Source organism: Dipteris shenzhenensis, chromosome 19, assembly GCF_047967505.1.
Source record: "Dipteris shenzhenensis isolate YYH24624 ecotype China chromosome 19, Dip_SZ_1.0, whole genome shotgun sequence".
In the NCBI taxonomy this organism is placed as follows: domain Eukaryota; kingdom Viridiplantae; phylum Streptophyta; class Polypodiopsida; order Gleicheniales; family Dipteridaceae; genus Dipteris; species Dipteris shenzhenensis.
The window spans coordinates 10,305,153-10,377,241 of record NC_141614.1 but is presented as its reverse complement, the minus strand read 5'-3'; the positions used below and the strand labels follow the sequence as shown (position 1 = coordinate 10,377,241).

The window sequence follows — 72,089 nt, the reverse complement described above, 5'->3', positions numbered from 1 at the left end:
CATGGGATATATGAAGAAATTGATAGACACTTTTTTGTATGGCACAAAATTATAGCATGATAGACCACCATTACTGAAATACATATGCAATCAAGCTAACCTCTTTTCCCATAAGGCTTGAGGGTTCAAACTCATCTAGTCATACTCAAAAGAGTGCTACTTTGACCATCTCTTACAATTTGGAAGACAAATATTTAACTGAGTAAATTTAGAGGTACATTATTTGAGTTCATCGTCAAGCAATTAATGGTGGGAAAGCTTCCTAACAATTGTCTAGAAATGGATTTGTATCATAGTAGATTGTGTTCAAGAACTATAATGTTTGATTAGAAGGAAGTTTGATAATCTATAGGATGCCTCTTATATCTACATTAGATATAAGAAGACTGATAATTTGTAGGATGCCTCTTATGTCTACATTAGACATTGTAGTACTCACACAAGAACTGGCTAGTCGATATGGGGATATAAATTTGTATTGCTTCTTATGTACTCTTAGCTATCCTATGCTATAGTTGGCCTGCTAGATACATTTTAGCAAAAATCCCAATAGCTACTACAAGATTATGTGAAAGTCCCTAGGGTATTATCATTCCAGCCAATCATGTGTTTCTTGATTACTATGAGGATGTGAACCAGAAGCGTGAACATCCATATTCCTTTTGGAGATGAGAGACCTTCCCTTTAGAGGGGAGCATTGTGCACCACCCATGAATTCACAGTGGGATCATTTCATCATGGAGTTGCATTATATGCATCAACTCTCTTGATGTATTTCTCCCAGTTTCCTAAATAGTGTATCAAAATAAATTTATGCATCAACTCTCTTGGATGCATTTTTCCATTTCCTACATATTGTATCAAAACAAATTTGAGCTAAAGGGGTTCATAATGTCACATAGCAATGTATAAGTGTTTTCAAAGGTTAGGATGTGTGATGTCAATTATGTTCCCCCTTGGTCGTGCTTGCCATGGCTCGTTCCCCCTTGCTCGTTGTTTGGGGTGCCTATTAGCAACATTCCATATGCCCTTCTTCATAACGATGAATTTCACCTTGGTTTGCCAAGTGTGAAAGCCTTCTCCTTCAAACTTATCAATCTTTTGAGTTGCCATGAGAGGGTCTTACCCACAAGTAGACAATGTCTACTCTCTTACAAGGGCTAGATCAGACAAAAAACTATGCAAAGAGACTAAAAAGGTGAAAAACCCCAAATGTTGAGTCGACCATTCAAGCATGAAGGACCAAAAACTGTCAAAAGTAGCTTGCAAGGACAAGAGCAACTCGGAGGGCTCAATTTTCACAGATGGAAGATCTATTAAAGGGTCTTTTTATGCAAAACTTAGGGACATATACCAAAGAGTATAGCTAGCTCATATGTAGGTCAAAGGGTTTGGTGAAATTTGATCTCTGCATGCCACATTGTGAAGAAATTTGCTGGGCAGAAAACATGGCAGTATGAGCTATTGTAAAATTTTGAGAAATTCTTCTAAGTGGGTGCACACCCTAGGGAGATGGTTCTAAAATTGCAAGGGCTCTGGCAACGGTCGTGTGTAGAGGGAGAATAGAGAACTGCAAGATTTGGAGAGAAAGAGGGAAAATGGGAGAGAAGGTGGAGGATGAAGGAAATGGTGAAGAAGGTAAGGACGTGGCTCAAGGAGGGTGAAGAGGCTCTGATACCAAATGTTAGAGTAGCAATGGAAGCATGATGGAGACAAAAATAGGAGAAAAGAGCTTGTTTATTCATGAGTAGAAGCCTCCTTAAGTAGGTAAGAAATACAATGTAATGAGACAACATGTAGAAGCCACCTAGCTCCTTGATTCTCTCAATTAGATCCAAGAATCTCTCAATCGCACCTACAAGAACCTTCTACCACCTAATCTAGTCACACCAACCACACACTCACACCAGCCACATGCTACCATGGTAGCTCATGACAACATGGCCTACATCTCCCTCCCCTCCTCCTCTCTCTACCTTCTTTTCTACCTCTCCCTCCTCCTCTCTTTATCTTTCTCTCTCTAGTCTCCTCTCTCTACCCTCTCTTTATATTTCTCTCCCTCTCCACTCTCCTTTCTCTCTCCCTTGTCTACTCTCCTCTCTCTCTGTCTACCTTCCTCTCTATCCCCTCTTACTCTCCTCTCTCTCTCTCTACCTTCCTCTCTTTACTTTATTTCTCTACTTTTTCTCTAGTTTCTTTAAAGTAAGAGGTGAAATTAAAAGTGAGGTAAATTTGAAAGTAAAATGAAATTTTGTATTCTTGACAAAGAATTACCTGTAAAAAGTCTTGAAATTGGAAAGTTAGGAAAGTAAGATTGGTTAATCTTCCTTGCTCTTGCTCTTGCTCTTGCTCTTGCTCTTCCTTGCTCTTACTTGATGAAATGAGAATGAATGAGAGGAGGGTATATATTTGTAAAAACTAGGGTTTATATTTTAGGGTTCCTTCCCTCCACTCCCCCATTGGTCACCCTCTTCCTCTCCCACTGATCCCTCCCCGATTGGATCCCCCTCCCTCATCCCACTCCCCATTTCCACTTGTCCCCCTCCCACTCCCCCATCCCATGCTGCTCTCCCTTCCCCTTGTCCCCATTCCCATTCCCCCTACCACTCTACTCTCCCCTCCCCCACTTCCATGCTCCTCTCCTCTCCCACCTTTGCCCAATTCCCCTCCCACAGTCCTCCCCCACTCCCCTCTCTCATGTTCCTCTTCCCCATTCCGTTCCTCACTCCCCCTCCTTTATCGTCCTTCTCCCTCCATCCTTCAACTCTCGCCTCCCTTATCCCCCTCCCCCTTCCTATCTCCCTCTTCTCCTTCCCCGACCCACTTCCCCACCATGTGCCTCCTCCTCCCCACCCACTTCCCTTAATCATTACAAATATGTATGTATTAACTTATATATATATATATATATATATATATATATACATATATCAAATATAATTATAATGTATCCTCTGTGTGTGTGTGTGTGTGTGTGTGTGTGTGTGTGTGTGTGTGTGTGTGTGTGTGTCCCTCCTCTTGCACACCTTACCCAAATTGAATGGATGAGTTACACTATATGCTTGTTTCCTATGGGTATGATACTTTGCATAGGCCTTCACCTTACTCAATTCAAGGCGATATTATACCCATTAAATATTATTTTCATGGTTGGGAATACATTTTGCTATTTTACCACACATCATGCATGAGGATTAATGAATATGCATCAATGTGCTTCTACCCTAAATGCTTGTCTTAACTTTTTTAAGGCCTGTGCAAAGTATCATACCCATCAAATATCATTTTCATGCTTTGGAATGCATGTTTCCTTTTTTTAAACCATGCATCATGCATAGTATTAAATAATATACATCGTTGTGCTCCTAGCTTATGTGCTTGTCTTTTATGTGTGTGATACTTTGCACAAGCCTTAATATTGTTCAACATGCTAGTCGTGCAAAGTATCGCATCCATTGGATAGTATTTGCATGGTTGGGAATGCATATGTTCTTTTTTAAACCATGCATCATGTAGCAAGTCCCCCAGACTCCAAGCAAGAATTTTTGAGTGAAAAAGAAACCTAACAAAACCTACCAAAATGAATCGAGTGCTTTGTATGCCCATTAGTGTAGACAGTGATTTGATCATGGTGTACATACACCTCATCAAAGTTTATGCCCACACCTACAAACTACAAGATTGACATAGATCTAAATAGTGATGGTATAAATATTCATGATAGGTGTTATTGCATTTGGAGGAGAATTAGGCCTTGTCTTAGTGCACATAATCCTTTGTGTACTGCACCTTGAGCTTATAAATTTTTAATAGGGTAAGGTCAAATCTATGGCTCCATGTTGTGTAATCAAACAAGACTTAGTATTCCTCTAGGTCACTAAGGGCTTAAGGACCATACCAATATTGTCTCATAAATAGGTGTATACATGCATTTTTTTCAAAAATCCGAGTTGCATGCACTGGGCCACATGTGTATAACGACAAGGACATATGCATTCCCAACCATGCAAATGATATTACATGGATGTCATACTTTGTAGAGGGATTAAAATAGGTAAGATGAAGGCATTAAAAAAGTATCATACCCATCAGAGACAAGCACATAAGTAGAGAAACTCAAATGCAGTACATAACCCAAATGGCATAAGAGTTTCATTCCATTCTGGCTCATGTGCCCCAACCTACAATGCCACAAAGAAGTGCTTGGCTGCTCGGTTATTGCAACAACATGATCAAATACCCCTGATACATGTAAGGGATACAAAGTCCCACACTTGGCACCCTTGGCCAAAAGCATAGAGCCCTTCTGGATTTTCCAACTCTGAAAGCCGAAAGTGGTGTGAAAACCAGCATCATCTAGCTGACCCACTGAATTAAAACTCTTGGTCAACTTAGGCACATGTCTCACATGTTTCAAAATAAATGCAGACCCATTTGCAAAAGAAAACTTTATAACACCTACTCCCACTATGTCACATGCATAGTCATTTGCAAGATGCACACAACCTGTCTTTCCACTGTCATAAGTGGAGAACCATTCCCTATGGGGAGTAACATGGAATGAAGCACCAGAATCCAAAATCCAATCCTAGGAATATGCATCATCTGAAGTGGTAAGCAACTCTGCAGATAAACTAGACATGAAGAGAACGTCATTGTCACTATCATGTGTGACTGCATTGATCTCCTCGATCTTCACTTTTCCTTTGTCCTCCCTTGGACTCTCTTCCTTTTGATTTGCACCCCAATTTGCATTCTTTTTCTTATCCTTTTGCTCTCTTTTCAGCTTGTAGCAATCCTTATTCATATGGCCCTTCTTGCCACAGTGGTAACACTCAATGTTTCGTTCCCTGGATTTGCTACAAGACTTCCCTCTTTCTTGGGACTTCCCCCTGAATTGTGATCTTCCCCTTTGCACATTTAAGGCTGCATCCTGCTTGTTGCCATCCATAGAATTCCGTCTAATCTCCTCGGCCAACAAGCTACCTGCAACATCATCAAACTTCAGTACTCCACTAGGTGCAAAGTTACTGATAGCTGTACAGAAGGTATCCCATGAGGATGGCAATGAACATAAGAGAAATATTACCTTAGTCTCTACATTAAAATTCATCTTCTGAGCGTGAAGCTGGCTGAAAATAATATTGAATTCATTCAAGTGAGAAGCAATGGAGACCCCTTCCTTCATCTGCAGCTCAAACAACCTCTTCATGAGGTAAACTTTATGAGGCAGTTTCCTTCTCATAAGTGGCACACAGTTTCTTCCACAAATCTTCTGTAGTTTGCTCATTTACTACTGTGAAATAAACTGACTCTACAAGATGAAGTCTAATAGTAGACTTTGCTAATGCATCCAACTCATTCCAATCATCCTCAGACATATTTGCAGGCTTAGCTTCAATCCCTGCCAAGGGTTTAATTTGCTTCTTTTGAATAAGCACATCCCTTATCTATTCTTTCCACAAAGAAAAGTTTGTCCCAACAAAATTTTTAATGCTGAAAAACTCCTTTTCAGAATGGAAGAGGATGCCATGATGCAAATAAAGCAAAATCCCAAATGCTAGTGCCTGCAAGAGAGAATCACACCAAATACCAGGTGTACCCAAATGTGTATGCCACAATAGACTGAAATATCACCAAAACTCAAAAGCATCAAAAGATGCAGCTGACTCATGTGCATGTACTATGCATCTATATAAGCAAATCTGGCCTAAAAGAAAATGCCAACTGCAATGGCAATCCAAAATGCCAATAACTGCCAAATGGCTCAAGCATAAACACTGTCCATGGGCATATGCATCAATAATATCTCATCCAAGAGAGCATAACACTATCAGTGCATCACCTACAATGTGTCAAAGCTGTCCCTCAGCATAAAATAGCATCCATGTGCAAAGCGTCCATAAAAATAGCATCCCACAAGGTAATTTGGGCCTACCAACGCACTCAATAAGGACTGCAATGCATCCAAATGGCCTATAAATCATCCATTGCAACCCAATGCACACCACGAATGAGCGCACACTGCTCAAACTGTAACCAGAGTGATCTGCATAAGGTATGCTCAAGAAATTATAGTCCCATGATAATGATCGCTACTAAAAATAGAACCTGAGATGCCTCAAAACATGGGCGCCGTTGCATAATCACACTCAGCAAGAAAATCTGCAAATATCTCTCTTCTGCCAAAACTCCAAAATCCCAACCGATGAGTGAGAAATGGGAGTCAACACTATCCACTGCCATGTGGCATAAATCTAAGGTTTCAAAACCTGAGAATGAAGAATGCATAACAGAGAGACGAAATCGAATACACAGAGATCTATAACTCTAAAAATCCTCCACCAAATCACACAAGAACTGATAGTAGGGATTTTTGGGCATCCGGAATGCAATGGGACAGACGGTTTTGGAAACCGTGGTCTCAATCACTGGGTCCAACACACGGACTGAAAAATGCTTTTGGAAACGGAGCTATTTGTAAACTCCACTAGAGTGTGAATGATGAGCAGCATAGAAGTTTTAGGACCTCCTGAGTCCACCGGAACTGACAGATCTACAAATGGTTGCTCCAAACTTGAGTTCCAACACCCGGGTACAAAAACGCAGAAACTGACATAGTGAGTAACAAATCCAATGAAATGATTCCAGATTCAAGAATTAAGGTGTTTCCAAGCTCCTGAAGTGAAGTGGACACCAAAAGCAAGCAATAGTTGCCTCTATAAGTCAATACGGAGTCTCTATCATCGAATAGAACAGGGAAAAGCTCAAAAAACTACTTTTTCTTTGAAAACACTTAACAGGCTCTCAAAACCACTTCGCAAAACCAAAGTGACTTTTCCAAAGGTTCCTCCAAGGTCTCTACACACTGGGATGCAAGTAAAGTCACCCACAAAGCTTCCCATAGAGATTCTCCTTCTTCCCACAGAGCTGTGAGCTTCCAAGCATTCACGCATGCTCAGCTAGATCACCCGGGCTCTGATACCAGTTGAGAGTGCTCTCAACAAAAGCAAGAACAGAAGAGGGAGAGAGAGAAACAGAGAGCCACATAAGTTTGGTGGGTGCAAAACACCCTAATCTTCTTTTTCATTCATTTATATATGTGTTTGAGTATTGTACATAACTGGGGTAAAGGCACAGTGACCTTTAACCCCCACAAGGTGTTCCCGCACGTCCGTGAGAGACTGTGACATGACAGACACATTCTTGACATCCCCTAAATGAGAACCAATACATAAACTTACTCCTGTATTATCATCGTCGTTAGAGTCAAGGGGGAGCCCACCTATTTTCCTCCAACGCCTATATTGGAAAGCAAAATATAACATTTGGTTGGAGATGTGGTACTTGACAACCACATTGTCCTTACATACATGGCATTGAAACAGATCACCCTTTTGTTCACGTGACCTGCTTCCCCAATTCACCCCAAGCAATTCCTCAAGGGCATTCTCATGTATGCACTTGCATGACCACATGGTTTTTGTTCTGTGCATTTGGATATTCTGAAAACAAGAAGCAAAAATGTGTAGAGGCATAAACCAAGACAACCTTACACGTTTGGAGCCAAATGTAAACTTCATGGCCATGCCCACATCCTTTGTAATCTTTTCCTTATATGATTGCACTGTTCTTGTGTCCACCATGCTGTAATCCATGTCTTCAATTTGTGCTGTTGCAATGCATTGAAGATGGCCATAGCCTGATGTCGTCCTTGGAGTAATGTACTTGGCATTATACTAATAGATATTTCTCTATTTCAAAGCATAGGACTTCTCTCCAGCATGCATTTGCCTTCCTAAATCCTCATGAATGGCAGTAAACTTACCTAAGAAGCACTCTACTGGTTCTCACTCCTCAAAGTCTAAAGGAAATACATCTGCTATGCACAAGTGCTATTTCAAAATATAATTTCAAACTAACTCATTACACTGGTGCTATTTCAAAATACAATTTCAAACTGACTCATTACACTTTGAAACCTTACACAAAATGCAGACTTAAAATGCGATGGTATTGTTGATTGATTGCTTGATGGAGGAAGGCGCATGTCCTTTCATTGGTACACCTAAAATACCTCACTAATCCCTTGACATTAGGAGACACTAATTGGGGGCCCTTTGGAGATCCCAATTCTCCCCTAATGCAAATGATATGAATGGTGTGATATTTTGAACAGGAATTAAAATTGAGTAGGATGAAGGACTATGTAAAATATCATACCCATTGGAGACAAGCAAATAGGGTAGGAGCACATCAACACATATTTGTTAACACACATGCATGATGCCTATTAAAAAACAAGGAGATATGAATTCCCGAATGTACAAATGATATACGATGGGTGAAATAATTTGAGTAAGATGAAGTCCTATGCAAAGCATCATACCCATCAAAGACAATCACATAGGGTAGGAGCACATCGATGCATAATTTTCAATATCCATGCATGATGTGTGGTTAAAAAAAAGAAGATATGCACTTGTGACCATGTAAATGCTATTTGATGTGTGTGATGATTTCAACAGGTCTTAAAGTGAGTAAGATGAATTCTTGTTTAAAGTATTATAACCATTAGAGATAAGCACATATGGTGGAAGCACATTGATGTATATTTTTAAATACTCAATCATGATGCATGGTAAAAAACAAGGAGATATGCATTTTCGACCATGTAAATGATATCTGATGGGTGTGATACTTTGTAGATGCTTTACATTGAGTAATATTAAAATCTATACAAACTACCTTACCCATCAAAGACAAGCACATAGGGTAAAAGGACACTCATGCATATTTTTTAACACTCAAGCTTGATGCATTGTGAAAAACAACGAGATATGCATTCCCAACCATGCAAATAATATCTTATGGGCATGATACTTTGAGTAGGGCTTAACGTAGGTAGATGAAGTCATGTGCAAAGTGTCATACCCATTAGAGACAAGCACATAGGAAGCACACTGATGCACATTTTTTAACACGCATCCATGATGCATGGTAGAAAACAAGGAGATATGCACTCTTGACCATGCAAATGATATGTTAGGGGTTACATACTTTGCATTAGCCTTAAATTAGGTGAGATAAAGGCTAGTGTTAAGTATGATACCCATTGGAGACAAGCACAATGTAGGGTAGTAGCACATCGATGCATAATTTTTTACATGCATGCATGATGCACGGTAAGGAAATGTGAATTCTTGACCATAGAAATGGTATATAATGGGGGTGATACATTGCACAAACCTTAAAATGAGTAAGATGAAGACCTATGAAAAGTACCATACCCATTGGAGACAAGTACATAGGATAGAAGCACACCAATGCATATTTTTAAGCATGCATGCATGGCCCATTCCCAACCTCTGAGTGATATTTTTCAAGTGAAGTAGAATCCCAACAAAACCCACCAAAACAATAATCCTCATGCATCATCACCATTTGAAACAGATAGGTACAAGCCACACATAGCCTTTGATTAACATTTTGGCCTTTTACCATAGCTATAAAACTAAAATTTTAAATGCTAGAATAAGCCGCACATAGCTAGCCGGTAAGAGTGCATCTCAAGCTTGATATATCTTGCCAAAATATCTTTTAAAACGTTTTTTTTTTCAAACAATCACCTTTGAAAGGATTGCCTAATTGGGATATCCTACTAACCTCATCCTTGAAAAACAATAGCCTCAAATGGGTGATCATGCTCTAAACTTGGTGAAGAAATTGAGCCATAACTTTATAAAATTATTGTGTGATATGCTACATGACTCCATTTGGATTTTCCAATCAAAAGATATAGGTTGTGAAAGTTTTATCTGAAAAGCTAGATAAAGCATGAGATGCACTCACAAAAGACACTTCAAAAGGAAAATTATTTTACCTAGAACAATATTCTACATAAAAAATTTCACGTTTCCAAGTGTCTTCTGTTACTGCATTTTAGTCTTTTAGAAGATCATTAAAAATGAATTTTTAATGCTAGAACAGGCCGCACTAACACAACCTGTTCTAGTACAAAAATTTGATAACCTATATCTTTTGATTGGAAAATATAAGTGGGGCCTTAGTTCATATTAAATCAAATGGAAAGACATGATTTACACAGATATAATATTTGTTTCAACATTTAATAAAGCTACATGTATCAAAATAAGAATTTTATAAAGTTATGGCTGATTTTCTCCATCAGGTTGAGAGCACGATCGACCGTTTTAGGCTACTGTTTTACAAGGGTGAGGTTAGTAGGGTAGAAAAATTAAGAACTCCTTTTCAAATGGGGTCTTTGAAAATTTTTTCTTTTTTAAAGCTATATTAGCAAGTTGCATCAAGCTTCACATGCACTCTTACAAACTAGCTATGTGTAGGAATGGAGAAATGCCCCATTTGAGAATGTTACCAAGGTTTGCAAGAATGAGCTTTGAAAATTTCCGCAAAGTGACCATGCCTTGCAAGGCAAGATTCTAGCATTGGAGGCTTAGTTGGGTTTGTGGGATACAAGAGCTTTTCATTGGGGCTCTTAGTTTGTTTTACAAGATGAATTTAGTGTGTTTGTTCCTACCACAAATCTTTTTGAGGCTAGGCATGAAAGCATGAATGAAGTGTGGGAGATAAGGGCTAAATTTCACTATTTGAGGCTATAGGGGAAGATTTTTTGCCCTTGGCAATTCTTCAGAGTGTGAAATATAATGCATACTGAAAGGACTTAGATTTGGATGTGGTCATAGGATGGCTAACATGGTAGAACACTTTTATAGTAGAGGTGTTGGGTCACTTTAAGGAAGCAATTGGTTGAATTGAAAAAGGCTTCAATGCAAGAGATCGGTGTGACCTCATGAAAAATGGAGCACTCATGTGACAATACACATAGTGTTTGCGAAAAAATGTCATGTGTGACTTGCAAATCAACATAAGGCCCTAAAGGAAGAAAGCCATAGACCGATATATGTGACAGTCACTGTGACCAAGTAGCACGCACCACATGCTCAAGCTAAAGGAGGAAACCTGACTATGTAACAAGGATAGAATCATTCTTTATGGTGTATTGGAGTCTATTTTCATTTGGGTTCTTGGTAAACCAACGTTGTCGACCCACCTTGTTCTAGTGCATGCAACTAGGGTTTTTCAATAAAAAGTGCATGCATAAACTATTTACGGGACAATATTTGGTAGAGTGCTTCGTCTCATGGTTCCATAGAGGCATACCAAGTCTTGTTCCATTATAAGACATAGAGCCATGGGCCTTACCCTATCAATGAAATTTTAACATGGGAAGGGATTTATAAGGTTAATTTGGGACACTCAAGCTAGATTCAACACTCTAAAATATTAAGCGAGCTTGAGGGAACCTAGATCTGAACATCAACATATGGAACTTGAAACACAATTTGAGACCTAGATTTGGAATACTAAACTCAAGCACTTGCATTTGGGACAATTTCAACCCTAGATCTGGGACATTGCAATCCAAAACTTGAGCTTAGAACTTAGTTTGAATTTTTTCAACTCAAGACAATGAAACCCGGATTCGAAGTTGGGAGCAATTCTGAAATGTGTATCACCGAAATATGAAATTAGAACACTAAGTCTCAGATCTTGGAGTTAGGAACTTGGATACATGACATTGAAATCTAGAACTTGGATACATGAGATTCAAATTTAATATTCGAGTCAAGAACAATCTTTGAGTCTATTGTGTGCTCATGCCTTCTAAGCTAGGCTAAGAACATGGCCTTTATGGGTAAGTATTTGTGCAAAAAAGAGCCCGTGGTTGCCAATTGTCATGTATTTGAGACTATCTTTATACAATTGATGGACCACTCTACAAATTGTGGAAACTTGTGCCTAACATGTACATAGGTTGGTTAGATGAACCCCATGTGTTTCTCAATCTCAATCAATCTTGGTGCGTGATTTTTCCGGGGTCTTCACTCCCCCTAGAATCCCACTTCCACTCCCAGATAGTGAGATCTAGTTGCATGAGTGTAATAAATTGCCTAGTGTGTGGGTTAAGTGGTATGAAAACTATGATTACCCTTGTTTCGTAGCACATATGTAGGTCCCCTAGTACTCTACAGTGATATGTGTGTAGTAGTATTCAAATTTGGTGCATTTGGGAGACCCTTTTCATTATTGGTGTAGAGCATCTTGCAAGTGGTAGCCAATGATTTCCTTATGCATTGTTGTAGGGGGGATTTCAAAATCCATTGGGCCCCACCTTTGAAACCATGATCTTATATATAGAATCCGTCCTCTTTAGAGTATCTTTCTCTTGGTAGTCTTTGGGAGCATGGACCTTGTCTCCTAAGAAAGTCTCAAGGGTATTGGGCATGTTTCTTGTTATGTACCAAAATACCCTCTCCAATGCATCTATTTCTAATGGCCTACTCCTTGTCTCTAGCATAAAAATAGAGTGTAGGATAGTGGTCTTCACCTACATAATACATATATCTTCTTAGAGATTTTTTTTATAATTTTTCCAACGTTATACTTGGTGTTTTTGGAGGTGATCTCGCACTATATTTCTACTCCATGAGATAGGACTTGTTTAACTAATGTGCTAAATAGATAGGATTTGTAGTTCCATTTGTGAATATCAAAAACATAAAAGTTGGTCCAACTTGTGGATTTCTTCCATCCATGGTTTGCTAGAACTTTAATGCCTATGCCATTGAATACTAGATACGTGATATATAGTAGGTCCATGGATTTGTTTTGTTTCAACCATGGGGAAATTAGTCTATTAAAAAAAAACCATGTAACATCTGCTAGCAAGCACATATTTAAAATATGCCTATATTTAAATTTTACAATTTTTTTCTATAATTGTTTTCTTCTCCTTATGTTTGCATGATGCAATTTTCATTTTAACGTCCCCTTTGTACATGTATATACTATAATTCTATTCTATGAGTATTTACCCCACCCCCCCATTTGTAAGTGACCTTAGGTCCCCCAAATTAAAAATTCTACTTACATTAATGAACATGCTATGTTACATGTTGTATAGATGACCACCCTTGGGATTCGACGAATTGTCTTTGTTTTAACAACATTAACTTCATTGTATAGAGTGACCAACATTGCCCTTGTTTTTCTAACATCAACAAGTAGCCTGGTCTTTGGTAGAATTGAGTATTTCCCTAAAGTGGACCTCTCCAATCCCTTATCCCATGCAAACATCATGACCATGAGATCCATTATGTCTATGTAGAGACCAAATAGAGCAATTGAGATTGGATAGCCTTCTTTGACCCCCACATCACTGAGGAAGGGTTTTAACATTCTCTTATACATCTTAAGCTATGATCTTAGGTTGATATCTCACCTTCTCATAAGGTGCTCCACTACTAGTCACTATTCTAAGGGAGCCTCAAGATTCTCCATTCATGTCCACAGGCTTTTACAAGGGATTGTCCCAAAGTATCTCTTTCATTATTTTGTCATTAAGGTAACTCCATGCCAAAGCCGCCACCACAAAATCACCTGGTGACTTTGAAAATTGAGGGTCTTGAAAGTTGAAATTCTTGAAGGGGGTCGACTTTTAAAATCTATTTGCAAATTAAAAAATGATGGGCCTTCAAAGTCAAAAGTCTTGAGGTTCTGGGTGTTGAATTTTAAACTTTCTTGATGAGTTTGAAATCATGGGACTTCAAATTTGGAAGCCTTAGTTCAAACCGGTTTTGTCCAAAAGGATAGGTTTTCTCAAGTGCATTGTGGGACTTGAACTCAAGATCTCTTGTGCATGGGCTAAGGGACTTACCCCACTAGGCTACACAAGCCTGCATGAGACATGAGGTGAAGATGTCCATTATCAAAGATTTGGAGCCTTTAAAGAGTCCCCAATTAGTATTTCCTAGTATTTAGGGATTTGGGAGAGATCTAATGGGAGTCTATAAGTTGCATTGCTCAATTAGAACTTTCAAACAACATGGTAAATACTCGCATCGAAAGACTAACTGCCAAGTGAATAGAAGGCATATTTGTGTAATGCAAGCTATTGAGTCATCAGCAAGATAACATTAGTGGAAATTTTTTACGTTCTAGATGTTTTGATTTTTTATTGGAATAACTTAATGCTAGATGATGGACCTCTTCATGGGACGGAGTTATGGGTAATTGTTGTTTGAAAAGTGCCTACTCTAACAACAAAGAATGCCACAAAAGTAGAGGTGGGTGCCTATGATGAGATGAATGCGAAAGTTACTAAAAACTTTGTGGCATGTTTAAAGAATACAGTGTTTGCCCAAGTGATGCATTTGACACCAGGATTGGATGTATGGAGTACGTTGATGTCCAATGTGATGTTCATCTATAAGGGCAAGGTATTGGTCACACATTTCAATTTGAAGAGACAATTATGCACTATATGAATAGATGAAATTCATGAAGGATAGATTGAGAGTGTATTTTGAAATGAAAGACTTGGAGTTTCTTGAATGGATACTCAAGAGTTTGCCTATTGATCTAAGAGTAGGATCAGAGAAAAGGATTAGAAAAAGACCATGCTAAAGGGATAGTGTGTAAAAGATGCATCATGTGCAATTCAAAGGCAAGAAGCCTCAATAGAATGCACAACAAGGTGGGAGTTCTTGGCCCAAGCCTAGATCGATAACAAAGACAACATTCTTATGCCAAGCAGAAGACATCTACAAAGAGCAAAATCAATTGTTATGATTATGGCAAGCTAGGACACTTTGTCTGAGAGTGTTAAGTAAGTCAAAGGCTAGGTGTGGCAACAATGGCAAGCAACAGCACAAAGAGTCTTCTCTCGAGGGTCAGGCCCCTAGAGCCAAGAGACCATTGGACTTAATGTGCAATGACACCGCTAGATACATGACCAATACACCATTACACAATGGTAGGAAATAGTCTATCACATTTGTTGAGGGCTACACTAAAAAAGTATTTATCTACACCCCATGAAGAAAAGGTACAAACTTCTTGATAAGTTTATCGAGTTCAAGACTTTGATAGAAACTCAATCTAGTTGTTGAATCAAATGCCTTCATTCGACAATGGGGGATAAGATGTCTCCTAAGTGTTTATTGGGTATTGCAAACAATGGAGAATGCATAGTTTTCTTGGCAAATACACAACAAAATGGAGTACCGATTTAAAGAAAGAACTACACCATTGTTGATTGTGCAAGGAGCTTGATGCAAACCAAGGGCATGCCTGGCAATCTATTTGGTAAGCAAAACCCCTACTAATGCTTTATGTGATATGACACCAAAGGAAGCATGGATTGGCACCATGGTTACATACACGACAAATTCCAAGGAAAAGAGTGCGGTTGATTATGCCCTCATTAATGAGAATGACCTATTACAAATCACAAGCTTTCTCTACTACAATTGACACTTTTCTCCAAGCCTTTTCATGCAAGTCATGATTCCTTATAGCTCACTTTCTCCTATGGCAACGCTTTGGCATTGATGTATCGAAGACAGCTCAGAACTCAAATATGCTCAAGACACTATTTTGGAGCAAAATTGAAGAGTTCGAAGGTGATTTAAACAAGTATTAAGAAGCAAGTTTAGGTACACATCTCGATCAAATGCATGCATTGGGTACGAGGGTGGAGGATGAAGATAGTTACAATAATGTAGAGAGCTTGGAATTTAAAAGAGTGTAGAACGTCAGTCTGAAGCAATGGAGAACTAGCTCATGCAATAAAACATGAAGAGAAGGCGAAGAAAGAGCAAAGTCGTGTCCGAATATATTGTGGAAAAGGTCAGTTAGCAAAGCAATGCTACAAGAAGACCTGCAGAGAAATAAAAGCATGCTTGGTTGAAGAAGAGCTGATAGCTGAAGATTTTGCAGGCTTGGTTGTTGCAAACAAATCTCTGGATGACAGAGATCACACTCTTTAAAGTTTTCAAAATATTTTACAAATTTTTCTGTCGACCTTGATCTTTATTGTCGAACTTGCCCTGTGTGGGTGCTCAAATCCATTGGCCTTGCCCTCTGTGGGTGGTCAGATTTCATGTTTTCGAGGTTTTCCCTGTGTGGGTAGCTTCAGAGAGATTGTCTTTTATCTTGCTGTTTGCGAGAGGTTTCTTTTTACTATTGTTGATGCTAGGGCTTTGCTCTGTGGTGGGTAGCTCAGTAGCGACATGATCTATATTCCCCTATGCGATCTAAGGACGGGATTGTTAAGTTTAGAGGTGGCCATGGATTCACAACGTGGCAATATGAGATACAGGCAAGGTCGTGGGAGATCAACATGCTTGAAGAGGTTTCGGATTCATAGGGAAGGCGCTCACGAGTTCCGATGCAGCCCTTCTTCTCAGCTATATGTGTGGACTCATATGTCAGTGTCTTCAACGATAATCGAGCCGTACGTGCGACCACGATAGCCATAATGTTAGAGAGTCATGTGCCGACAATGTTAGTTGATAGGTGGTCGAGCGTCTAGCATATAGTTTATGCTTTGATGTACGCACCTGTCAACAAGTTTTGTAATCGAGCAACAAGCCCCGTCAATTTTAGCTTGATAATATAGTGCGTTTTACTTTCCATTGGCCGAATCTGTACTTTGTGGATATTTGCTGTTTTGATATATTAGAAATGAAATGCATAAAATGTATGAATACCATCATCCATCTAATTTCAAAAACTTAGAGATTTCAATGCACAAAACTTTGTAGACAAAATTCTGTGCTTGGAAGGGAGAATGGACACCAACAAAATATTCGCAATAAAAACGATGGAATGGGCAAAGAATTTGGCGGGAGCAAAGATCCAAACCAAATACTTGATTCTACCTTTGCTTTGCTCAGCACTTGTACTCAAGTTGCGTAAGGAGTGTTCATAGACATACGGCCATTTAATAGAAATGCAATGAACATAAAAGTAAGAGCCATGACATTACACTCAATTTCAAAACGTAAGAGATTTCAATGTACGCTACTTCATAGACGTGTTGAGGAAGTATATTTCTTAGATTCAACTAACATGAAATTTCGTTTGCAGAGAAATGGAGACCAAAAACAGTATTAGCAATAAAAGTCCATGGAATGGACAACAGCTTCTGACCTGAGCAATGAGGATTGTCAAAACCAACCCCAAATACCTGGCTCTACTCTTGCTTTGTTCAGCACTCGTCCTCTCATCTCCTTATTTTAGGTATTGATTAATCATGTATGCCAGGACAGTTCTATACTGTATCTGAAAACTTGAAAATAAGTGGGGAGCAATTATACCCTGACATCTTAAGAGTTCAGTCATTCCCTCCCAGTTTGGCCTGGCTACACAAGATAAGCTTTGTGAGGCGCTGCAGAATTACCAGGTTCCTTTAAGACCAGTTTCCCAGCAACTCGCACCAGCAGAGATTGCAAGAAACATTGCGCTCCATACTAGTGAGTATCATGAGAGAGCAGCTCTTAGTTCTTGGGTCAGATGTCTCAAGGCAGCGAGTCCCTCTTCTGGCAATGAAGCATCACCAAGAAGCTTCACCATAGCACTGCCCACTATGATACCATCTGCTCCCCATTTAGCAATCTGCAATTTTTAACAAGATACAATATTAGTCCAACAATTGCTAGCCAAATGTCTATATTGAAAAGAAGGGAGAAAGTAAGAGCCGGAAGACTATAATAATCACTGGAGAATTCCCTTAAAATTGGAGTATGACAACCTGAACTGCGTGTTCTGGCTTTGAGATCCCAAAACCCACAGCAACTGGTTTTTTGGTCACCTGTACAAAACATACAGCATATCGCACGTAACAAAGCACAAAGTATGATCAAAACCCAGGTGCCATTTGTGAATACAGCATATCGCACGTGAGAATCAAGTTGCTAAAGCCTGTTAATCAAAATTCCTTTCCAGATTTGAAGAGCATATGTACCCAGAAAACAATGTGATTGTCTTTGGGATGCTATACAAAAATAGGAGGCAGCACCTTTTTTAGCTCTTGTAAAAGGAATTCGACTCGTGTTTCAACTGATGACCGAGCTCCAGTCACACCTGTCAAACTGACCTGCCCAAGATGTTGTGCACCCAACTCATGAATACAATGGTTATTGAGAATCGTAAGCATATCAGCAAAGTTAAATGCAGTTGGCTTGTTTATGAAACAATAAGCCCATCAACTAACAATCCAAGAGGGTACAAGGGATACAACTAAAAGTTAGTGCTAAAGCATAGGCAGCCCAGAATCAGAGTACAGGAAATTAGTCAGACTTAAATATTTGTACTGCTCCGACAGCCTTTACGTCCTGCTAGACTAAATTGGAATCAGAATTCGAGTGCTCATAAAAGTCCCAGCATTTAACCATATGATTGTCTAAAAATTTATAAAAATATCTTGCTATTATACCTCAACCCTATTCTTGGAACCATTATAAGACGATCAACACGTGGCTCCATACAAACTTGCAAGTTGCTACAATGGATGCCTCCTGCTCAGTGCGACAGCCTCAGGAGTAGGTTGAAGCTATGGCTGGGCAGCAACCTGCGCTTTCTCAATCTCTTAGTGTCAAGATCCTATCATGAAGGGCGGGCTCAAGAAGGAATACTAGGGGCTGGGAAGACTTGGAAATATGCAAGGTTCATAAAGCATGACTAGAATGCCTTTATGGTGTATCATGATGGGATCAAGCTACAGTACCATTTCCAAATCTGTGAGACACAGTGGCACCTTCTTTTTAAATGTCTAGGGCCACTTAAACAAAATCCACATAAAGGTGACTCCAGCCGCACCTGCTCCTAAACTGCTCCGCCCCCGCCTCGTCTCCTCCTCCCGCCCTCTTCCTCCGCCTTCTGCCATCTCCTCCGCTCCCAGCCCCTTCTCCACCTCCTGCATCTCTGCCCCCCCACCACCTCTTCCTCCACCCCCCGCCGCCTCCTCTTCTGCCCCCCGCCTCCTTCCCTTCTCCGCCTCCCGCCCTCTCTGCTTCCCGCCTTCTCTCCCTCCACCTCCCACCATCTCCTCTCCCACCACCCCCCGCTTCTGCTCTTGCCCCTCCGCCTCATCCCGCCCTCCTCTCCTACGCCTCCACCCCGCCTCCGTTCCACCTCTGCCCCGCCTCTCTTCTGCCTCCTCCCACCGCCTTCCCACCTCTATCCCGCCTCCCTTACCTCCCATCCGCCCTTCTTCTGCCCCTTCTTTGCCTCTCCCCTTCTAGCCTTTCTCTTCCCCTCCCTTTCTTCTTCACCCATCCGCCCCCCCTCCCTTTGCTGGTGATGCTGTGCATAGGCCACGGGCTCCTCTAGCTTCGTGGGAAGCCTTTTAGTGCTGCCCATGGGGCCCGTGTACGGTGTAAACTTGCCTCTTCCAGGCGGTGTTTCTTGGGAAGCAGCCCGAGCTGCTCCTAGCCCGTAGAGGAGCTTCGTGCGAAGCCTTTTAGTGCTGCCCATGGGGCCCATGTACGGTGTAAACTTGCCTCTTCCAGGCAGTGTTTCTTGGGAAGCAGCCCGAGCTGCTCCTAGCCCGTCATTGGGCCGGTACCGGACCTCATGAGCGCTCGGAGCAGCTGCAATCCAGCCCCTTTCTTTTTCCTTTTCTGAGTTTTCGCCCTCCCTTTCTTGCAGCAGCAGACAGTTTTGTGCTTTGTCTCGGAAAAAGAAACCTTGGTGGTGACCCTTGGTCTGGTTAGAGCGGCTCTATGGCAGCACCCTCGAATCCCACAACCGTTAAGGTCATTCTTTCTCCAGCCAACAAGCAACAGGTGCAGCATGCAGTTCAGTCCCTCCAGAGCTTGGCACTAGAGGGCGACCACATTCAGGATGTCACCATCTACGGAAGAGGCATCTTCCTCATCCAGCTGAGCCCCCCCGCTATCGCCTTGCCACTTGTGGAGTAGAGCCCCATCCTCGGCCCTCATTTGGTGTACCTCTTCCCTTGGTACCACGGCTTTACAGAAAAGGACATGGACATGACACACCATGTTTCCCGTTTCCCGATTACGCTCCACTTCCCGAGGCTCCCAAAGGAATACAAAGCCATCTCCCCTTCATTGGTAGAGCGTTTGGCACAATGCTAGAGTCCCTGCCAGATTCTGCAACATCAGTGGTAGCAGACGACGGGGTCCCCAAGATCAAACTGGTGGTTGAGAGCCCAGAGTCCCTCCCAGAGTTGATCCTTCTCGAGACCCTTGAGGGGGGTACACTTCATCAACGAGTGAAGATTTCTGGGTTACCAAGCCAGTGTCTTCATTGAAGGCAAATGGGTCATTTAGCTAGAGACTGCCCTCACGGCCAAGGCCGACGGGCTCCTCCCCCCCCCACCCCCGTAGGGTAGGCAGAGTCAACAAGCCAGGGCCTAGCGCCCCCTTGGACAAGAGCAACAGGAGTCTCAGACCCTCTAGGTGACCTTTTCAAAGGGGGATTGGACCCAAGTGAAAAAGAAAAAGAAACCAAGCAAACTGGCTCGAAAGCGCTGAAGGAAACGGGCTAGACGCAGGGGGGGGGGGGGGGGAGAGAGAGAGAGAGAGAGAGAGAGAGAGAGAGAGAGAGAGAGGCACCCGCAAAGGAGTAGCTGCAGGAGCCCTTAGTTGGAGACCCCCCCCCAGCGGCATGGGCCACTATCCAGCCAGTCGATCCTCCCATGATGGAGGTCCAACATCCGCAATCACCCATCCATCCGTCAGCAGCGAGCCTCAAGAGTTCCTGACGTTGCGATGGCAGAAGTTGCGAAGGTTAGCCCGGCAACGGTTGAGGAGGAGGGGATCAAGAGCCTCAACAAGCCTAATCAACAAGGTGGGCCTACGGTCGCCCCTACTCCTCCCCTCCCCACTCCCCCCCGGATCCCTCTCCCTCTCCACTCCCTCCCCTTCTCCTCCCGAGCTCCCCCCACCTGCTATAGCCATCCTCACCATCCGCCCCCTCCCTCTGCCTCCACCCCCCCCTCCCCCTCCGTAGCAACTTCTTCAACCTCCCCTCCCTCCCACCCCCCCCCTTGGACCTGCCTCAACTTCCCTGCCATCAGGCAAGGGTAAGACAACGCCCCCGTCCATTTCCTCATCTCAGCATCATGTCCCCTCCCTCCATTCAGGGGGGGATCCAGAGTGAAGGGGCTAGTCCTCTCGATCAGTAGCTCCCAAAATCGAACCTAGGCGCCCTCTACCGCGAGACTTTTGAAGATCGGGACCCTAGAATTACCTAGAGATTCCAGACTCTTACCCTCTGTCCCTAGAGGTAACACTTATGATCTTGCAGCCACGAAAAGGGGATTCGATCAACGTAGTGGACTCCTAGACGCACTCAGTTTGGAGATTCCAATTCGCCTCCACAAGGTTGGAGAAGTGGTCCCCATTGGTATTTGATGCTATGTTGGGGCATTAGATTTCACAGATGATGGGCGAATGGGTGGGGCCACAAGGACATGACCTTTGGCACGCCCATGGTGCTGAAGTGAATTTTCAGTTGAGCTTCACACGAGAGAAGCCGATGTATGGTTTGGCAGTGGGGTTATCAGATTGCTGCCGGTGGCAAAGATTGATCAGACATAATACTGGACACTTCAAAAGTGTGCTCATTTGTTCGGGGTGGAAGTCTCCTTCATGATGAAGTGGGCACGGAACATTGGCATAGAGCTGGTGTCCACTCTAGTATGCCGACGTATGGACACAGACTACTCGCCCTCCAAACCCCCGGCAAAGTCACAAAAGGCAATTTTTTTGGAACAGGCACCCACTCACAAGAGAGCCTTGTTTTCTTCTCACTCGTCCTCATGAGCTGGACCATAGTGAGTTGGAACGTGCGCGGGCTCCACGATCGAGCTCGTAGTCAATTGCAATACCTGATCCTTCGGCAGGAGTTGCAGAGGGCAGTGGTTGGGCAGGCAATGGACTTCCTCTTGATACAGGAGCATATGTTCTTAGCATCAGACATCAAACGGCGACACCGCCTCCTTCCGGGGAGAGGCCCGAAGGTGTGGTCCCCTGCCGTAGGACGGAGCGAAGGGGTCTGCATCTCGGTCTCACAGGCGGTGGCCCCAGAGGTCTATGATCCGAGTGAGCTTATCCCGGGCAGTTTGGATGGCAGTCAAGATGGGAGAGTCCACTGTTGGGATCCTCAATGTGTATGCCCCAACATGCAAACAGCACCATCCGGCCTTTTGGAGGAGGCTGACAGAGTGTCTTCCAGATGTCGACTCCTAGATCGTTGGAGAAGATTTCAACAACTTGGAGTTTGGGAAGGACAAGCAAGGCGGTGCCTCATTCTCTGAGATGCTAGCAACAGAGCGGAGCACCTGAGAGCAGTTCATCTTCACGATCAGTGGGTGGCCAGAGCCAGAGTTCAACAGGATACCTGGCAGCCTCCCGGCCAGATGAGACATGATGGACTGCTTGAGAGGCCGGATCACTTCTACGTTGGGGACCGAGCACTCCATAGAGGCGGCTCTACCGGGATTCTAGCAGGCACCACGATGTCAAACCACTCTTCAGCAGTACTCTACCTAGAGCAACCCCACTGGGGTCTTCCCGAGATCTTCGACACAGGCCCCCTTCCTCAATCCCTGAGCAAGGGGTGGATTTGTTTGATCCCGAAAGGGGGAGATAGGTCAGACATTCAGCAGTGGAGACTGATCACCCTACTTGATACCGCATACAAGATACTCACCAAGGTCTTAAGTTTGCGGTTACGGCCTCATCTCACCGACATCATCCATGACACACAGACCGGCTTTGTTCAGGAGTGCAGCATCCTGGACAACATTTTCACGTTCTGGGAGGCAGTGGATTGGGCCAGGGAGAAGTCACAGCCTTTGGCCATCCTTCTCTTGGATATTGAGAAGGCTTACGACAGGGTGGAGTGGTCTTTCTCAGAGAGAGTATAGAGGAGTCTCTGCGCTTTATGCAGGGAGCTCTAGTCAGATGAGTCGGTGGACACACGGGCGAGGCCTTTCCTCTCTCGCTTGGCCTATCGGGGCTGTCCCCTAGCTCCCTTTCTTTTCCTATTTGTAGCAGAGGCATTGGTCTACTACTTGAGATCGTAGGTGGCAGGCCTCACAGGGTTGAGGCTCCCAATCAGACAGGAGAAGCTGCTAGACTCGGAGTTTGCAGATGACACAGCCTTGTACGTAGAGGCCACCACGATGAGCTTGGAGAGTCAGGGGAGCCCTGGCTATCTACTGCAAGGCCTCGGGTGCACAGATCAACTGGACAAAATCCATCGGTTTCTTGACAAGCTCTGAGGAAACACAGGAGATTCGAGAGTGGGGAAGTGACTTTGGCTTCCGCTGAATACCGCAGGGCCAGACAGCGAGATACCTCGAATGCCAGGTGGGTATTGATATTACAGCAAATTGTTTGTATAGTCCCCCCACCTGGCTGTTAGCCCCTATACCAGCGATTCCCTAGGCAATGAGCTAGATTTCTCTGGAACAGGCTGGTTTTCTTCTTTCAGCCTTTATTCGGTTTTTTACATACTAAGCACCTTCGGGGCTGCTGTTTTGTATGAAGTTTTCCAAGCATTAATAGAAGGTTCCTTTCTTTGCAAAAAATTAAAAAAAACTCGACATAAAGGAATAAAGATCCCCTGGCGTAGTACCTGGATTACCAAATGAGAGAGGAAACCTTATTCTTCATCAATTTGATGTATTTTCCCACTCGTTCTATTGACAAACTCGCTGAAGATTTTCCTTACCTCTAAATTGATCTAATGGACAAGAGCAGGCAGGAGTAATGCACCTTAGAAGCCTTAAACTATGATTGATAAGGTCATTGAGAGACCTTGTTATCAATCTTAAGAACTCACATTAATGTACTCAAAAATAAACTTAGAGCCGATCTTCACTTATATCCAAAATAAAGTAACTTGGGATGACAATCTGTTTGGGTTGTTCCCTATTGGGGTGTGATCCTGGTTAACTTGCTGGTTGAACTGGGTATGTAAGAACATGTTGCTTACTTTCTCCTTCATGCAAACAAGCTCGTGCATTTTCCATGCCTCCATCCCAGCTTAGAAGCTCAATTCGCCTGGCACTACCCCACAATAATGTTCACCATTCAAGTACCAAACAGCTCCATTCATATCTGCATGAAATTACCAGCCCTAAACTATTGTCACAGGCTCACACACGCGGAAACTCATTAACCATTCCAAGGATTGTTGTTTCTACATCTCCATGTTTCAGCCAATGACACTGCCACAAGAATATGTAATCTACTGTGTGGATGGTAGCCAATCATCTTGGGATTTCAAAAGCAACAACCAAGACCTTTTCGTATGTACGACCACCCACTCAGAACCATCACCCTCCTACTTCACACTCACAAGAGGTTAGGTTCAGAAAGCCTACACCTATGATTATGCTAGACTAAATGCAAAATGGAGCTGGGAATGAGTCTACTCTGCTTTTGATTCAAGAGAAACATGTTGCCTACACAAGTCATTTTTGTCTGCTCAAGCAACCATATTATTGGCTATGCCAGTCAATTACATAACCAAGTAGCTTTAAAAGCCACTCAAAAACATGTGATGAACGGCAGGCGCAATACACATGCAGCCATCTAAAGAGAATTATTATCAGTGAAAATACTTCCCTTGAAAAGCTAACTTCCTTGTCTAAAAGATAGCAGTTCATCTTTTCAAGTAAACTGAATTGTCTTTCTACATAAGGAGACATACATTCGAGTGTGAAAGAATATGTGCATGCATGCTTCAAACACTAAACCCATTCAAACAAATTGCACACCAACGATATCATCCGGACAACTCAAGCCAATCTTACAAATTCAGATTTTTGTTTTTCTAGAGTCCGAAATTATACAAAGAAAAACGAAAGAGAAGAAACATGAGGTAACAAAAGTTTTGAAAAAAAAAAGGTAGACATAGTTCGAAAGAAAAGCAATGCTTATGTCATCATCAGTGCCCAGGCATAAGCAACTATTCTGGGTTTTTGAAAACCCACGAAGTCTCTTGGGCAAACCTAGTGCTTACTAAATAGGGCCTCCCACTGAGAAAAAACCCCCTATTAATTAAATACTTGGTGTGGGGGGGTGGGGAAAGGGGGGAGTAATATACGATGGCAAAATATTTAAAATATTTAGGGATAAAGGGGAGATGCTTGAAGTAAATAAAGGGGGGAAGGGGCGGGGCAATAATTAGTCTCACACGGGAGGAGGAGGAGAGCTTGAATTATATAAAGGAAGGAGGGGAAGGGGCATTAAAGAGGGAAGGACATGTGAGATTGGAGAGGGGGGGGACCACTTATGAAGGGCATTAAAGAGGAAAAAGGGGAGGGTGATGAGGGAGGATTTATAATACTATTATAAGGAAAGGGGCATATAATATTCCTTTTTAGCTTAGTGGCAAGGCTCACGCGTGGGAGAAAGAAGGTTTTGGGTTCAATTCTTTTATTGAACGTTTGGGGAAGCCCCCTTGGACATAGTCTATGCACAAATAGGTTAATTTATGCATAAATAAATTAAGCCATAGAGAAACATGGGTTAATTAAAGCATAAATAAATTAAGCCATATATAAACATAGGTTAATTAAGCCTCCATGCACCAAAACTAATTAATTAATGGGCTGGAATAGGAAAGGTGAATAGGTTAATTAAACAAAAGAAAAAGATAACCAGAAATAAAAAAGAAAGGAAGAAGGTGACTAAGCAAAAATAAACAAACAAAATCGACCAACAAAATAAAGTCTCTCTCTCTCTCTCTCTCATGTATGAATGAAACAAAGAATTAACAGAATGAATGAATTATGTAAAACATTTTTTTAAAAAAATGAACCACTTACATTATGTACACAGTACCGCTTCCTAAGAAGATGCAAAATTACATTCCTAACTTACTCAAGTAAATTCTCTTTTGAAACTAAAAGAAAAACGGGCTGCTCAGCTCCCCGCTTTTTTTTTTCGGCTTATGTTCAATTATTATAAACATGCCTAAAGATACAACGTAGATAAAAGACTTCATATCTAAGATTGTGCATACTTTTTTCATTATTTTTATTGGATTATATACCACTTGTGTAATAGCAATGTGATCAAATTACTGCATTGAGCGATAAAAGACTCCTTAGTTGTACAAAGGCGGGAAAATCTATGGAATTGGAGAGAAAAGACTCCATATTTTGCCAAATCAGAAATGGTTGACTCAAAGTGAGGCATTTTTTTAACGCGTAAACCACTATACACGTCAGAACCAGTCAACTAACTGAAAATGTCCTCCAGCTGTGGCGGCCTGTCCAAAAGAGTAAAAATGCAGCACTCAACAGCCAAAAAAGTTTCCGAAATTGGTGGTCTAGTTACTAGTACTTCAGGAACCTCAGGAAGAGGCACAAATGCTAAAACTAAAGGTGGCCTGTTCTAAAACAGTGTTTTTCTTACAAAAGCTGCTAGAAATCTGAGTTGAAACCCCTCCAAAATGGGTCATCCAGTACAGCAGCAGCTCTAGGAGTGCTCCAAAACAGGCCACAAATTGAAGTTACAAAAATGAAGAGTGAAAGAGTACAAGGGTACAAAATCCTAGGGAACCCAAACTAGAGTTAGAGCCCACACACCCAAACTCAACCACTAACTGTGGTTCGTGGGAAAATTCTTCAATAACGAAAAAGTGCCCCTAACCCTTCTACCCAGTCATGACATAGGCCGCTGGCTTAAATACAACAATATTTCCAATATTATCTCTTTGTCAAATCTGCCTATAATGTCTTGATTATACTTTCAGGTCTAGTGCTCCTATTCCAGGTTTATAAAGTGCACGCTGTTGACTGAGACCATGACATACAGAGTAATAAATCATCTGCTTTTCAATCAAAAGTACACTTGATTACTCACAAGATAAACAAAGCCTTGTGATGCTTGGGAGATCTCCCCCATCCGCTCCCTCGGTGTAGTAGGAGTTGTCAGCAGCACCTTCGAGTAAAGACAGATTGAACTTGAATTATAAAAGCATTTAAAGCATCAAACTCAGCACTCTGTAGACCTGAACTCCAATTATGCATAGAAACCAATAAGCCACTCAGAGAATAAGAAGGGTGCCCCTACCAACTCAATACCACTAGCTGTTGTCAATCTTCGAAGCTTAGCAGTCTCTTCAAGAGGAAGATCAGGCACAACCAACCCTGTAAAGTAAACATGATCACGATCATGTCGCGAAACTCCAGACTGGTATGCATTGACAAAAGCATGTCTCGCACCTTAAAGCAGACTTAAATTAAATGCATAGCAGACTAGTGGAAATCGGCATTAAACTTATCAGCTTTTATGGATGCAGCAACACAAAAATCACCTGTAACACCAACAGCTTTGATTGCCTGTAAAAAATCCTCAATCCCTCGCTTTAAGATAGGGTTATAATATGTGAACAGGACAATAGGAGCTCCTACACGAGGTACCACCTATTTAAAATTGCCAAAGGTGACAAAACATGAACAAACAATACAACAATGCAAAAAAATCAAGCCATATGTTTCCCAACCGTGACTAAAATCAACTGATGAAAATATGAAATATAGAAGAGAATAGTTGATTGATATGCACGTTGTCTACTTCATGCAGATACAAGGGTCCAAAATATGATCATTACCTCACCCAACATTTTCAAAACAGCATCTAGATTGGTGCCATTTCGAAGAGCTCTTGTCGCAGCTGCCTGCCATTACACTCCCATCAAAGTCAAGTCCCATTGCACTGGTCTTAGAGATTTATACCTTGAGATAAGCAATAGAAACTAATGAGTAATTGAAGACCTGAATCACTGGACCATCTGCAAGCGGATCAGAATATGGAACTCCTAGCTCTATGATATCAGCTCCACAGCTGTCCAGCACCATAATTGCTTCAGCAGTTGTAGACAAGTTGGGATCTCCAGCAGTTATGTAGGGTATAAGCGCTACCTGCATTATGAAAAGTCATCTTTACATAGCCAAGGGTATCAATGCTTGACACAAGTCTCAAGACATAAATCCAATGAAGCAATCAAGTTCATTAGTGGGCCTACCAGAAAAAGAGGAAGGAAATGTCATATAGACCACTCCTGTCAGGCATGCAGCATAACCATACACGAAGACAAAGCAGACAAGTAAATCACAGTAATAATCGTTATACCTTACATGTGGAAACTCTATCTCATGTGAGACAACACTAAAAAACAAACCGTGTAACAATCAAAGCTGTCCCTAAGATGACCCAAAGAAACCCTTAAATTCCAGTATCATAAACTCACCAAGCAGATTAGCAAGAAAAATAGTGCAGAAGTCTGATTCAAAAACAAAGTGATACTTCAAAGATTACAATGCTGCTAGCCACACAGGACTTGCTGTACAAATATAGACAGATATGTATATCCACATCTAACCACTGGACGAAGCAGCACAGGCAGCCAATCGGGCGCACGTAATGGCTGCAGAGCTAGCAGTGCCCAATGTTCCTGTTTTAATCCTGCTCATTCCAGCCTCATCCTACACTACATAGCATCGCCATCTGCAAGAGGGCAGGGGGGCTTGCATACTAAAATTTATGATAAGATCTGATCAACTTTAAGACAGATGCGAAGTCTGAAACCTATGTTTTTTCCCATTTGTAGTGTCCAGAAGTTTGGAGACAACCATCTCCTATTTATCTTCAAGGAAAGATCTGATAGAGAATATGGTCCAGAGAGAAATTAGAACTATTGGGAAAATTTCTAGTTTGTCATTGAAAGCCCCACCTCCACTCATTTGTTCTTGTATTGATCTAACTCCTTAACCCTCATCTACTTCATCTCCTGCCTCCTCAACTAGAGGGTATGCATCATTATCGAGACTAGAGAGGCTGTTTTCAGGAACACTAGTAGCACTAGAAAGAGCTCAGAAGTAGCAGCAGCACCTAGTGCTCAGCACGCCAAGGAACAGGACTGTGCAGAGAGAGAAATCCAAGAGGAACATGACCGAGCATTGGTCCTGTCTAAGCAGCAAAGCCCACCCAACCAGTTCCAATCCCAACAAAGTCCTCATTCCAGAGAAGCTAAATTTCAACAAGTACGACCGGAAAACAAAACCATAAGTAATCTTGTCTTGGCTTAACCAGTTCTTCCTTGCTATTACTTGGTAACACAAGTGGCACACAGAGCATTACAACACAGAGCTGGACATAACCAACTATGATTGGAGGGATTTCATCAACATCATCCAAACCCGATTTTTGCCACCATAGTACATGGACTGTATTCCCACCCAGTTTTTTAGTTGACAAAGGCGCTACATAGTCGGTCCACCACTACACAAATTACTTCACGCAAGTGGCTATACAGTTATAGGTAGCAAACAGGAATAGGATTAGCAAGTTTCTGCGTGATATCTGTTCAGATATCCATCGGTATGTCGAAGCTTTAGGCTGAAGACGTATGACAACTTTTGAGTTTGCTCATAATTCTCAGCTCATGAGCAAAGGTTAGATTTTCGAAGGCCCTCTCAACAAGAAGTATCAAGACACCTCCGGCCAAGGGGATTCCCAGACCAGTAGCACTTCAGATAGCAAGCCAGCAACACATGGTAGTGGGGGCTTTCTCAATGCAAAGCAGAAGTAGAGGCACAACAAGGAGCATCACCACCTCCTACAGCACAAGATCGGTTTCAGAAGTCTCACAAGTGGCAGAAACTCAGGAAGGGAGACCCTCAAAGGGAACCGATCATAGAGGTTCTCGTGTGTTATGGACAGGTAGCATGACACAAGGTCACCGTTCTGGTGACAATGCAAAGGCACGACAAGGAGCAAAGCTATTATCACTATCATGAGCACAGACATGATAAGCAGCACATTCCTCATCTAATGCGGGCCATCAGAGCCTCCTTTCCATCACAAACTCCTACAGCACAAGATCGATTTCAGAAGTCTCACAAGTGGCAGAAACTCAGGTAGAAGGGAGACCCTCTAAGGGAACCAATCATAGAGGTTCTCATGTGTTATGGACAGGTAGCATGACACAAGGTCGCCGTTCTGGTGACAATGCAGAGGATTTGTTCGACTACGCAGTTGCCAAGCTTAATATCCCCACAAAGTAGTCAGCAAAGGTGCTTAAGCTTCATAATACACTTGGACATGCTCAGTAAACAGTTAGCACCAGAGCAATTGCACAGGATGCCAAGCTCCACATCAATGGGATTGCAAAGAAAAAGACCTTCATTGTCACCCAGTTAGGCCCAGCAAACATCATTTTAGGTGCACCATGGCTGGCAGCCAACCACAGAGCACTTGTCAGTTGGTGAGACCGCACCATCTAGTGCACAATATAAACAAAAGTCCCAGGTGCTTTAGATGGTGCCTAAATTGACCCACAAAAGTTAGTTGCCTAGATGGTGCCAAAATTGACCCACAAAAGTTAGTAGAAGCCAGCTCAAGTCGAGGCAAAAGATGATGGACGATTTGGTGGTATAAGTCGGACCCTAAGGAGACTTTATTGCATGTAGCAGCCTTCCAACCCACCATTGCACATATAAGAAAACAAATGAGACACCAACACGTACACAAGGAAGCAGTTATTATCATTATTTTTCATTCGCATTTATTTATTTTGTAATAATAATAAATAATAAATAAGCAGTTGGGACAAACTAAAACTAAACAAGTAGCTAAGGGCATACAACCTCTAAAAATAGAACAAACCTAAGAGCTAAAAAGAAAATGGGCTTTGAAGCTCCCCACTTTGAATTTGATTGTACATTCAAGGATCCTATAACATACATCAAAGACGAATTCAAAAGATGAGAATATATCTGATCTTACAACTTGAGAGCTTTTTTAAAAACAAAGATAAGAACAAGAGAATAATGAGAAAATAATGAGAGAGAGAGAGAGTATTAACATATAAGAAAGACCAAAGGGTCTATGAGACTGAAAAAAAAAACAGATAAATGAAAGCTAAGGTTGGGGCCACTAAACGAGCACCCATACCCAAGGCTGATGTCTGTGACGTGAAAAAGTAATACACCACGCTGTCGCTGGTGAGAGAAGCCCAAAAGGGGAAACACCAAGGAGGAATCCCCTAATTGATAAGCTGTCCATCTGGGTGGCTGGACCGTGAGAGAGACAGACCAACTAACTATGAGAGAGCATATCTGCTGCATGTTCCAACCAAGTTCTAATGCATAGTCAAATTCCAATCAACTTTTCGGATCACCTTGCTTAAACTTTAGTTTCTTGTGAAGTTACAGCCTGTTACAGATGTCTGTGTATAACAGATTTGACATAGTTGGCACCTACAACAGTTTGCCACACAATACAATTAAACATGTGCCTACATACCCAAGTTCGAAACAGATTGATGAGGTTTATAATTAGACTTGTGCGAATTTAGTAAGCCTTAAGCATGTCTTTACCAAAATCATCATATTGAGGAGGTGTTTGTAATGAAGGGGAAAATACTGCTCAAGGGACATTTAACTAGAGAGGGCAAAATAGGAGGATGTGGGTAGGAATATAAAAGCCTCACCACCCTTTCTATTGTACTCACGTTTTGATCTGACACATTATCCCCTAATCTACTTTGAGCCTCCACATTTCCTTCCTTCAGCCTCAACGTCCATCTCTCTCTCTCTCTCTCTCTCTCTCTCTCTCTCTCTCTCGCAGAATTGCTTCAGATGAGTCAACTTGGCTCCTTGGCATTGTTGCAAAAAAAAAAAAACCCTCTCTCATTGTGTATACACCATCCTTCCCCAGCAAATTTAGAAAAACCTGCATGGGCCTTCATGGTTAAAGCTCTGGTTCATGTGTTCGATTCCTAGGAATCACTTCGGATGAGTCAATTTGGCTCCTAGGAATCACTTCGGATGATTCAATTTGGCTCCTTGGCATTGTTGCTACGAAGTTAAAAACCTCTCTCTCTCTCTCTCTTTCTCTCTCAATATATCTTCTTCCTCTTCTCTCGTATGATTTGATGAATGTCCTGCTCAGTTAAATGCAAGAAAGGGGTGCCTAATAAATAGTGGTATTGTTGTAAATGATTAATACTATCTGAATACTCGTGCATACCAGCACTACTCATCTCCTGCAGCTGCAAGCTACAGAGTGTCGAGAGGACCCTCTATGGTAGTTCTGCTGACCTGCATTTGTCCAACCAACTGGCTGACTCGGTCCAAATAGGTAATGATCTGGAATGAGGCATATGTGTGGAGAGGTCTCACTGCAAACTCTATTAGGATAATGTCGTGTGGAGTGCATCTATTCCCTCAATCATGCATGAAAGCATCATGACCTCTGGCCTGTAGCCTCTCTAATCATGTCCACACATCCTCCTGGAGATCCACTACCCAAAAAGCACCTAAGAGGAGCAACTTCATGTTCGCCTGCTGCAAGTGTGCCTTGAAACAGTCTCTCTAGTCTTGATAAAGAAGCATGCCCTCCGGTCTGTCGTGCCCAAGTGCTGCTAGTTTCATGCTAACCTTGGGGCCTATGACAATGCACACACCAAGTATACGTAAGATCTGACTATCTCAACCAGCTCACCTGCAAATGTGAAGGCCTCACCCTGGATATCCCCCTTGAGCCACACAGGACCAAGATGGCCTTCTATAGAGAGCACTTCATTCAACTGATCAAGGATGGTTTCATCAGGGCACCAGGATACCTGCAGAACCACCTCTCATGTAGAATGCATCACTAAAGGGTAGCTAAGGACCTCATCACACCGATTCCAGATCCAAGATTGCAGCCAGATGACACGGTTGAGATCTGAAACCCTGCATTCTTTGTGGCACACACACGGTGGAGACAAAGGAGAATATTCTGATGAGATGCCTCAACTACTCTGAGATCCAACGACGGTATAATTGTCATTTCACCCATGACATGAACAGAGTCATCGACTACAAAACCAAAGGTCTGTCGCACTCTTCATACATGAAATCACCCAACTCAAGTCTAGACTCATGAGACCCGCTATGGGCCACGGCCGTAGATAGCAAGAGATTAGAAAGTTTTATTTATAGGAGAAGATGTGATCGAGAGACGTTGAAACTAAGACCCCAACTTTCCAGCATGCTAGGCCGACAAGGGACTAGACACAAATCTTGCAAGCACTCACCCCATCTCAATACCATCATTGCAGCATCTTGACACCCACCTGTCCAAGTACATCCTATGGAGAGGAGGCAAGGATGCTAGCAACAAATCTCAAACATGTTCAAGAGACAAGACGACCTCCGATGGGACCCTACTCGAGCCCACGTGAAGCTTAGGACTCATAACCAACACAAGATAAGATAGGAAACAACAAAGGCTTCTCCAAACACAGTGTGTTTCTTATAGAGACCACCAATTCTCTCCATGGGGAACTGTCATGTTGTGTAAGAAATCCTAGATTTACTATATTTAGAAATGTGCTAAGGAACAGAAAGGAGACTGAGATAGCAGAGAACAAGGAATAATTGTATTGCTTGAATATCTGTAGGGTGGATGTTGTGTCATCCATACAATTGGGCCTCTCTTATATAGAGAGTGAAGAGTCACACATGAAAAGGTGTGTACTCCAAAGAATATGTGCATGAAGAGGTGTGTACCCCTTGTGAAGGGTGTGACCCTTGATGAGAGGGTACATTACAATAGGAATGTCTCTTCATTAGAATGTCTCTTGTAAAGGGTTATGCCTCATTAGGAAGTGTCCCGTCGAAAGGGCAAGAGTTGTGCCTCTTAGGAAGTATCCCGTCGAAAGGGCATACCCTTCCACAAGTGTCCATTCATCAAACCATCCATAAGTCTAGAAATAGAGAAAGGAATACGTCACAGATCGTGACATCCCCTCCCACTCAAAAGAAGACCCTGGTGGAGATAATGAACTGATGTAGAAAATATCACGGTAAATTCTGAAAATACTGCTGTAAAATGTCAGGGTACTGCTGTAAGTCTTCATCAGATTGCCAAGTAGCGTCGGAGTCGTCCAGATCTCGCCAAAGAACAAGGAATTCCGTGATAAGTCGATGTCGAGTCTCTCGCTGTCGATGGTCCAGAATACGCTCAGGAATAAGGAGAACATAATCGTCTTCGATTTCTAGGACATAATCACCTGCAGGAGGAACTGCTTCATCGCCTGGAATGTACGTCTTTAGCCAAGAAATATGAAATGTTGGATGGATTTTATCCCATGATGGTGGTAATTCCAATATCCGGAAAGGTCCATAGTATCTTGGTCGTAACTTAGGAAACACAGACTTAACCGTCTTATAGCGATGTGGGGCTACAAATAATAGCACCATGTCACCAGTGTTAAATTCCAGGTGACGTCTATGTTTGTTGGCAGACCGTTGATACCGCTCTTGCGCTTTTCGCATATGATCCCTGACTTGCAGTAAAATGTCTTGCATTTCTTGAACCAGTTGATCAGCTAGGGCCACTCGATGTTGAAGTACAAAATTTGTTGGTACAAGCGGAGTGTGTCCATAAGCTGCTTGGAATGGAGTCATGCTGATGGCACTATGGAAAGAGTTATTATAAGCAAACTCGAGTAGTAGATACTCTTCCCAGGCTGCAAGGCGTGACTGAACATAATGTCGAAGCATTTCTTCCAGAACTTGGTTGACTCTTTCACTCTGGCCATCTGATTCTCGGTGGTAAGCTGAACTGAACAGTAGAGTTGTACCCAAAGATTCGAACAGTGAAAGCCAAAAGTGACTGGTAAACTTAGGATCTCTGTCGGATATGATATTCTTGGGTAATCCATGGTGTCGGAAGATGTGTTGTATGAAGAGTTTGGCTATGTCCGGAGCCTGTGCACTGCTTTTGCAAGCAACAAAATGTGCCATTTTGGACAAGCGATCAACAATTACCATAATCTGAGTGTTACCTCTGGAGGATCGTGGTAGTGTTGTAATGAAATCCATGGAAATACTTTCCCACCTTTCAGTTGGAACTGGAAGAGGCTGAAGAAGTCCTGTTGGAAGTCATCGACTTGCTTTCATTTGTTGACATGATAAGCAAGATGTAACCATTTTGATGACATCGCTTTTCATCTGAGGCCAGTAGTATGTTGCACTGAGTAACCGGTAAGTCTTATTGATGCCTGGATGGGCAGCATAAGGAACTACATGATGCTCTTTTAACAAAAGACGTCGAACATCCTTGTCATGTGGTACACAGACGCAATCTTGATAATACAAAAGGTCGTCCGTATAAGAATAGGATGAGAAAATCTTCTGTTCGGAAGTCGAAAGTTGATCTTTTGAAAGAACCTGTACTGCTGTGCCGAAGTCTTTATCATTGAAATACTTTCCTTTGAATGAATTCGGAACATCCACAGATAATGTAGAGATTACCATGGCTGATGCGAGAGGTAACCTGCTGAGAGCATCTGCAACTACATTGCGTAGTCCTGGAATGTACTCAATGGTCATGTGAAAGTTGGCCAGAAACTCAACCCAACGTGCTTGTCGAGCGTTCATGACTGGCTGAGTAAAGATATACTTTAAAGAGTGATGGTCTATTTTGACCACAGAGTCGGCACCCATGAGATAATGTTTCCAAGAGCGATAAGCATGTACAACAGCAAGAAACTCCTTATCATAGACCGGATATCGGGTTTGGATATCAGAATGTTTATGGCTGTCAAAAGCAATAACTCTGCCTTCTTGCAGCAAGACTGCTCCAGTAGCGATGTCGGAAGCGTCGGTCATGACCTCAAATGGAAGGTTTGGGCCAGCAATAGCCATAACTGGTGTGGTAGTGAGTGCTTGCTTGAGTTGTTGGAAACTATACTCTGTTTCGGGAAGCCACTGAAAAATTGCTGTGCTTTTCAATAATTCGGACATAGGAGCTGCGATTTCGGAAAACTGATAGACCTTTGTATGGTAGAAGTTTGCCAATCCGAGAAAAGAGCGGACATCATGAACATTTTTAGGAGTAGGCCAGTTTCGGATTACCTCGACCTTCTTGGGATCCACAGAGATACCTTGAGCGGAAATAACATGTCCCAAATATTCAAGTTGGGTCTTGAAGAACTCACTCTTCTCAATGTTGATGTAGAGAGAATTTGCGCGGAGAACTTCAAAAACTTGGTGAAGATGTTGTTTGTGCTCATGTAGGGATCTGCTGAAAACGAGGATGTCATCGAGGTAAACGATGACGAACTTATCGAGGAAAGGCCTAAAGATGTCGTTCATTAATGTCATGAATGTGGCCGGGGCATTGTTTAACCCAAAAGGCATGACCAAACATTCATAGTGTCCATACTTTGTTCGAAAAGCTGTCTTGTACTCGTCGCCTTCTCGTATGCGTATTTGATGATAACCTGAACGAAGATCAATCTTGGAGAATTGTGTTGCATGTAGAAGTTGATCGAAGAGGCCATCAATGCGAGGCAATGGATACTTGTTTTTTATAGTGAGCTTGTTGAGGGCTCGGTAGTCGATGCAGAGGCGCATTGACTTGTTCTTTTTTTCCACAAGTAGTACAGGAGATCCGAAAGGGCTCCGACTGGGCCGAATGTGACCTTTGTCGAGTAGTTCGGTGACCTGTCTTTGGATTTCTTCATTTTGAGTGTAAGAAACCCGATAAGGAGGTTTCGACGGTGGATTACTGCCTGGAATAAGTTCGATTGGGTGATCCACTGGTCGTCGAGGTGATAACTGCTTTGGCAATTCCTGTGGAAAAATATCCAGGTAAGGCTGGAAAAAAGGTTGGTTGAGGTACTCAAGAGGATCCTTTGTTGGTGTCTCCTCTACTGCCGTAACCAACAGAGGTGAAGTCTTTGCTTGGCGTTTACGAACCCACTTCTTTACTTGTAGGGCAGAGGCAACTGGGGTTGAAGGAGAATCCCTAGAACCAGTTAGCTCAATAAGTTTTCCCTGGTGGACAAACTGGATAGTATGGCTGCGAAAACTGATTGATGGATCATAGTCGTAGAGCCACTGTTGTCCGAGTATGACATCGTACCGAGAAAGAGGCATAATGTCGAAGTTCAACTTGTCCGTATAATGTTGGATGCGAAAAGACAAGTTTTTGATCCTGGTGTTGCACAAGAAAGTTGTTACATTTGCGAGTTCAATCTGATAGTCCATGAGACTAGGACTGGTGGTCAACCGAAGTTTATCGACCACAGAACTGGCTAGGAAATTATGAGAACAGCCACTGTCGATGAGGATGGTGACCGTTGTTCCACGAATCGATCCTTAAACACAAAGTACTTGAGTGGCCAGGGAAGGTTCGGGGTTGCTGGCAAGGCTCAGGTGGATGGTATTCGCCATTCGAACAGCTTTGCCTTTCTTGTCTTGTGCTGAGGTAGCATCTTCTTTTTGGAAAGTGCTAGGTTCCATATTGGAATTTTGCTTTGGTCGCTTGGGACAATCGAACCATCTATGGTCGCCTGTACAGATGGTATAAAGTCCTTTTGAGCTGGAGTTGTTCTTCTTGTCAGTGGCCGCACCTTTATGTTGGGGATGTCGGTAATGACTTTGTGAAGAAGAAGAAACACGATCCTTGGGGGAGTGCTTCTCTTGGAATCCAGCAAATGATTTCTGAGGCTTCTGGAGATCTTGATACTGTCGCTGACATGGATTACCGAAGTTTTTTCAAAACCTGGTGTTATCTTGAGGGCGAGCACCTTTGGCCATAGGAGAGTTCTGTGTGCGATTAGCACTCTGCTTCCCTGTGTTTAGGAAATCTGTAATGCGCTCTGCATAAGCAATAGCGCCATCTGTAGTGGTGATGTTTGCTTTAAGAACATCAATGCGTAACGAGGGATTTAGGCCTGAGATGAAAGCATGAAGGCGATCATCCTCAGTTAAACCATCAATCTCCAGCACCAATGTGGTGAACTGAGAGATGTAGGAAGACAGGGAACACGTTTGCTCCAACTGTCGGAGTTTTGAACGTGCTTGGAAGTCCGCATTGGCAGGTACAAACTGCTTACGGAGCACGTGTTCAAAACGTTCCCATGTTAACACACTTTTTCCGTCCTTTAAGCGTCTTTGCCACCATAGAAATGCTGTATCCTTCAGGAGGGAGGCTGCCAAGGCGATCTTTTTGCCTTTCGTGAGGTCAACAGCGTCAAAATACATGCGCATTTTAGCGAGCCATTGGTCAACTGTTCGGCGATTGCTTTGACCAGTGTAGGCTTCCGGAAGTTTGACGTCAAGTCTTTTAGTTTTGAAAGCTTGAAGTAATCGGTAGAGGGCACGTAGTTCAGTGTTTTCTACCTCTGGTGGGAAAGAGTCCGCATAGTCGTCTGGTTGCGTCACGTCATCCTCTGTATGTGCGGGACTTCGAGAATCTTGAAGTTGTTGAACTTTCTGAACCAAGTCGGAGATGCTGTCTTGAAGCTGAGATATTTGAAGTTGCAATAGTGATTCGCCTTGTACGTTGACTTCAGGGGTCTTTTTGGGACTTGATTCTTTAATCTCTGGAGAGGCTTCACGCGAGCGGTGCGACATGTCGGAGATCCCTGTGAGAAAAGCGCGAACTTGCGCTCTAGTTTGTACCATTCCTGGAAGAGGATTCGGGCTGCTCCCTGAGGTTGCTCATGTTGGAGGGGGCAGGCGAGGCAGGATGGAACCACCCGTGGAAATCTGGTAAGGGAGGTCCTGTCTGAGGTAACACTGGAGATGTCGAAAGTGGTGTTACTGCTCGTGAGAGGACAGGGGTAGGTAGCAGAGTCCACGGATCTGAAAAGGGATAAGGAGCTGCTGTCGGAAGTGGAGGATATCCAAGAGAGGGAGTGCCTTCAGAGTGTAAATACTGACTTGGAGAAGGTACAACCTGTAGAGGAGGATATCTGGGAGCTGAAGGAGGTGGAGAGTACCTTGGAGATGCCAAAGGTGAAGGGTAAAATTCTCTCCAAAAATGAACAGCAAACTCCTGAGGAATATCATGTTCTGGATATCTTCGTGTCTCGTGGAACACAACCTGTACTGTGCTGAGGAAATAATGTAACTGAGGTGCCTCACGCAGAAGGTAGAGGATGTGGTCCAAGTCACTCGGAGGGCACGTGACACAGAAGACTCAAGATGCGAAGGCTCCAAAATGGGCTGGCTGTGCAATTTGAACACGATATTGTGTGGTAGCTGATGCCTGAAGTGTCCTTGAAAGGCCGGGTGAATTACCAGGGGTTTCCGTGCTTTAATGTGGATTCTTTCATTTGCTGTAATTTGTTAAAGAGAATCCTTAAAAAGCAGATTGGAAAGACTCCACCTGGCAATACTTTAATCTGCCAAGTTATTGCGTAGAAGAAGGCTGCAAATCGTTGTCCGGAGGTCCATGTTGCAGTGTTTTGCGAGGAGAGAACGAGGCTTGTCTGGTCCGGGCTGTCAACAGGCTGTCTTCATCGCGCGAGGAGCTGCAACTGGTGCTGATTTGGCAGGAAAAGATGGCGAAACAAGGGGAGGGCTGCAGGCTGTCAGGAAATGGCAGGTAACCAGGGCTGCAAATAGCGAGGGGGCTGTCAGCAAAATAGCGATGCAGGGCTGGCAGCGAAAATGGCGAGGCAAGGGCTGGCAGCAAACAGGGCTGGCAGCGTGAATGGCGAGGCAGGGGCTGGCAGCGAGCAGGGCTGTAGCATGATCGCGCATGCAGGGCTGGCACCGAGCAGGGAATACGGCTGGCTGTACGGCTGGCTGCGCAGGGATGTACGGAATGGCTGCGCAGGGCTGTACGGCTGGCTGCGTAGGCTGTCTCGAGATCCGTACGGTGCAATAAAGAGGTTTGCCTCTTTTCGTTGGGGGCTGCCCAATGGGTTAGTTGCCCAAAAATTAATTTGGGGGTTTAGTTAACCCTAGGGTAGCTAGGGTAAACCTAGGGGTAGGGGATGGGTTTAATTTTTTTCCCTTTTTTACCCCTCTAGGTACCCTTTTGTAGGTACTTGGGGCCTAGGAGGTGTGCCTATTCGAAGGGGTGTGACCCTTGGAATAGGTGCACCTGTTCATGAGGGATATGTCCCTATTGTTAAAAGGGGTGTGACCCTGCATGAATAGGTATGTCCTTTTGCCCACGATGGGGTATGTCCCATGAGTGAGGAGTCGAGACTCGTCACTAGAAGGTGTGTCCCATGGTGGAAAAGGTGCGTCCCTTGGTTTTGGGACAGCCCAAGCACCTGAAAGGACACGATTTTGGTCGTGTCCATTCACATCAACTTGTGATGTGAGGGAGATGGAGAGGCCAGGATGACTTTAGGCCGGGTAGGCGTTTAAAAATTTTACGCTCATCCTCTCCATCTCTTCCATGCACAATGTGCACGGATGTCCTTCTAGCGGCAAAAAATGTATCAGATCAGCGCTAGAAGGTGGGGGGCATTTCCTACAGGCAGGAGCGAATTTTGCTCTGATACCACTGTAAGAAATCCTAGATTTACTATATTTAGAAATGTGCTAAGGAACAGAAAGGAGACTGAGATAGCAGAGAACAAGGAATAATTGTATTGCTTGAATATCTGTAGGGTGGATGTTGTGTCATCCATACAATTGGGCCTCTCTTATATAGAGAGTGAAGAGTCACACATGAAAAGGTGTGTACTCCAAAGGGTATGTGCATGAAGAGGTGTGTACCCCTTGTGAAGGGTGTGACCCTTGATGAGAGGGTACATTACAATAGGAATGTCTCTTCATTAGAATGTCTCTTGTGAAGGGTTATGCCTCATTAGGAAGTGTCCCGTCGAAAGGGCAAGAGTTGTGCCTCTTAGGAAGTGTCCCGTCGAAAGGGCATACCCTTCCACAAGTGTCCATTCATCAAACCATCCATAAGTCCCCCCCTCTCTCTCTCATCTCTATGAGCTGCCATGGGCACTCCTTCACACTCTGAGATTCAGAGACGTATAGCTACTCTTTTTTAGTGTACTTTGTCTCATAGGCCCATGAGGCCTTCTGAAGATATTAATAAATATACCTAGATGAATACAGGAACATTCCCAAACTCATCCTCTAAAAACACAACATAGTGCATTTTCAATCTCACGATAGTCACTCATAAGATTGAAAACCATAAACTCCATCATGCATAGTAGGGACTAGCTACTATGACATCCCCACTGACGTCATCAGCGCCCAACAGTGGGTGTAGACCATAGTATAAAAATGTGTAGACCATAGTATAAAAATGTGCTCTCACACATACAAATCCACACACCCACACATACTTGAGCATCCATTTATACAAAGTCTTTGTACTGAGTTTCTGTCGGCACCCCAGAGGTGAAGGGAAAACTCAGCCATGACAAAGGCTAGCACTAAAGGAGAAGGCTAATCAAAAAGTAGTCCAAATCTCTTCATTCAAGCTACAACTGCTTGTTTTAAACGATTTCATTTTAGTCTCCTAAACGAGCATCTACATCTATCTGATAGGGCAATGCACCATTTAAGATAGAAAGAATTATCGCAATACCAGCAGGCCGCAACTTGGACGAAAACTTCACAAGGTGAAATTTGCATGTCCGCTAATACGACAAAAGCATATACCTAGATGAATCCAGGAACATTCCCAAACTCATCCTCTAAAAACACAACTTAGTGCAGTTTCAATATCACCATAGTCACTCATAAGATTGAAAACCATAAACTCCATCATGCATAGCAGGGACTAGCTACTATGACATCCCCACTGACATCATCAACGCCCAACAGTGGGTGTAGACCATAGTATAGAAATATGCTCTCACACATACAAATCCACACACCCACACATACTTGAGCATCCATTATACAAAGTCTTCGTACTGGTAATGTCACATCAATAAAGAGGGTATGTGCTGATTGTGAGCTCACTAGAGCACACCCTTCTTTTAATACTCGACTTCGCTATGCAAGCACCAAGTGCATTTAGATAGCAAATATTATACTTGATTCCCAATATGATATGCATCTATTGTTTCTTGTGCACCTTGATTACACTTGTGAGACACCCATGCTTGTTAGTTGGAGACTCGTCTTGCAAGTAGCTGGCCACACATTGGCACAGTACCATAGTACCGAAACATGCACCACAACTTGATCAGCCCTTGCCAAATCGTGATGTACACATAGAAGATGCTCCACATAAGCAAGCGCTTGCCACACTAGTGGCATGGGAATGCCTTGCTGTTCTATGTCCCCCACGTTAGCACAAGCACAAGCCCAATTTTGAAGGCACTAAGATGGGACAACAGCTTGTCCAACACAGTAGCCAGCAAGTGCAATTGGTACATGAGTAGATAGGGGGTAGATCTCGTAGTAGATTGGTCAAAAGGTGAACCAAGTTCTGGCCAATGCTTTTCAACAACATGTGTCGCAACATGAGCATCTGCCACGAAGACACTTTGTGGCACAAAAAGTGCATCATGGATCTGCGAGTGATATCCCAGAAGCCTTGCAATTTTTCAGTCCTCAACGGCTTGTCAAGTGGAGTCGTCTGTACCTCTATGGGGATCAATTTGGAATTGATGATACATTCCCTATACTAATCAATTGCATTGCAAATGCGAGGCAGCCATACAGCTTTCATGCCTATTTAGATTGAGACACCCATTCTATTTCGAAATGGCTAACAGCTTTCCTCAAGTATGCCCATGAGCGCTATTGAACTATTTACCTCGCTAGTCACAGTTCCTAGTAAGCATAGTTACCAGGGAACGGCAACATCCAATGCCCAAATGGGAACGTTTCGGAATGGACCCATCATATCAAGATCATGCTAGACATTAGTTGCAGAATGGCTTGTTGTTTTGGGACAGAACTGTTTGAACCAGACTCACAATATAGGATGGTCGTGTTGAGAAGATACATTTTTCTCCTATGATAAAACATTCAAGCATCACGAAGACCTACGAAAGGACAAAGCAAAGTTTCAATTGGGAGGGTCTTTTGAGAAATGTACTAAAGTATGTCAAAGAATGCTTGCCATGCCAACAAAACAAGGTGGACAACAAGCTACCTGCTGGCTTGTTGCAGCTACTTCCCATTCCCGAAGACAAGTGGACACATTTTGCCATGGAATTTATTGTTGGACTGCCTTCAACAGATTGGCAGTGGGACGACATTTATGTGGTGGTCAACAACTTCCTACACAAGCCCACTTTGTCCCCGCCAAGACAGAGTACTCTACATCTCAGGTTGCCTGACAAATCATTGATCATGTGTTTAAGCACCATGGGGTCCTTAGGAGGTCGTAGTGACAGAGACGGAATTTATGGGTATTTTTGGCAGAAATGATTTTCACAGCAATGGGCACGATATTCACTCCTGTTACAACATCCCATTCTGAGATTGATGGCTAGTCTAAGAGGGCGAACAAACGGGTGAGGAGTCTCTGCCATGGCACTCAAGGGTCTTGGGATAAATGGCTTGGGCTTGCTGAATCGTGTCACAATAGCACCCAGCATTTATCAATTGGGATAAGCCCGTTTGAGGCAATGTATGGATGCCTACACGATCTAGAAAGGAGGAATACTATTTTGCAATTTGGCCAAAAAGAACGTCCACGATGCTCAGGCAAGGCAGAAGAAGTACGCCAATGAACGTAGAAGGTATTCCGAGTTTAACGAAGGGAATTCGTTCACTTACAACTCCACAAAGATAGAGATACCATTTTAAAGGGCAACACGAGCACCAAGCTGGTCCACAAGTATTGTGGCCCCCATAGGCTATAGGATTCTTCACAGCAAATGGGCTGGGCTTTACACACAAGCCTTGCCCAATCGGAGCGGTGAGTATGTTATTTAGGATCCCAATCTTCCACCGAACATGCCTATCGAGTTCCATACAAAGATGAATCCTGGGCGATAACCGAATGAAAAATTTTGACGGCTACTTTTTCCAGTACTGCGACTGCGCCATGGATATATCCTTGGAATGACACTTTTTAAACAAGCTTTCAAGAACTCCAGACTCGCAACTTGTAGAGGATGCAAAATGCCGTTGGAGGCTCCACGATCCTCAACTTCCTTGGGTCCAATTTGGCTTTCAAGGAACGTGACAATGTGACCAAATCGAGTATCGATACAAGTGCAACGTTGAAGAAAGAAAACGTAATCGAAAAGCACCTTGCCATGATCCTTAAGGTTGGAAAAAGTCTGAGCGATGCTCTTGGATGCAACGGGAGGAGCGATGGCGGCCATAAAGAGGGGACGACGACTGGGTTTGCAAGGAAGCGAGGAAGGGGAGTGGAGGGGAAGAATGCGATTGGAGCCAAGGTTGAGGGAGAGCTTCTGAGAGGGCAGCGACGAGGTGAAGAGAGCTTCCATAGCTTGCTTAGCTCGCCTTAAACCACTGCGCACTTGTGTATTTATTTGTGTGAGAGAGAGTAAGTGAGAGAGAAATTCCTCTTCAAAAATGTGACCGAGTAAGTGGAACAAGCGCATTTGTGTGTGAACGCGCTTTTTTTTAAGTGTGTGTAGATGCATGCGAACTCGGGTGCAAGTGTGTGCGTGTAGTTTCTTTTTTTTTTAAAGCAAGTGTGTGTGTGTGTGTGTGTGTGTGTGTGTGTGTGAGAGAGAGAGAGAGAGAGAGTTCACTCCATTAAAACGATGTGTGTGTGTGTGTGTATGTATGAGAGAGAGAGAGAGAGTGTGTGTGTGTGTGTGTGTGTGTGAGAGAGAGAGAGAGAGAGAGAATGTGTGTGCACGCACACGTACAAAGAGGGGTGTGTGTGTGTGTTTGAGAGAGAGAGAGAGAGAGAGAATGTAGAGAGAGAGTGTGGGTGTGTGTGTGCACGCGCACACACACACACACATGCACAAGTGTGTGTGTGTGTGTGTGTGTGTGTGTGTGAGAGAGAGAGAGAGAGAGAGAATCTACCTTGTCTCTTCACTACTCATGGACTTTGATGCAAAGCACGTGGACACTACCTTAGGTAGTGAGAATTATGGGAGCTCAAATTAGTAGGATTTGAAAAGAAGAAGAAAGAGGGAGAGAGAGAGAGAGAGAGAGAGATTCTCCACAAACAATAAACCATTTTGAAAATTATCATTATATGGGGATTATGCAAAAGAAGGCATTTAATATTCCAAGTTGGTGATATTCAATAGCACACTTAAAATAAAATATGTCCCCTCTCTATCTCTCCCCATACATGCTAGAATGTTCAAATATAAAAGCCTTGGAAAAAAAAGAGCTAATCAATTTATGAGTCAAACTTAGAGTGGGCCAAGGCTTTGAACTTTAGCACCCTCAAATGACTATTAAGAACGCCATGCTACTACTAAAAGGCAAAACACGTGTGGATAACAAGCCACTCAATTTCTAAGTCAAACTTATGCACCAAGACTTTGAACCCAAAATTTGGACTAGCATCCCCCTCCACAAGACTATCTTGAAAACAATATGTGTTGTCTAGAAGTACCAAAACACACCAAACATGTGGCAAATTAGCCCCATGACTTCACTGTTTCTCTAAAGAAGTACAAAGAAAGATTGAATTTTATTTATTAGTATTGCCTAGATAAAATTCCTTAGCATAGACCTAGTCACTTAGTGTGATTTTCCAAAACCTTTGTTAATTATTTATTTTATCCTCTTAATTACATCTCCCTCCCTCCCTCCCTCCCTCTCTCTCTCTCTCTCTCTCTCTCTCTCTCTCTCTCTCTCAAATCTCACAAAATTTGTACTCTCATTAAACTATTAGGTGATGCTCATGAATATTCATGTCCTCTTTCGAAACTCCCCAATATATAATGAGACAACTAATAGTGGGCAACCAAAACCGATGTGTGTATGTGTTCCCCAAGCTACCTCTTCTTAATGTTAAAAGAAATTCCCCAATTTATAAGAAGACATATCTACTATCGAGACAACCAAGATCAATGTGTGTATGTGTTCCTTAAGCTATTCAGAATTAAGCACCAAGTCTGAAAAGGCAAAAATCGAGACCAATTTACTCTTGTCCCAATCGATTCTATCGACAAGCACTGCCCACCTTTCAAGTCCTTAAGGAAATGCTTGAGGGGGGCATTTCTTGGAACAATATGGCAAGTGGCAGCGACCGCGAGCCATATTATTTCCTGGAAATGCCCCCTTTAGGCATTTCATAGACGTCAAGGGCCCAATGGGAGGCCGTGTTAGGTGTTCATTTGTATCACAAATTATTTGGTGCAATGCATGCATTCCATGGTCCTTCCAGCTTTGACAACAACAAGAGACTTATCTTCCAACATGATGGAGACATTGAGGCATGACAATGACGCATAAACGTGTGGATTGCACCTTCGTCAAAATCAAAGCCTAAGATCCAACAGTTGAAATCTTTTTCCTTGCGACCACGGGCCTTGACGAACAATGATACCACCATACATTCCTCAAAGCAACTTTCCAATAGAATCTTAAAGTCTAGTGCAAGACTATTTACATTCTCATATATCATCATTAAAATTCTAATGCAAATCAGTTCAAGGCTTAAAGAACACCATGCTAGCTAAACCCAAAAATTTCATGTGTATATACTTCAAGGGGTTGCATGAATTTACATAAAAACCCATGGTTCCATCTTCTAAAAAGTATTAATGCTAAAATTTGTCGATCCAACCAAAGTACACGTTAGAGGGAAAATTTATGAAAGTTTCCCAACATGATGTTGCATGCCTATCCTATCAAGTAACACATTTAACATGGTCCATCTAAGAAATACATGGGAAAATAATAGTCTCATCATCACCAGCCCCATGTGGCTATATTGTACCCCAAGTGTTTCTTTATGACTTTGTTCCATGGAGGGATCCCAACATTCCCCTCCATCTTAAAACTATTTAGGAAGACAAACAATCCACCCAAAAAATTTGCAAGAACGATCTTATTGGACCTCTATGAAACAAAGGTTTAAAGTTGAAATAGGCTATATCCATTTTGTTCCACCAGGCATCATTTTTACATTCATAGTGGCCATATTAGTGGCCATATAGTATTTACAACAATAGCCATTTACAACAACAGCATTATAGAACATTATTTGGATGTTGACTTCTGTCCTTTAAGCATGGTGATGGAACTCCCTCCATAAAACAAATTAAAGATAAGAGAAAACCTAGAAAGATTGATCACGAACTATGCTATCCACGTGATCTCAAAGCCTGTAGGTGGTTCGAGGATTCAGAACCCAATGCAAGAATCACGCGCACCTCATGATACTAATTGATACCACTCTAATTGAATTGATCTAACGGTTTACATTCATCACGTTAAATCCAAGGTCCCACATTCTCTAAATGATCCTATCCAATTAGCGTGCTTAGTATATTATAGATATGACAATTGACTTAGGATCTGACAACTAGAAACAAAAAAAGCCAACAAACATGATCATAGAAGCACTAGAATATCTTATGGAACATGATAATCCATCACCACTAGTCTTTCTTAGTTTCCTTTCAACGATTGAAGACCAAGTTGAAGCAATAAATTGACTTATAATTCAACAACAAACTGAAGCTCAGGTCGAACTTGTTGAGCATTCATCATCAACAAAGATGCAACGAACTTGTTTCATCCCTTTGATCCTTTGAACAGTCATCTCTTTTCACCATTTCCCTTGCCATTGCTTCTGCATAGCATGGTAGTTCACTACACACACAATATACAGTGTAAATATATATGAATGTACAAATAGCACTAAAGTTTATTTGACTATTTGACTATTGAACATTATTGAAGTATTTTTGCGACATATCACATTTAAGAATGCAAGCAATGAACTCTACACCCAAGCACACCATGCTCCATTCCTACCTTCAAAACAACATGCATGACAAGATGTACTCATCCTAAAGCATTGCATTTGACTTTCCAAAAGAAATTACTTATCATTTGCACTTCATAGTTTGACCAATATCACATAAGATCACATGAAGTGAGTCTTTAATTAAGTGTGGCATAAGAGAATAGTTAGGTGAGTGCTAGAATTTATGTGTCTTCCTCCAATCAAAAGTATTAAAAACACCAATCACCATAGTTTGTCATTACCCCTGACCATGTTAATCACACAACTCTAAAATGTCACTAAATATCACCAAAACAAGCACAAAAGAAGTCAAGCTAAAAGTAGCTCACTATGAGTCATAAGGGTTTTTGAGAGGCTCAATAGCATTCTCATCACCCTCAATGTCTTGATCAAGAAGTTCCAATCGAGCTCTCTTTGCATTGGCGGTCTGCACAAGTGGCTCCACAACACTACTCACAATGAAAACATCATTATCAAAAGAGAAGCATGCACGCCGATTTGCCAAGCATGCTCTCATGAGAGGTGCCACACCACATCCCATCTCCATGCACAAACCACCAGGAGGACACAAAAGGATCAACAAACACTCAATGAAACTAACAGATTTCTCTAATGCTCCTCGAGCTGTCTTTTGTATGTCAGGGAGATAATGAGTCCAGTGGTCACTCATTTGGCAAACATTCAACTTGTCAAAAAGAGGTTTACTCTCCACATGGAATGTTGGTGGTTTATGGCCCACACGCCTCACAAACACAAGCATGAAGGATCGCATCTGCAAGATGAAGGAACATATGTCATTGACATTTTATCTCTTACACCATACAATGATAAGAAGAAACTTCATGAACCCAACTCACCAACATATCTTCTCCTTCATGTACATTTATGTGACCATATGGAAGCTTTTCTAGCACAAATACACGACGGTCCACCTCCAATCCTTGTGCACGAACATATCGTTCCATCCATGTAATACATTGTCCTTCATATACAGATCATACAAAATATCCATATTGTCAAAGAGCATCCATGCTCGAAGTCTTAAATGGAAGTAAAGCAAAAGAAGGAAGTAAATGGATGTAAATAGAAGCTTACCTGCCAATGGACAGATGAGTACCAACCACCCATCATCATCCAACGTCGCTGCAGCTACAGCTATGCCATACTTTAAGTGATCCTCTGTGAGTTTGTTCCATGAGGGGAGGCCAACATCTCCACAAATCTCAAAACCGGTCGGAAAGTCAAGCATTATAAAGTTTGTAGCCCACTTCACCTTCTTACCAAATCTCCTATAGTCTGTTTCTTTTTGAGCCACTGCTAAGAAAAATTCATGAGCTTGCGTGTAAACACCATTCTTCTTCCCATCAACAAAGTCCAAGCCCATGGCAATATAATCTCCAATGGAACAATTGCAAAGCAATGTGTCTCCTCGACACACAGTGGGATCCATAGGTGATGGACGATGAAAGATATAAGTGATCATCTCTTTCACAACCATTCTACTTCCTGTAATATACAATATCACAAATATAACAATATAACCTTTTCTTGCAGTAATGAAAATGATATAACAATGAGTTATTGTATATAGAGCAATTGTTTCATGAAAGGAGAAATGATTATACCTTGGTCTTGGCCAATGCTTTCCTGACGTTCTTTATCGACACGAGTTGTAATCTCTACAACAACTGTGCAAGTAAATCAAATTGGTCAATCTGCAACCAAAAATACTTTCCACAACAATCCTGTAATTTATCAAAATGATTTAATAAACACCTTCTTCATCCTGGGGTGGAACATCCTTTGGTGGTGGCACAGAAGTTGTAGCCTTTTGACTCCCCTTGTCTGTCTTGCTTGTGGCCTTATCTTCACTTTTCTTGCTTGTAGAATATTGTGTGAAGAGATCTCTCTCTCTTGTTAAAACTTGACCATTGGTGAAGTCAATCCACCAAGGGCAGTGTGCAAGTTCCCATGAGACAATGCATGCATGGTTCCTGGGTACATGCAACTTGCTGGGTTCCTAATCTCCAACCACCCTTTGCACTGTCTAGGCAAATCATTCAATTTTCCTTCTTGCACCAAGTGGGAGAGATACCTTAAAGACATACAGTTTAATGTTGTGTCAAAGCTCTTAGAAAGATACTGCAAGGTAACCCTAAACCACCCTTTGCACTGCCTAGGGAGATCTTTCAATTTTCCTTCTTGCACCAAGTGGGAGAGATACCATAAAGATTGTATGACATACAATTTAATGTTGTGTCAAAGTGCTCACAAAGATAATGCAACATAACAAAATAACTCAAAACTATACCTAAAAACCACACGCTGCGCTGCTTGATCAAGCTCTATTGCCTTCCTCTGTGCTCCTCCATCTCCTCTTCTCCCACTCTTGAGCTCAGCCTTGCCATCCCTGGATCTCAACGAAGCAAACACATGCTTTCGTCCCTCCAACTTAATGTCCTCTATATATTGTTGTAGTGTATAATCTTTCGTCAAATCAAGTGGCTGGGTCATTGCACAAAGTGCACATAAATCCTCCAAAGCCATTGATGATTGGATCTCCACTTTCTCAAGGAATGTCTCCTTTGTTAACCACCTACTTGGAAAGAAATCAAACTAGCACATCAAAGAAAGAAATCCAACTAAGCACATACCATCCTGGGAAAATATAGGATAGGCATGAAACACTTACCCTCTATACTCATTATCTCCTGCAGGCATAAAATACATCTCCCTCATCCTCTTGTTGGCATCGAGAAGTGATAGCAACATGAGTCTCTTCTCATTTCTCAACTCTGCATTAGCAAGATACTTTAGCTTGGATAAGGTAACAATAGAATCATGACTTTCAAAGCGCAATGAAAAAACCTTTTTCTTCCACACATCACCAAGTTTAGGATCAAGGATGTTGAGCACCTAGGATGATTCAACATAAGCAAAAAGATAAGATACTTCACATTAAAAGCCATCAATAGCATTCAAGAAAAAGTGGTCACATACCATTCCCATTTTATCCGAGTACTTTTTGTGAATTCTTGTACGCTCTTTGCGCTTAGCCTCTACCCTCCTCTCTTCAGAAACTGTCTTTCCCACATGTTCTATTGCTTGCGTAAGGTCTCAAGTGTATTCAACCTCTACGAAATCAAGACCCTCGAGAAATAATAAATGGATACAATTAAAAATGCTAATCTTGCTAAATGAAAAGAATGAATATAATGAGAAATGTGAATACAATAAAAATGAGCACACTTGAAACACCAAACGTGCAAGATATCCTCTTGTCAAAGGGTACCATTGTTTTTTCCCTTTTGAATCCCTTGTCCTTGCTTTTTCAATGACTACACATTGTTCACTAGTCAAAGTACTAAGAAACAAGGTGGCATCACACTCACATATATTATTTGTGTTAACAAGAGTGTCTCGTACACTAGGTTTAATGATAGCATGCTCATTCAATCTGCACATATAGACAAGGTTCAATTAGCATTCTAGTTAGTAATTTTCATATCAAATCGTGCACAGCATCAAATAAAATATTTTAATGTACTTACGAATTCATTCTTTGCAATCCAGCAAGCAATGCAATCTCTGAAGTACGGCGAGGGTCTATCACTGTGCACATCACCCTAATGTGTCTTGACTTAGTCTCCATGTAGGCCTCAGAAATCAATTGCATCCATGCAGTGGTACGATGATTGCCCTTCCATACATAAAACATCTTCTTACACATAAACTGCCACTCTTTTTTACTTGCAAGCTCCTTTTCAAATTCACCTTAAACTTCCCTCCACAATGGTGTCCATGTTTCTCTGACTTCATTTGTGACTTTTGTTTCCTCCCCATTTGAAGTGCAAAGAGAAACAATGAAAGCCCCTTTTTCAGGTAAGTAACCTTCATATTGAAAAGCACTTTTAAGTGTTGCCACATCAGACCTCAAACCACGTACACGAGCATATGGAATCATCCTACACAATGGTATTCGTGGACACTCATCAGAGCCAAGGAGTCTGCATCTGCCAATGACATCACCTCCTCTTGCCATCTCCAAGCATAATTTCTCCAAGTATCCCTCTTTCCCACAGTAATTGCATCTTCTAGTTTCACGTGCAGTCTTCTTCTTCTTGTCAGTTGTTGCAATATACGATTTGTAGTATTTTGCTTTTCTTCACTCATCAGCATCCCTACATAGTTGAGAAAATCCACGTCATCATCAAGATGTAGTATACAAACTATCTCTCCATATTGCTCCATGGGGTAGAATTCTCAATAAGATCACCTTCTTGGCTTCATCCTCAAGATAACTAAGCTAGCTGAGGAGTGCTTGCATGCGATTTAGAAATGAATATTGTAGAGCACTTGGTTCAATCCATATCAAAATATGTGCTTCACAATTTCACAACCGGTTAGCAAGATAAGCAGTTCAGAAAGTGCCTTGCCAAATTTCCCCATGACACTATTGTCTCTGTCATAGATTTTGTCAAAAATTACTCATCAACATTTTATACTAGGCTAGCTACTTAACATTCATGGCATTTCTGCAAGATCGACATCTATCTCTTCATCCTCTTGTGGAAGTGACCGCTCAATTTCTTCATCCATACCTTGAATTGTAACACTATCCACTTCAAGAACCTCTCTTTCGTTCCCTACATTGTCATGGATAGATCCCTCACTCGGGGGGCACTCTCTTTTCCTTCTTTGTGCCCTTGCAGTAGTGGCAAGAGGAGGCTTTTTGAGATTCAAAACCCTGTTCTTGACCATGATTCCAAGACTGAAATCCACCAATAACAAAAAGCAATCCATGATGAAAAAACAATCAATCCGTTATTTTTCAAGCATTTGCTATATCAAGGCAGGCCAAAATTCACCTTTTTGCTCAAGCCCCAACAAATGGCTCCAAGAGTAAGCACGAGCACAACACTAATATGCCCTCCTAAATCTGCACGAGGAACAACCTTTTGCACAACGTATTAATACGCTGAGCTAAAACCTGCAAATTGCCTTATTTAATGACATCTGAAATCTTGCCTTCCTCAAGTGCAAATATGGAATTTTCATAGACAAATCGTTTCCTAAAACACATCATTCTTGCCAACAAATCACCTCAATGGAGAATTGATAAAAGGCAAACTATAAAATCTTTGTAGCATGAGAAAATGGTAGAACATTTGGAAAAATGCAAGATTAAAAGGTTTTCAACCACGTATTAATACGCGTGCTCTACCAATGAAAAAAATACGTTTAGAGCTTGCTTGAAAGGCCTTCATTCCAAACTTGTTACAATGGTACTTGATTTTATCTCCACGGCTCTAGTTGAGTTGGAGACGAAGATTTGATCAAAAAGCTTTGTGATCTATGAGGAAGTGGCAATTCAAAGAGTGATTTAATTAAAGAGGAAGCGATAATTCAAACTAAGAGGAAGTGATAATTCAAGCATAAACTACTTCCTCACATGCAAGGAAGTCATATTAGCTTGCTTTGATATGAGAGTTTGGCACCGCGTATTAATACGCGGTGCTCAAGCCATGAAAAGGCGAAGAGATATGTCTGTTCCATGGATAAAGAGCTTGTAGAGAAGGCACTTTGGCACTTTGGCACTTTGTAGAGAAGAGCGTATTAATACACTTTGGCACCACATATTAATACGCGGTGCTCAAGCCATGAAAGGGAGCTGCCTTCCATCAAAAGAAGAAGCAAAAGAAGAAGAGATCGGCATCCTCTTCTTCATGATCTTCTAAAATCAAGAAGAGGTGACTGTGGCGCTCATGAAAGATCAAAACATTTGGCAGAGTACTCAGAGGTGTTGAGGGGGTGCCCGCGAGTTGCTTGCCTAGAAATGGGGACTCGGCAAATGCTAAGAACGGCAGTAAGGAGCCGACAGTCAGTAAAGAAGACAAGCATCACCGCCATCAACAGCCTAAGAGCTTCATTGCCTTCCCTACATACTAAACATAACGACACAATGGACGCACTCGTGAAGGCACTTTTCTTTTCCCAGACACTCAGGTATGCAACATGCATTTTCGACGGAAGTTGGGAGTGAAACGGCGGTGAGGAAGAGAAATATTTGATGGAGACCTTTAGAATTTTCGACAGAGATGACTACGGATTCATTTAGTGCAAAGCCCACAGCGAGTCCTTTCGCAAGCGTTGAGCACTGCAATGGCGCCATGGCGCTGGCTGCCTCTTCGGTGTGAATTCTATTTCTCGTTTGCCAAGCAGAGACAGTCGAGTGCTTCGTTTTGATTTCGTCACATAGGAAATTAAGTTCTCGATCTATATGATTCTAGCACAGGCCTGTGAATCGAGCCCTCATTTTCTGGGAGCTGATCAATGAATTGACAAGTTTCAACAACGCTAACAGACAAGCAAGAAACGGACAGAAGAATCGGAAAGGAACGCAAACAGAGAAGCGTACCAGGTTTTTATGGTTCGATCGCCCAGAAGCTTAAAACATTTCACGTTCCCCTTTCACGTTCTCATCATCATTCTTCAAAACATTTGCAATCTTGACATCGTGAAAGGGGTACGTCAAGATTGCAAAGCCATCGGAAGTTGGAAGTTGGGAGCGGCTCGTGAAGCACCTTATGGAGCTTTTGAGAGCTTTTGAGAGCTTTCGGTAGAGCCTTATGTTGCATGCGAGCTTTCGGTATAGCTTTCATAGAGCTCGTAAAGCCTTCTGGAGCTTTTGAGAGCCGCTAAGGAGCTTTCGGTAGAGCCTTACGTTGCATGCGAGCTTTCGGTAGAGCTTACGGTAGAGCTTTCGGTAGAGTCTTACGTTGCCGTTTAAGTCCGTTTCGATGGCTTGAGAGCAAGCTGTAGAGTTTCGATGGCGAAGGTGCCGTTTAAGTTTCCAAGCGAGTCGATGTCCAAGCCCAAGTACTCCAAGCGATGTCGATGTCGAGGAGGAGGGAGAAGAGCGAAGATGCTTGAGAGCAAAAGGAGGAGGGAGAAGAGCGAAGATGCTTGAGAGCAAGCTTGAAGCTTGAGAGAAAGCCTGAAGTGAAGATGGAACTGACAGTTTCATCGAACATCAGTTTTCAGTATTGAACGTCAGTTTTCATTGAGTTAGGAGCATCAGATTTTAATGAAAACTGACAGATGGAGCGTCAGATGGAAGCCGCTTTAGATTATCGGTAGCACTCGGTTAGTTCTTCCAGTTAGGCAGAACACTCGGTTAGGTAGAACACTCGGTTAGGTAGATCATTATCATGATAGTTAGAAGGAGGTTAAAAGTTAGCATGAAGTTAGAAGATCATAGTTTTGTTGATGGATAGTTAGAAGTTGGCATGATAATAGAAGTTAACGTGAAGTTAATAGAGCTTCAATATCGACATCATCAGTTGGTGGCTCATTGCATGAGTTGTAGGAGTGGTGGGCTACCTCCAAAGTGATGGGCAGAGATTCACACAATTAATGTGATGTCCATTTTTTTGGACTGTTCTCCTACTAATAAATATAGCGCATCATGTACAAGTTCACAAAATAAATTCGTATCCACCTTTGCAATATAATAATAATATCAATTTAAAATTATAAATTTAAGATTCATCCTTGTCACCTTTCTCCACTTCTCGTCACCTTCTACATTTCTCCACTTCTCGTCACCTTCTACATTTCTCCGCTTCTCGTCACCTTCTACTGCAATTCTCAAAGCTCTCCATTTCTTGACACCTTCCCCAAGGCCTCCCCTTCTTGTCACCTTCTACTGGCTTTGCACTTATGTTCTTCTATCTAAGACAATAGAATGGCACCTCAAACTATTCTACTGAAATATTTGCAATCTCAAACACTTACTATTAGATATGATACTGAGTTTTGTGAGGTTGCATTAACAGACATTAAGGACCATTTTGCCATTGGAGATCAAGAGATTCACGTACATCAACAGATTGGAATTGAAGATGTTGCTATTTGTCAACCTTTGGTGGATTTGGAAGGGGGAGAGAAAGGGTTCAGATTGGATGGCCGAACCCATCAACATTTCATGGTGGTCGTAAGAAAAATAGTGTCAAATGCATCATCAACTTCTGTTGAAGAGGTGAGTGTACTTACAATTTTGCAAAGGCTTCCATTGTCTAGCTCTTTGCATGTCGCCTTTTCAAGTGCGCAATCGATGCATGTCGTGCAAGAACTTCCAGCGAGATATGATGGATATGTTTTGTTTGAGCTACCACCAATAAGTTCAGGCTCTCCTATGAAAGGAATGGATCAGAGGTGTGATGGGCATATTTGGACAGAGTATACGACAAGCACACAAGATTTTTTTAGAGGTGTTGTAAGATTTAGCAGATGTGGAGGTTATTTGAGGTGTTATAATGTGGATTGTGCTTACAATGAGCGCACTGGTTTAGTAAATGAAACACAGTGGAAAGGCAAGCTAAAGAAGACACCCTCTGTAGGGCCACTCAACAAGGAGATAGGAACATTAGTTTGCAAGCATTGTGGTGAGTCACCAGAGTGTGTAGAACCATGTGCTGTAATCATGTACTATTGTCTCCCGCATGACCGTGAAAGAGTTACCAGATGCGCAATTCATATGGGTATGCACCACCACCCTGTGGAACAAGGGATCTCAAGGCAGAAAAGACAACAGGTAGAGGACATGGTTTTGATGCGTGCTAAGGTGTCTCCAAATGCATCCTGTAAGAACATTGAGATGACAGTTACAAGAGACATATTGATGGATATGTTGCTTGTTGATGAAGACACTAAGCATGAAGAATTAACTGAGACAAGGCTAAATGAAATGCTAGAAACAATAACCCCTTTGTGCCATCGGAGGCGCCTTCAAATATCTATTGAGTGTGCAAGAAAGAATTCTTCCATTGGTGATGGAGGCTTGGATGCAATCCTTGCCTTGAAGAAGAGATATACTTATCCTTTCCTGCAAAGTATATTGTTTCCTGGCCAACTACAAGATAAGAGTCAACCTCATATTTTTAAAATGTCCTCTATAGGCCCTGCCTCTGGAGTAGATCTTGTTAATAGAATGAGGCCTGGGGGAAATCTTGGTCAAATGTGGGTGCATTTTGATCACATACAATGTGTTAAAGGGTGGGCCACTATGGCTGCTCATGTATATGACCCCTATATACGTGAGCTATTGACCATTGCTACATGTGAGTTCAAAGTACAGAACACAGATGCACAGGTGCAATTTTGGCACATGTTAAATGAGCAAATGTTGCAAAATGGATTTGAGAAACCAGACTTTCAAGGGTTTATGGCAGATAGTGCTGGTTCAAATTGGTTGGCTGTAAGGACTGTGTACAATGGAGGGCCAAAAAATAGAATGGAGGGAAAAGAGAGAACTTGTATTTTCCATTGGGAAATGAGTATGGTTGATCACACAAGACGCTGCATTACCTCCCAGTTTCAAGAGGAACACAAATCATTATGTCGAAGTTGGAGAAACGCAACCACAGATGCCGCAGCAGATGAATGGAAAAATAGGATTAGAAAGTTTTGGTCTCCTAGCCATGTGAAGGAAGGGGAATTGACTGTCCTCCAAGTCTGGATGGCCTTTTGGGACATTCGTGTTAGTCAATGGGGAGGCATGTTCTTAACGCAACACGAAAATGTTGGCTTTGTACCGAGTTTGTACCTACAGTAAATCTATCTGAGAACAAGCACTCTAGCATTAGAGCGGGTCATGGGTTGCAAAAATATGTGTCTCTATATGAAGCTTTGGTTTTAGATCTTGCAATGAGTGCTTTACAAAGTGCCCATTATCATGCATACATGTTAGGAAAGCACTCTGGAACTGGACCAGATTTGGAGGTGTTGCGAAGACGAGTTTCTAAGGGTAATTCAAGTAGAGCACAACAAAATAAGCTTGTGGATTTGACAGAGGTTGTGCTAGAAGAGGCTGGATTGAACTCTCCAGAGTTGAAGAGACCCATGACTGAACCCTTGACAACAAGAAGAAAGAGGGGTTCAGGATTACCTATTGAGGAGCATGAACTAGACAGTCATCGTCCCGAGTACATCACAGTGACAACAAATAGAGTGCTTGGTAAAAGAGGAAAGCCAAATATAGCAAGCCATTTAGGTCAAGCAATTTGTAAAGAGACAGATGTGCATGTTGCCAATTGGGCAATACGGAGAACTGATCCACATAGTGTTGTCACATGCTTTGGGTACATGAAAGATATGCGAAGGAGGTGTGGGGTGTTGATTAATGCACAGGGTAGAGAGGCTGATCATGGAGTGCCTGCACCATGCTTCAAAGGTAGAAGACAACATCCAAATGGAATCACAGAGCAATTTATTTGGTTTTGCAATACAACGGTGACCCATACTTGGAACGTGGATCGATCTATTCAAGGTGTGCCAGGGGATTCACCTGGTGTGTGGAAGGTTGCTGAGGGAACCTCTTTAAGTATTGAAGAGATAGCCGAATTGATAAAAGCAGGCTTTGTCCTTGAGGATGTTGGGCAAGGTGATCCAGTGTAACAAGGCAACACAGTAAGCCATGCATGTCCATGTCATTGTGATGGAAAGATTGTGAGATGGAGATCTAAATTGAGTAAGGAATTCAAAGAAAGGATTGCGAAGGCAATGATAGAAAGTGGCGAGGTTTGAAAGAGGATATCATTGTTCCAAATGTGTCTCATGTGTTTCACGTGCGGACTCCAGGCTCAATAGCTAAGAAGGTTAGTTATGATGTGACAATTGCGGAGTTTCCACGTTGCACTTGTTTGGACTTCGCACAACGTGATGCCAAAAAGAATGCATACATGCCTTGCAAACACATATACTTCATATTCATCTTGGTGCTCGGTCTCGTTGCAGAAGTCCATCAATTCATGCATCAGGCTGCACTTACAAAGGTGGAGTTTTTTCATGCCTTAGCCGGTGGTAGAAACCTTGCACGCATGGAGTAGGTGCACAAGAAGGTGGCAAATTCCTAACATGTGCAGAGTGTATGGAGAATGGTGGCAATGTATGGGAGATGAAAAGAGATCCCTGTCTCAATTTTGGTAATGTTTTGCACATACAATAACAAGGATTTGTGGGTTTGATATATCAATACCTTTAGTCTTTACAAGTGTGGAGTAGATGAAAGAGACATCTCTATATTTCTTTAGTATCTATTGCATAAACATGTCATGGACACTTTTTGTAAGTGCAAGGTCGATGGGCTATGATTTTCATATACATGGAAATAATGAAGATCTTTTGGTTTGGACTAGCTTCAATACCTTTGGTATTTCACTCTACTGTGCATGAACTTTTTTTCCATTAAAATACTGGATGCATTATGAAATATGCTCCACTACATAAAGCAAGTACGTGAAAGTGGACTGATGGGATTTGATTGGTTGAGAACTAATTTGGCATCATTGCTTGCCTGGCTTAATTCTTTGCATGGCTTCCTTGGTGTTACTAAATGCTTTCTCTAATGGCTTACCCCATTTCCATAAATTTAAGGTGCCATGATTAAGGAGACTGTGAAACTCTTCTATCCTCAGATTATTCATGAAAAATGTGTGTGGCTTTGAAGTACAATACAGTGTCATGCAAAAGCCAAAATAAAAGTTTATTTCTATGCTCATATGATGTTAGGATAGACGGATAGAAGGTTGGGAAAATAATCCAAAAATTGAAGCTTCTTATGCTCCTTTTATTTGTTGTAAATAAGAAATAGATACATATATAGATAGATTTTGATCATCCATGTGAGAGGTAATACATATATAGACAGATTTCATTCATCCATGTGAGAGGTAATGGATCTTTAGAGGTGCCTATAATGAGAAATAGGATGCTTAGAGCCTACAGAAAGGAGTTGTAACTTTTCCTACACCACACTTCTGGCCCTTTCATGTTTTCAGTTGTATTTGATGTTGGTGACAATATTCTTTCCCCAATACAATAAATGAATGATTTGGATGGTCTGCTCGCTTTTTTATGCTCGGTTTTTCTTGCTCGCTTTTTGGTAACCCTCTTGACAACCACAAGGGAAGTTTTTTTTAAATATCATTTATTGGTAGTATTTTTTTCATTTCTTAGGCTTCTATGGCTGAAGATTTTTTGACAAGTGTTTTCAAGCATAGCAGACATTTGTTCAAAATCTCTTAATGATCAAGAGCTTATTGGCATGTATTTATGGAATAATATCAAATGCGGACAATGCAAAGGAAGATGAGCATGCTCATGCTTATGTTTTGTTTCATTTAGATGATAGAGTTGTCCATCAGTTTAATAAGCTCTCAACGGCAAAACATTGGGACTGCTGTAGTGAAAAGAGGAGTATGTATACATGAAGTATTGCACCTTTAGACACATGTGCTCTACATATGCAGTGTAGTCTTTTATGCATTGAAGATGAGTTTGCCATTACAAAAACTTTGGACTCAAAAAGGGGCCTTTTAAGAAAGGCTGGTGACATGGAAGGATAAGATGAATAAAACTAAGTATAATATTGGCTAGTGGAGGGAAATAGAACATTGGAAATGGCCTGACTTTTCCTATTTCTTTATTCAGTGGACCAAAGTTTGATGTAGACCTCCCACTTGCTGCCTCAACTCTCCCAACACACTTTTGAACTTTAACCAAGCTGAAAACACTAGTTTCATAGCCAAACTAGCACCATTTGTCTAGAAATCAAAACATCCCATCCAACTACCATACTCCTCTCATTCTCTCTCATTTCTCTTCCTTCTTCCTTATGTATGAGCGCCATTTTGAATATTTCATGCTCTAACCCTATTTTCATATTTCTTTCTTTCTTTTGAGCAAAAGGCTTCTTTCTCTATTCTCACTATCATGGGATGGACTTGTAAGAAAATAATACGTCTGTGCTCAACAGATAACAGGATCTCGTAAGCAAGAGAGAAAACAAGATAGTATGGAGAATCAAAAATTTGATTACTGTAGAACTGATACAATAGATGGCGCTGCCTCCCAGCCGTGCGCTCTTGTGAAAGAAGCTTCGATGTCATGATGGAAATAGTAGAAGACGGAGGCTGAATGCTAAGGAATCAAGGTTGCTGTAGCCAATGATGAAATGGGCTTCACGGGCTTGCTCTTATATAGCCACTAGTCGTAGTCAGTTAGGCTCAATTGGGTGGCCGACCTAGTCCACCCAAAACGGTTGACTGGGGGTCGGTCCCAAAATAGGCGACCAACCATACGATAGAACCAGTGTGCAAAATAGAGCAACTAACCTATGGTCACCGTTCGGCCCACAGCCATCTGGGATCATCTAAGGCTCCAAACGGGCCCACAGCTCCAAACGGGCCCCGCAACCCAAGAGTGGGTTGCCCCGGGAAATGCTCCATCTACCCTCAGTGCGGTCAGTCAAGGGATGCCTTCCTGCACTTACATGTAGCCTAGTTGGCGGTGTGCTAACTCTATCTGAAGTCATCCAGCCATCAGGCCACACATGGCCCCCATCTAGTGTCCAAACCAGGACCTACCGAATAACCGAGCTACTCAAATGCCTTCTCCTCATATGGGGGGCTTACAAGTAGAGTTAGCTGGTTCGTGCATAGTTACATGAGAGTGGAGCATTGATATCTAACACCCCCCCTCAATGTCTACCCGCAAGTGAACTTACTTTTTCGGTCCAAGTCGATGAAGTCTTCCAAGAGCCTTCGTGAAGATGTCCGCAGCATTCTCTATAGTCGGACAGTACACCAAGTCGACCTCTCCATCCATGATTAGCTCGTGTACAAAGTGATATTGAATCTCAATGTGTTTTGTGCAAGCATGGAACATCGGGTTCTTTGCAATCGCCATGCAACTCTGATTGTCACATGATAACTATGTAGGCTTGTTCTGCACTGCACCCATGTCCCCCAAAATCCTCCTAAACCACACTGCCTCGCAAGAAGCAAAGCATTCAGATTTGTACTCGGTCTCGGTAGAAGAAAGAGCAACTGTGGGTTGCTTCTTGCTGACCCATGACACAACTCTAGATCCAAGTGAGAAACAGTACCCTATCACTGATCTCCTGCTGTCCACGTCTCCTGCCCAATCCGAGTCACAGAATCCGGTCAAGATGTTGCCCTTGGTATAGGTGATGCCATAATCAAGTGTGCCTTTGATGTATTTCAGCACCCGCATCCTTGCCCTCCAATGGTTCTCTCGGGGCTTATTGGAAAACCTGCTTAGTACACCAGTCGCAAAGCTGATGTCTGGCCGTGTGTTGCACAGGTAAATCAAGCTGCCCACAAGTCTTCTGTACTACGCTTCATCCACCAGTGGTGATGAATCCTCGCTTGAGAGCTTCACGTCAACCTCCATAGGGGTACCAACTATTTTGCACTCAGCCATGCCAAATGCTTTCAGTATCTCTCTAGCATATTTCAGCTATGAAATGAAGATTTGTTTTGGCTCCTGCCAAACTTCAATCCCCAAACAGAAATGCATCAGTCCGAGGTCTTTCATTTCAAACTCTCTTCCTAGCAAATGCTTCGTCTACGAGATCTTCTCTTCATGGTTCCCTATTATGACAAGGTCGTCCACATAAAGGACCATGATCATACACCTGCCTCCTCTCAAGATATACAAATTTGCATCAGATGGGCTCCTCCTGAACCTGTTTTGCAGAAAGTAGGCATCAATTTGCTGGTACCATGCTCGTGGGGCCTGTTTCAGCCCATAAAGTGCCTTCTTCAGTTTGTAGACTTTACCTTCTGAACCGGGGATCTCAAAACCTGGTGGTTGTTCCACGTATACCTCCTCCTTGAGATCTCCATTCAGAAAGGCAGATTTCACATCCATCTGAAACACGGGCCAACTTCCCTAGGCAGCTAAAGCCAAAACACTATGAATTGTGGTTAGTCGAGATGTGGGAGAAAAAGTATCTTGATAATCAAAACCGTGTACCTGTGTAAATCCTTTTGCCACGAGCCGAGCCTTGTACTTATCCAACATGCCATCGGGCTTGTACACCCACTTGGTTCCGATTACCTTGCGTTTTGGTGGTTGATCCACAAGGTCCAAAATGTTGTTCTTCATTATGGAGCCATACTCCGATCTTGTACACCCACTTGGTTCCGATTACCTTGCGTTTTGGTGGTTGATCCACAAGGTCCCAAATGTTATTCTTCATTATGGAGCCATACTCCGACTGCATAGCCTCCATCCACCTATCATCGCCCTGTGCCTCTTCAAGACACTTGGGTTCATCAGCACGGATCACTTCTGTCATCAAAGCATAGTTGACCAGGTGTTCCTGCACCCTTCTTTGCTCCTCTAATCTCTTGGACCGGCAGTGTTCGGATGGTTCCTCCTCAATGGCTGGAGGTTCTCTACCATCCAAAAGCTGCTTTACCCACTTTGGGAATGGCCGTTGCCATTGTGGTTCTGCAGGCTCTTCTTCATCTTTTTTGTCTTGAATTCTCCCAAGCACTGTTGGGGGAGTTCGGTCTACTGTTGGTGGCGGTACTGGATGGATATCCTGGTCCTGGTTGTCTGGGAAGGAAGCATCCTCCTCCAATTGATGTGGCTGTTCTGAGAAGACCACATTGCGACTTACAATTACCTTCTTGGTAACAGGGTTATAGAGATGGTAACCCTTCGCCTCTTCACTGTAGCCCAAGAAAATACATTTCTGGCTCTTTGGTTCCCATTTAGTCCTGGTAACATCAGGGACATGCACAAAATAGTCACATCCAAAAACTCTGAAATGTCCAGCTGAAGGTTTCTTACCAGAGAAAGCTTGCAGTGGAGTCATCCTGTTCACAGCCTTCGTGTAGCTACGATTGAGGATGTAAACTGCCGTGTTACATGCTTCAGCATAGAAAGACTTTGGCAAATCTTTCCCTTTCATCATACTCCGGCCCATTTTGCAGATGACGTGCATCTTGCATTCTGCTACTCCATTTCACTGTGATGTATGTGGCGGGGGTTTCTGCCTCTTGATTCCGTGACTTTTGTAGTAATTTTTGAATTTAGTCGATGTGAACTCTCCACCTCTGTCTGATCTCAGCTTCTTCACCTTCCTCCCTGATTCTTTCTTGACCATTACATGCCATTCCTTGAACCTACTGAAAGCCTCGTCTTTCGTCTTCCGGAAGTATATCCATATCCTTCTACTATAGTCGTCGATCAGCGTCATGAAGTAGAAGGAACCACCCAAAGCTTCTATCTCCATCTTTCCACAGAGGTCCGTGTGAACGAGCTCTAGAGGAGCCTTTGCTCTGCTGGCCTCTTTAGAAAAGGGCTGCCGATGCTGCTTGCCCATCATGCAAGCTTCACATACATCAGGAAGATTTGAAATTTCTGGTAGGTCTGCAATCATTCCACTTTTATGCTTTCCTTCAAAGAACTAAGGTTTAGATGACGAAACCTCTCATGCCATAGCTTAGTGTTCTTCACATCCGCTCGAGCAGTGAAAGCTAAGAGTTCGTAAATGTTGTTGCACCGTGTACCTTTACCAACGACCTTCCCTTGAAGATCCAGGATCTATGTACCATTCTTATCGAATTGAACTTTGAGGTCCCGATCCGTGATCGTGGAAACGGACAACAAGTTCCTCTTGATATCTGGCACATAAAGAACATCGGACAATTGTTTTACAACTCCATTTGACTTGAGAGCAATCGTACCTTTTCCTTTTGCTAGACATTTTGCATCATTGTCGACTGCTACCATGATGTCATTCCCTACCGGCTGTAGAGAGGTATACCAATCCTTCCGACTGGTCATGTGGCACGATGCACCACTGTCAATGATCCAAGGTTCATCCGCAGGTACATGAACTGCCTCCATGCAAATCTCCTCAATTGCGATGAACAGCTCTATTGGTACTGCTTGCGCGCTATTGTTGGACTCTTTCTTCACTCTGTTCTTCTTATCTGCAATCTTCTTGTGGCACTCATTTTGCTGGTGCCCTGCCTTGTTGCAATAGAAGCACTTGATCTTCTTCTTTCTCTTTTTATCATCAGAAGAAGATGGGTTACCAGAGTCCTTACCCTTACCTTTCTTTGATCCGCCGGTCTAGAAAGCCGAGTCTTCTGTAGTCCTCATCTTTTGACGCATCTCCTCCTCCAGAAGCATCGCGCTGAAATCCTCAAAGTTGAGGGGTAGATTTCTGTTTTGCATGTTCAGTGCCGTAACAAGACCATCGTACTTTGGTGGGAGAATCCGTATGCACCTTCGTGCTAGATTCTCGCTGGTGATGGTGATGCCAATCACAGTCATCTGATCACACAGATTCTTCACCCTGGTGATGAACTTCTCTGCCACTTCAGACTCAGACAACTTCTCGTTCGTGAGTTGAGTCTCCAAATTTTGAATCCGCGTCTAATTCGTGGTCTCGTACTGATTTTTCAAGACCGTCCATGCCTCCACTGTGGTGACATGTTGAATTAACGCCATGATGGAATCACTAACACTGCAGATAATAGAACACAGTGCATCTGCATTTCTTCTTGTCCACACAAGAATCTCATTCGCAGTTGGTACTATCTGTTGTCCTGCATTGGCTGGATCTGGTCTCAAAAACGGCCTCACGTCCACCCCAGTAGCAGTGTCCCAAAACTCATATGCACTTAGGATGGTCTTCATCTTGAACTTCCAGAGAGGATAGTTAGAGCCATCCAACTTTCCGCTTTCGCCGAATGGTGGGATTTGCAGTCTTGCGGGCTGGGCCATCTCTCACAATCTGCTCGCAAACAGAAACACACTACCAAATCTTCTTGCTAGATTCCAGGCTCTGATACCATGTAAGAAAATATGTCTGTGCTCAACAGATAACAGGATCTCGTAAGCAGGAGAGAAAACAAGATAGTATGGAGAATCAAAAATTTAATTACTGTAGAACTGATACAATAGACGGCGCTGCCTCCTAGCCGTGCGCTCCTATGAAAGAAGCTTCGATGGCATGCTGGAAACAGTAGAAGACAGAGGCTGAATGCTAAGGAATTAAGGTTGCTATAGCCAGTGAACAAATGGGCTTCATGGGCTTGCTCTTATATAGCCACCAATCGTAGTCAGTTAGGCTCAATTGGGTGGCCGACCCAGTCCACCCAAAACAGTCGACTAGGGGTTGGTCCCAAAATAGGCGACCGACCATACGATAGAACCAGCGTGCAAAATAGAGCAACTGACCTACGATCATCGTTCGGCCCACAGCCATCCGGGATCATCTGAGGCTCTAAATGGGCCCCGCAACCCGAGAGTGGGCTACCCCGGGAAATGCTCCGTCTACCCTCAGTGCGGTCAGTCAAGGGATGCCTTCCTGCAGTTGCATGTAGCCTAGTTGGCAGTGTGCCAACTCTATCTGAAGCCATCCAACCATTAGGCCACACATGGCCCCCATCTGGTGTCCACAAACCAGGACCTATCGGATAACCGAGCTACTCAAATGCCTGCTCCTCATATGGGGGGCTTACAAGTAGAGTTAGCTGGTTCCCGCGTAGTTACATGAGAGTGGAGCATTGATATCTAACAGGACTTTCGCATCGAATCTCAACATTTCCCTTCTTTACTTGTGTTTCCCTCCCATTACACGTTCATTTTTTCAAAACTTTCAAGATTTTTGAATGAGATTTACTCTCCCTTCTTCTTGCTCTATTTTAGACACTTTTCTTTCAAATCTTGCCACTTCTTCACTCATCTAAGATTCTCTTGGAATTTCAAATCATTTTCAGTTTAGAAACTCGAGGTAGTCAATGTTTTAGACGAACTGCAAGGTGAAGCTACTGGATGAGATCCTTTAAGAAAGGAAGAAAGAAGATTGACTTTTAGGCATTACAATTGCTTTCTTTTGACCATCTCTCAACACTAGCCACTGTCCTTGTCAACAACCTCTAGGGGGGGCCAATTTCAAAACATTTGTGAAGGCTTGGGGTCTATCCAAGCAACTTTCATCGAGGTTGCGGTGAGACAACTTTTGAAAAAATGCAAGATAGTGACAATAATGAGATTTGAAAATGAATGATGCAACTTTGAAGAAGTAGTAGTTCATATTTCTTTTTATGTAGTTGTGTTGTTTTGTTTCAATACATAGTTTGAAAACATTGAAATATTTGTCTATTTTGAAATAAATTTTATGAAAGGAGCTTATAAATTCTTTCTTATGAGAGGGAAAGTGCAACAATAAAAAAGCAGCCACTGTGGATATCTTTTCAAGCAAGTAAATAGTTTCAAAGACATACACTCTTATTATCTATATTTTTCTACAAAAGATTGTTTCAAATAGATTTAGAAGCATATAATTTGGTTTGGAGCAAGATCAAGATCCAACAACTTAAGCTTAGAATACAAGAGGCCATTGGGGAGGACAAGTTTGATCATAGGTTTCCTTCAAAGATCCCTGCTCCAAGAATCTAGTATTGTTTATTTACAAGTTTTTGATTTATTAAACATTTAATAGTTTAAAATTTTATTTATTGTTTTCAAATGCGATTTGTGTTTTTTAATTGTAACTTACTCAGTCAAAGTGTGCCTCTAAATTTGCTAAAGGCAAGTCAATTTATTAATTGTTTATGTGTGATATTAGTTTTGTTTTCATTTACCATGTATATGTGCTGATGAACTATTGACATTCATAATTTGTTTTAGCATCTTTGATACCATCATTAGATAGTTTGTTTTAAATTTTGATATGTTTTACATGCAATATTTTAACAAATTTTGTGGTATTTAAATGTATTACATTTGTTCTTGTTGAGAGTTGTGGTGCCATGAGCACATGTAGAGCAAAGGTATGAGCAAAGGGTAAGCTGCCACATGGCATGGAGGAGATATCCCACATGTGAGCAAGCAAATGGATGTAAGTACCCTCACCTATAAAAGGGAGTTCATTTGAAGTAATATCAATCAAGCACTTTGCACTATCTCAAGATTCTCTTTATGAGTCCAAGCTAATCTATCTTGGAACCTCATTGACTTGAGGTACATGTCATGAGCACTCTCTTCATCATGTTTGCACTTAGGTTGCATCCTCCTTAGATTAGTGTTGTATTAGGATGTTGTCTTAGTGACTAGGAGAGCTCGATCCCCCGATTTGACATGGTATCAGAGCTTAGGTCTAGTTCTCCTAGATTAGTTTTAGATTGAGGTTGAGTGTTCTCTTTTAGTGTTCATTCTTTCATTCTCCCGTTGAAAGATTTCCGCTCTTTTCCATTTGTTCATTCCGTCTATTCGGTCCATGAGAGAGAGGTATTTCCATTGAGACAAGAAATTGTGAGGTTCTTCACAAAGATCCCTTGTGAGATAGAGATCTACTCTCCTCCTATTCCGAGAGGAGAGACAGGCATCAAACAGCCGACGTTCTGCCATCTTGGAGACTCGTAGCTCCAAAGCTTCAAGCAAGCCACATCGCTAAAGCTAACAATCCATCGACAGGCATCGGCTCCTTCAAACGACCCTTGCTTCTCCAACAACCTTAGCAAACACTACGATGGCCTCCCAACGACTGGTGGCTCAGGCGAATTGTCGACTCCTCAGCATCAACGCATGACAAGCACAACTGACTGTTGCTTCTACGACAACAGCCAGCTTCGCCTGGCGTCCAACTCTATCATGGCTCACAGCCAAGGTAGCCTTGAGCTACAATAAGCAAAGCTCCCTGAGCCCTAGCAACTCCAAGCCTCACAGGCCGGCTCGACCTTGCAGTGGCTCCAAGCGTCTTGCCAAGCCTCTCCATCGAGCCAATCTCTAAACCTACGACCTTTAACTAGACAGAGCCTCTCCTTCACAAGCGATGCCTCTACAAACTACTGACAAAGCTCAGCGACTACAGCTATGACCTTCCACAGTTCTAGCTCCACCAAGCCTCAGCTAACTCCAACGACCATGGATGGCCTCCATCGACCCGGCTCAACACTCTACCTAAAGCTACACAGCTGAAGCCTCTCCTGCATCATGGGCTCACAGGATGACTACTGATGACCAACGAGCGCCTCCTCGACGAACCTATGCCATCAAGCTTCCGACAACCATAGCAGTAGTTCCATATCAACCAGCTCCTCCAATCGATCTCCACCAGCCATGACGCCGTCCTCATTACATCACAGACGAGATCTCTGCTGAATTATCTCTTCACAAAGTCCTAAGGTCTCCACAATTGACATGTGTCAAAGATAAAACTTAATCACATCTAGGGGTGGTTCAGTTAGTGGGGTTAGGTTCAGTTACTTGGATCATAGTTAGGTTTGTTTGAACTCTGGGTTAATTCAGTTTAGTTAAAAGTGTGCCACGTGGCATAGGGCTACCTCAACACAGTAAACTCTTGCCAAGCACAATTTTCAAGTTGCATGTGAATACCTTGTGCCACATCATCAAAGGCCCCTCTTCTTCACAAAAGCTTCAACAAGCCATAACTTGCAATCTAGGAAGAATTTGCTTATGCTCCAAAAAAGGAAAAGTGATTATCTTTTTCGAGCTCTATGCGCCTGTCAGATCAGAATCATTGTATGCAATTAGACACTACCAATATTGAAACAAATCAATTGGTAAGACCTTTGCAACAAATGGAAAAGTGACGCATGAATGCACAAAGCATGCCAAAAGCACAAGTGCATGAGATGACCATAGTACGAAGCATGGCATCCACACATAAAGCATTAAGGCACATGGAAGAACAAAGCATCATGCATCAAGCTACGTTAAGCGAAGAAGCAAACACCATCGACATGAAGCATTAAAAAGCAAAAACCCTTGCCAACCTTGCCTATATGTTTGTAATCAAACCTGACCACCTGAGACTAGCTATGAAAGCACCCAGGGGAGGTATTGACATGTAAAAACCACACTTGACCACCTTAAGTAGCAATGCATGCACTAAGGGGAGGTGATGGATTTGTAACTCACATCTGACCACCTTGCAGTAGCCAAAGGGTTATGGCATCAAGGGGAGGTGTTGAGAGTTGTGGTGCCATGAGCACATGTAGAGCAAAGGTATGAGCAAAGGGTAAGCTGCCACATGGCATGGAGGAGATATCCCACATGTGAGCAAGCAAATGGATGTAAGTACCCTCACCTATAAAAGGGAGGTTCATTTGAAGTAATATCAATCAAGCACTTTGCACTATCTCAAGATTCTCCAAGCTAATCTATCTTGGAAACTAATTGACTTGAGGTACATGTCATGAGCACTCTCTTCATCATGTTTGCACTTAGGTTGCATCCTCCTTAGATTAGTGTTGTATTAGGATGTTATCTTAGTGACTAGGAGAGCTCGATCCCCCGATTTGACAGTTCTATGGAATTTACTAAGTTAAATGTGTTGCTATGTTTTTCATGTAAGGTCATTTTATTTGTTAGTTTTTCCATAACTTGTTGCTAAGTATATGCATTTTTGAAGCTATATTTGCAATCATTAGATATTGTATGTAGTTGGGATCTCATTTTTGCTTGATTTGATATTGTTTTGAAACATATCATCTCTCTCTCTCTCTCTCTCTCTCACGCACACACACACACACACACACACACACACACACACACACACACACATAGACACACACACACACACACATACACACACACACACACACACACACACACACACACACACACACACACACACACACACACACACACACACACACACACACACACACACACGCATGCACGCATGCACTCACACACCTCTCTCTCTCTCTCTCTCTCTCTCTCTCTCTCTCTCTCTCTCTCTCTCTCACTCACTCACTCTCTCTCTCTCTCTCTCACACACACACACACACACACACACACACACACACACACACACACACACACACACACACACACACATGCACGCATGCACGCGCACTCACACAGACACATTGCTCTCTCACTCTAATTGCTCTCTCTCTCTCACCTACATGCATGTGCACACACACAATGTGCATGCACCCACGCACGCACACACATGCCCACATACACACACTCTCCCTCCGTCCCTCTCTCTTTGATGTCTCTCTCACTCTGATTGCTCTCTCTCATCCATCCTTGCACAACCTCACACTCTCCTCCCTCTCTCTCTCTCACTATTGCTCTTCCTTCCTCTTAGTGACTACCAAACCTATCTCGGTAACCTACCTAGCACACCCTTTCACTCTTTGTGTCACTTGCCACCCCTTTTCATCCCTTTTAGTGACTATCAACCCCCTTAGTGACCCCTTTCCATCTCTCTCTCTCTCTCTCTCTCTCTCTCTCTCTCTCTCTCTCTCTCTCAATACATGTATACAGATATCCACACTCGGGGGGTTTCACCTAACATACATGTAAGTTACTACGCGCGTTCAAATGAAGGGGGGTTTAATTCAAAATTTTCCCTTGAGGGTCACTCAAAAATATGTAAGATAGCACATGCGATCAACATAAGGGGTTCTAGACCTTTATGGAGTTACAGAAATATACAAACATAAGGGGTTTTTTAATTGAAAAAGTGAAAATTTTCACACATAAGGGATATTTTAATCATCTTAAAATTTACAAAAGGGGTGTATATAGGTTATAAAGATCCGTAGGTAGGGGTTTTGTTTAATATCCCTTGATCATACATGCTACATGGTGTTTTTACATAATTTTCGTTTATACATAGGGTTTCTTAGTAATCACACCCCCCAAGTATCCGCACAGATTTAAAATTATAAAGATTTATCAATTTATCATTTATAGGCCATAGAGAGGCATCAATATAGAGGTGCAAATGATTATATATAGGCTTTGTATTATTTGTGTTTTTTGTTCTTACATCTAATAATGCCTCATGGCCAAGTGCATTGATGAAGCATTGAGGATCCAAGCAACTAGATATTGTTAATATCCAGTATTTGGGACAAAAAGATGAACCCCTGCCATCATGTCTTTGTTATCTCTATATGTGGGGGACAACAATTCCTACAAAGGATGTTTGTCTCATCCCTATATCTAACATTGTAATCATCAAGTCTAAACTAATAGTCCTTGAGAGGGCTTACTGTTGCCAACTACAGTTCTTCTCCGATGAACCACATGTCCACTCCTCTTCTAGTTCCAACATTAGATCGGGATGTCCTTACTAAGAAATAAATACCTCAATAATGGGAATTTGAGTCCCATCATGCAAGTCATCATTGATCACTTCCCATTGTAAGTTTTTTAATATAAACTTTATATAAATGAAAGACATGCAAAGCTTTTGCCTTTCATTGAAATACCTACAAAATTGAAATCTACCAATACATACAATCTTGTAACATTATCATTTTTTATACAAACAAGAATTATTCAGCGTACTCACTGAATAATCTAGATTGTTAAGTCGACATTGTACCAAGTCTATGACATATTCTTGTTGTCCATCCGTTGTCAAATAATTCACATAGCCAGTCTAGTTGTAAGCTTTTGCAAGTATATGTTATCTTTGTTTTTTATCAATTGCCTACAATTGGCAAAGAAATCAACAAAGCATGGGAATGGAAGAAACCAGCTCAGCCTAGCATTTCTTCCACCAGTAGTTGGCTTCATAACATTTCTAACATGATTAAACATTCTATATCTTTATGATTCATTAATCTTGGTGCTTGGAAGCAGTCACTCTAGACTGTGAAAAGGGAAGACATTCTTCCATATTAGACTTCTTGATTTGGCACAATAAAAGAAGGTCCCAGCCTTCAA

General features: G+C 42.4%; 1 protein-coding gene and 1 pseudogene across 1 annotated transcript; both read right to left on the bottom strand.

Annotated features, from left to right (window-relative positions):
- Positions 1-16,927: 16,927 nt before the first annotated feature.
- Positions 16,928-44,160, bottom strand: LOC147890059 (tryptophan synthase alpha chain-like). Its single transcript, XM_087390394.1, has 9 exons — positions 43,873-44,160; positions 27,659-27,805; positions 27,496-27,561; positions 27,199-27,307; positions 26,955-27,031; positions 26,745-26,822; positions 17,909-17,986; positions 17,642-17,701; positions 16,928-17,505 (listed from the first exon to the last, which is right to left on the bottom strand). The coding sequence occupies exons 1-9, from the start codon at positions 44,071-44,073 to the stop codon at positions 17,371-17,373; spliced, it is 951 nt and encodes a 316-aa protein (XP_087246520.1). The 5' UTR covers positions 44,074-44,160; the 3' UTR covers positions 16,928-17,370.
- A 3,705-nt stretch (positions 44,161-47,865) lies between these two features.
- Positions 47,866-51,579, bottom strand: LOC147890058 (uncharacterized; annotated as a pseudogene).
- Positions 51,580-72,089: the final 20,510 nt, after the last annotated feature.

Bases quoted from the DNA above. Each gene is read 5' to 3' on its own strand.
- LOC147890059 (XM_087390394.1), bottom strand. From the start codon at position 44,073: ATGGAAGCTCTCTTCACCTCGTCGCTGCCCTCTCAGAAGCTCTCCCTC. The intron at 27,308-27,495 runs GTAATGATCATA...AATTTTAAATAG, and splicing joins TTTTGAAAATGTTGGGTGAG to GTGGTACCTCGTGTAGGAGC. The intron at 17,506-17,641 runs GTTGTCATACTC...TAAAAATTGCAG, and splicing joins AGCCAGAACACGCAGTTCAG to ATTGCTAAATGGGGAGCAGA.